This window comes from Aphelocoma coerulescens, chromosome 3, assembly GCF_041296385.1.
Source record: "Aphelocoma coerulescens isolate FSJ_1873_10779 chromosome 3, UR_Acoe_1.0, whole genome shotgun sequence".
Classification (NCBI taxonomy): Eukaryota; Metazoa; Chordata; class Aves; order Passeriformes; family Corvidae; genus Aphelocoma; species Aphelocoma coerulescens.
The window spans coordinates 54,390,969-54,460,111 of NC_091016.1; positions in this window are offsets into that span (position 1 = coordinate 54,390,969).

Consider the following 69,143-nt stretch of genomic DNA (forward strand, 5'->3'; position numbering starts at 1 on the left):
AAAGAAGAAGAGGGAGTAAGGTTTCAGCTGAGCCGTGTTCAACTTTGCCTGCCTTTTGCATGGTGAGTGTCCCTGGATCTCCTGGCTTTGTGGTTTACTCAACCCTAACCATAGGCGTGACCCTAACCCCGAACCTAGTTTGGGTCAGAAATCATGCATTGGGCTTGGGTGACTTCCATGGAGAAAGAAGAAGAGGGAGCGAGGTTTGAGGTGTGCCGTGCTCAACTTGGCCTGCCTTTCGCATGGTGAGTGTCCCTGGAGCTCCTGGCTTTGTGGTTTACTCAACCCTAACCCTCGGCGTAACCCTATACCCAGAACCTAGTTTGAGTCAGAAATCACGCAGAGGTTTGTGGCAACTTCCATGCAGAAAGAAGAAGAGGGAGCAAGGTTTTGGCTGTGATGCGCATACCTTGGCCTGCCTTTCGCATGGTGAGTGTCACTGGAGCTCCTGGCTTTGTGGTTTTCTCAACCCTAACCCTCGGCGTAACCCTAACCTTAACCCTAAACCTAGCTTGAGCCAGAAATTGGGCATTGGCCGCAGCGAGTTCCAAGCAGAAAGAAGAAGAGGGAGAATGGTTTCAGCTGAACCGTGCTCAACTTGGCCTGCCTTTCGCATGGTGAGTGTCCCTGGAGCTCCTGGCTTTGTGGTTTCCTCAATGCTCACCCTCGGCATAACCCTAACCTTAACCCTAACCCTAGTTTGAGCCCGAAATCACGCAGTGGGCTGTGGGGTGTTCGAAGCAGAAAGACAAAATTGAGCAAGGCTTTGGCTGAGCTGTGTTCAACTCTGCCTGCCTTTCGCATAGTGAGTGACTCTGGAGCTCCTGGCTTTGTGGTTTTCTCAACCCTAACCCTCGGCGTAACCCTATACCCAGAACCTCGTTTGAGTCAGAAATCACGCAGAGGTCTGTGGCAACTTCCATGCAGAAAGAAGAAGAGGGAGCAAGGTTTTGGCTGAGCTGTGCTCAACTTGGCTTGCCTTTCGCCTGCTGAGTGTCCCTGGAGCTCCTGGCTTTGTGGTTTTCTCAACCCTAACCCTCGGCGCAACCCTAACCCTAACCCTAGTTTGAGCCAGAAATTGGACATTGGCCCCAGCGAGTTCCAAGCAGAAAGAGGAAGAGGGAGTAAGGTTTTGGCTGAGCCGTGTTCAACTTGGCCTGCCTTTCGCATAGTGAGTGTCCCTGGATCTCCTGGCTTTGTGGTTTACTCAACCCTAACCATAGGCGTGACCCTAACCCCGAACCTAGTTTGGGTCAGAAATCATGCATTGGGCTTGGGCGACTTCCATGCAGAAAGAAGAGGGAGCATGGTTTGAGGTGTGCCGTGCTCAACTTGGCCTGCCTTTCGCATGGTGAGTGTCCCTGGAGCTCGTGGCTTTGTGGTTTTCTCAACCCTAACCCTCGGCGTAACCCTAACCTTAACCCTAACCCTAGCTTGAGCCAGAAATTGGGCATTGGCCGCAGCAGAGTTCCAAGCAGAAAGAAGAAGAGGGAGTAAGGTTTTGGCTGAGCCGTGTTCAACTTTGCCTGCCTTTTGCATGGTGAGTGTCCCTGGATGTCCTGGCTTTGTGGTTTACTCAACCCTAACCATTGGCGTGACCCTAACCATGAACCTAGTTTGGGTCAGAAATCATGCATTGGGCTTGGGTGACTTCCACGGAGAAAGAAGAAGAGGGAGCGAGGTTTGAGGTGTGCCGTGCTCAACTTTGCCTGCCCTTTGCATGGTGAGTGTCCCTGGAGCTCGTGGCTTTGTGGTTTTCTCAACCCTAACCCTCGGCGTAACCCTAGCCCCGAACCTAGTTTGAGTCAGAAATCAGGCAGTGGGCGGTTGGGAGTTCCAAGCAGAAAGAAGAAGAGGGAGCAAGGTTTTGGCGGTGATGCGCATACCTTGGCCTGCCTTTCGCATGGTGAATGTCCCTGGAGCTCCTGGTTTTGTGGTTTTCTCAACCCTAACCCTCGGCCTAACCCTAACCTTAACCCTAACCCTAGCTTGAGCCAGAAATTGGGCATTGGCCGCAGCGAGTTCCAAGCGGAAAGAAGAAGAGGGAGCAAGGTTTTGGCTGAGCTGTGCTCAACTTGGACTGCATTTCGCATGGTGAGTGTCCCTGGAGCTCCTGGTTTTGTGGTTTTCTCAACCCTAACCCTCGGCGTAACCCTAACCTTAACCCTAACCCTAGTTTGAGCCAGAAATCCCACATTGGGCTGTTGGGGTGTTCGAAGCAGAAAGAAGAAAGGGAGCAAAGCTTTGGCTGAGCTGTGCTCAACTCTGCCTGCCTTTCGCATAGTGAGTGACTCTGGAGCTCCTGGCTTTGTGGTTTTCTCAACCCTAACCCTCGGCGTAACCCTAACCCTAACCCTAACCCTAGTTTGAGCCAGAAATTGGACATTGGCCCCAGCGAGTTCCAAGCAGAAAGAAGAAGAGGGAGTAAGGTTTTGGCGGAGCCGTGTTCAACTTTGCCTGCCTTTTGCATGGTGAGTGTCCCTGGATCTCCTGGCTGTGTGGTTTTCTCAACCCTAACCATAGGCGTGACCCTAACCCCGAACCTAGTTTGGGTCAGAAATCATGCATTGGGCTTGGGTGACTTCCATGGAGAAAGAAGATGAGGGAGCAAGGTTTGAGGTGTGCCGTGCTCAACTTGGCCTGCCTTTCGCATGGTGAGTGTCCCTGGAGCTCGTGGCTTTGTGGTTTTCTCAACCCTAACCCTCGGCGTAACCCTAACCTTAACCCTAACCCTAGCTTGAGCCAGAAATTGGGCATTGGCCGCAGCAGAGTTCCAAGCAGAAAGAAGAAGAGGGAGCAAGGTTTTGGCTGAGCTGTGCTCAACTTGGACTGCATTTCGCATGGTGAGTGTCCCTGGAGCTCCTGGTTTTGTGGTTTTCTCAACCCTAACCCTCGGCGTAACCCTAACCTTAACCCTAACCCTAGTTTGAGCCAGAAATCCCACATTGGGCTGTTGGGGTGTTCGAAGCAGAAAGAAGAAAGGGAGCAAAGCTTTGGCTGAGCTGTGCTCAACTCTGCCTGCCTTTCGCATAGTGAGTGACTCTGGAGCTCCTGGCTTTGTGGTTTTCTCAACCCTAACCCTCGGCGTAACCCTAACCCTAACCCTAACCCTAGTTTGAGCCAGAAATTGGACATTGGCCCCAGCGAGTTCCAAGCAGAAAGAAGAAGAGGGAGTAAGGTTTCAGCTGAGCCGTGTTCAACTTTGCCTGCCTTTTGCATGGTGAGTGTCCCTGGATCTCCTGGCTTTGTGGTTTACTCAACCCTAACCATAGGCGTGACCCTAACCCCGAACCTAGTTTGGGTCAGAAATCATGCATTGGGCTTGGGTGACTTCCATGGAGAAAGAAGAAGAGGGAGCGAGGTTTGAGGTGTGCCGTGCTCAACTTGGCCTGCCTTTCGCATGGTGAGTGTCCCTGGAGCTCCTGGCTTTGTGGTTTACTCAACCCTAACCCTCGGCGTAACCCTATACCCAGAACCTAGTTTGAGTCAGAAATCACGCAGAGGTTTGTGGCAACTTCCATGCCGAAAGAAGAAGAGGGAGCAAGGTTTTGGCTGTGATGCGCATACCTTGGCCTGCCTTTCGCATGGTGAGTGTCACTGGAGCTCGTGGCTTTGTGGTTTTCTCAACCCTAACCCTCGGCGTAACCCTAACCTTAACCCTAACCCTAGCTTGAGCCAGAAATTGGGCATTGGCCGCAGCGAGTTCCAAGGAGAAAGAAGAAGAGGGAGCATGGTTTCAGCTGAACCGTGCTCAACTTGGCCTGCCTTTCGCATGGTGAGTGTCCCTGGAGCTCCTGGCTTTGTGGTTTCCTCAATGCTCACCCTCGGCATAACCCTAACCTTAACCCTAACCCTAGTTTGAGCCTGAAATCACGCAGTGGGCTGTGGGGTGTTCGAAGCAGAAAGACAAAATTGAGCAAGGCTTTGGCTGAGCTGTGTTCAACTCTGCCTGCCTTTCGCATAGTGAGTGACTCTGGAGCTCCTGGCTTTGTGGTTTTCTCAACCCTAACCCTCGGCGTAACCTTATACCCAGAACCTCGTTTGAGTCAGAAATCACGCAGAGGTCTGTGGCAACTTCCATGCAGAAAGAAGAAGAGTGAGCGAGGTTTTGGCTGAGCTGTGCTCAACTTGGCTTGCCTTTCGCCTGCTGAGTGTCCCTGGAGCTCCTGGCTTTGTGGTTTTCTCAACCCTAACCCTCGGCGCAACCCTAACCCTAACCCTAGCTTGAGCCAGAAATTGGACATTGGCCCCAGCGAGTTCCAAGCAGAAAGAGGAAGAGGGAGTAAGGTTTTGGCTGAGCCGTGTTGAACTTGGCCTGCCTTTCGCATAGTGAGTGTCCCTGGATCTCCTGGCTTTGTGGTTTACTCAACCCTAACCATAGGCGTGACCCTAACCCCGAACCTAGTTTGGGTCAGAAATCATGCATTGGGCTTGGGCGACTTCCATGCAGAAAGAAGAGGGAGCTAGGTTTGAGGTGTGCCGTGCTCAACTTGGCCTGCCTTTCGCATGGTGAGTGTCCCTGGAGCTCGTGGCTTTGTGGTTTTTCTCAACCCTAACCCTCGGCGTAACCCTAACCTTAACCCTAACCCTAGCTTGAGCCAGAAATTGGGCATTGGCCGCAGCAGAGTTCCAAGCAGAAAGAAGAAGAGGGAGCAAGGTTTTGGCTGAGCTGTGCTCAACTTGGACTGCATTTCGCATGGTGAGTGTCCCTGGAGCTCCTGGTTTTGTGGTTTTCTCAACCCTAACCCTCGGCGTAACCCTAACCTTAACCCTAACCCTAGTTTGAGCCAGAAATCCCACATTGGGCTGTTGGGGTGTTCGAAGCAGAAAGAAGAAAGGGAGCAAAGCTTTGGCTGAGCTGTGCTCAACTCTGCCTGCCTTTCGCATAGTGAGTGACTCTGGAGCTCCTGGCTTTGTGGTTTTCTCAACCCTAACCCTCGGCGTAACCCTAACCCTAACCCTAACCCTAGTTTGAGCCAGAAATTGGACATTGGCCCCAGCGAGTTCCAAGCAGAAAGAAGAAGAGGGAGTAAGGTTTTGGCGGAGCCGTGTTCAACTTTGCCTGCCTTTTGCATGGTGAGTGTCCCTGGATCTCCTGGCTGTGTGGTTTTCTCAACCCTAACCATAGGCGTGACCCTAACCCCAAACCTAGTTTGGGTCAGAAATCATGCATTGGGCTTGGGTGACTTCCATGGAGAAAGAAGATGAGGGAGCAAGGTTTGAGGTGTGCCGTGCTCAACTTGGCCTGCCTTTCGCATGGTGAGTGTCCCTGGAGCTCGTGGCTTTGTGGTTTTCTCAACCCTAACCCTCGGCGTAACCCTAACCTTAACCCTAACCCTAGCTTGAGCCAGAAATTGGGCATTGGCCGCAGCAGAGTTCCAAGCAGAAAGAAGAAGAGGGAGCAAGGTTTTGGCTGAGCTGTGCTCAACTTGGACTGCATTTCGCATGGTGAGTGTCCCTGGAGCTCCTGGTTTTGTGGTTTTCTCAACCCTAACCCTCGGCGTAACCCTAACCTTAACCCTAACCCTAGTGTGAGCCAGAAATCCCACATTGGGCTGTTGGGGTGTTCGAAGCAGAAAGAAGAAAGGGAGCAAAGCTTTGGCTGAGCTGTGCTCAACTCTGCCTGCCTTTCGCATAGTGAGTGACTCTGGAGCTCCTGGCTTTGTGGTTTTCTCAACCCTAACCCTCGGCGTAACCCTAACCCTAACCCTAACCCTAGTTTGAGCCAGAAATTGGACATTGGCCCCAGCGAGTTCCAAGCAGAAAGAAGAAGAGGGAGTAAGGTTTCAGCTGAGCCGTGTTCAACTTTGCCTGCCTTTTGCATGGTGAGTGTCCCTGGATCTCCTGGCTTTGTGGTTTACTCAACCCTAACCATAGGCGTGACCCTAACCCCGAACCTAGTTTGGGTCAGAAATCATGCATTGGGCTTGGGTGACTTCCATGGAGAAAGAAGAAGAGGGAGCGAGGTTTGAGGTGTGCCGTGCTCAACTTGGCCTGCCTTTCGCATGGTGAGTGTCCCTGGAGCTCCTGGCTTTGTGGTTTACTCAACCCTAACCCTCGGCGTAACCCTATACCCAGAACCTAGTTTGAGTCAGAAATCACGCAGAGGTTTGTGGCAACTTCCATGCCGAAAGAAGAAGAGGGAGCAAGGTTTTGGCTGTGATGCGCATACCTTGGCCTGCCTTTCGCATGGTGAGTGTCACTGGAGCTCGTGGCTTTGTGGTTTTCTCAACCCTAACCCTCGGCGTAACCCTAACCTTAACCCTAACCCTAGCTTGAGCCAGAAATTGGGCATTGGCCGCAGCGAGTTCCAAGGAGAAAGAAGAAGAGGGAGCATGGTTTCAGCTGAACCGTGCTCAACTTGGCCTGCCTTTCGCATGGTGAGTGTCCCTGGAGCTCCTGGCTTTGTGGTTTCCTCAATGCTCACCCTCGGCATAACCCTAACCTTAACCCTAACCCTAGTTTGAGCCTGAAATCACGCAGTGGGCTGTGGGGTGTTCGAAGCAGAAAGACAAAATTGAGCAAGGCTTTGGCTGAGCTGTGTTCAACTCTGCCTGCCTTTCGCATAGTGAGTGACTCTGGAGCTCCTGGCTTTGTGGTTTTCTCAACCCTAACCCTCGGCGTAACCCTAACCCTAACCCTAACCCTAGTTTGAGCCAGAAATTGGACATTGGCCCCAGCGAGTTCCAAGCAGAAAGAAGAAGAGGGAGTAAGGTTTTGGCGGAGCCGTGTTCAACTTTGCCTGCCTTTTGCATGGTGAGTGTCCCTGGATCTCCTGGCTTTGTGGTTTACTCAACCCTAACCATAGGCGTGACCCTAACCCCGAACCTAGTTTGGGTCAGAAATCATGCATTGGGCTTGGGTGACTTCCATGGAGAAAGAAGATGAGGGAGCAAGGTTTGAGGTGTGCCGTGCTCAACTTGGCCTGCCTTTCGCATGGTGAGTGTCCCTGGAGCTCGTGGCTTTGTGGTTTTCTCAACCCTAACCCTCGGCGTAACCCTAACCTTAACCCTAACCCTAGCTTGAGCCAGAAATTGGGCATTGGCCGCAGCAGAGTTCCAAGCAGAAGGAAGAAGAGGGAGCAAGGTTTTGGCTGAGCTGTGCTCAACTTGGACTGCATTTCGCATGGTGAGTGTCCCTGGAGCTCCTGGTTTTGTGGTTTTCTCAACCCTAACCCTCGGCGTAACCCTAACCTTAACCCTAACCCTAGTTTGAGCCAGAAATCCCACATTGGGCTGTTGGGGTGTTCGAAGCAGAAAGAAGAAAGGGAGCAAAGCTTTGGCTGAGCTGTGCTCAACTCTGCCTGCCTTTCGCATAGTGAGTGACTCTGGAGCTCGTGGCTTTGTGGTTTTCTCAACCCTAACCCTCGGCGTAACCCTAACCCTAACCCTAACCCTAGTTTGAGCCAGAAATTGGACATTGGCCCCAGCGAGTTCCAAGCAGAAAGAAGAAGAGGGAGTAAGGTTTTGGCGGAGCCGTGTTCAACTTTGCCTGCCTTTTGCATGGTGAGTGTCCCTGGAGCTCCTGGCTTTGTGGTTTTCTCAACCCTAACCCTCGGCGTAACCCTATACCCAGAACCTAGTTTGAGTCAGAAATCACGCAGAGGTTTGTGGCAACTTCCATGCCGAAAGAAGAAGAGGGAGCAAGGTTTTGGCTGTGATGCGCATACCTTGGCCTGCCTTTCGCATGGTGAGTGTCACTGGAGCTCGTGGCTTTGTGGTTTTCTCAACCCTAACCCTCGGCGTAACCCTAACCTTAACCCTAACCCTAGCTTGAGCCAGAAATTGGGCCTTGGCCCCAGCGAGTTCCAAGCAGAAAGAAGAAGAGGGAGAATGGTTTCAGCTGAACCGTGCTCAACTTGGCCTGCCTTTCGCATGGTGAGTGTCCCTGGAGCTCCTGGCTTTGTGGTTTCCTCAATGCTCACCCTCGGCATAACCCTAACCTTAACCCTAACCCTAGTTTGAGCCTGAAATCACGCAGTGGGCTGTGGGGTGTTCGAAGCAGAAAGACAAAATTGAGCAAGGCTTTGGCTGAGCTGTGTTCAACTCTGCCTGCCTTTCGCATAGTGAGTGACTCTGGAGCTCCTGGCTTTGTGGTTTTCTCAACCCTAACCCTCGGCGTAACCTTATACCCAGAACCTCGTTTGAGTCAGAAATCACGCAGAGGTCTGTGGCAACTTCCATGCAGAAAGAAGAAGAGGGAGCAAGGTTTTGGCTGAGCTGTGCTCAACTTGGCTTGCCTTTCGCCTGCTGAGTGTCCCTGGAGCTCCTGGCTTTGTGGTTTTCTCAACCCTAACCCTCGGCGCAACCCTAACCCTAACCCTAGCTTGAGCCAGAAATTGGACATTGGCCCCAGCGAGTTCCAAGCAGAAAGAGGAAGAGGGAGTAAGGTTTTGGCTGAGCCGTGTTGAACTTGGCCTGCCTTTCGCATAGTGAGTGTCCCTGGATCTCCTGGCTTTGTGGTTTACTCAACCCTAACCATAGGCGTGACCCTAACCCCGAACCTAGTTTGGGTCAGAAATCATGCATTGGGCTTGGGCGACTTCCATGCAGAAAGAAGAGGGAGCAAGGTTTGAGGTGTGCCGTGCTCAACTTGGCCTGCCTTTCGCATGGTGAGTGTCCCTGGAGCTCGTGGCTTTGTGGTTTTCTCAACCCTAACCCTCGGCGTAACCCTATACCCAGAACCTAGTTTGAGTCAGAAATCACGCAGAGGTTTGTGGCAACTTCCATGCAGAAAGAAGAAGAGGGAGCAAGGTTTTGGCTGTGATGCGCATACCTTGGCCTGCCTTTCGCATGGTGAGTGTCACTGGAGCTCGTGGCTTTGTGGTTTTCTCAACCCTAACCCTCGGCGTAACCCTAACCTTAACCCTAACCCTAGCTTGAGCCAGAAATTGGGCATTGGCCGCAGCGAGTTCCAAGGAGAAAGAAGAAGAGGGAGCATGGTTTCAGCTGAACCGTGCTCAACTTGGCCTGCCTTTCGCATGGTGTGTGTCCCTGAAGCTCCTGGCTTTGTGGTTTTCTCAATGCTCACCCTCGGCATAACCCTAACCTTAACCCTAACCCTAGTTTGAGCCCGAAATCACGCAGTGGGCTGTGGGGTGTTCGAAGCAGAAAGACAAAATTGAGCAAGGCTTTGGCTGAGCTGTGTTCAACTCTGCCTGCCTTTCGCATAGTGAGTGACTCTGGAGCTCCTGGCTTTGTGGTTTTCTCAACCCTAACCCTCGGCGTAACCTTATACCCAGAACCTCGTTTGAGTCAGAAATCACGCAGAGGTTTGTGGCAACTTCCATGCAGAAAGAAGAAGAGGGAGCGAGGTTTTGGCTGAGCTGTGCCCAACTTGGCTTGCCTTTCGCCTGCTGAGTGTCCCTGGAGCTCCTGGCTTTGTGGTTTTCTCAACCCTAACCCTCGGCGCAACCCTAACCCTAACCCTAGTTTGAGCCAGAAATTGGACATTGGCCCCAGCGAGTTCCAAGCAGAAAGAGGAAGAGGGAGTAAGGTTTTGGCTGAGCCGTGTTGAACTTGGCCTGCCTTTCGCATAGTGAGTGTCCCTGGATCTCCTGGCTTTGTGGTTTACTCAACCCTAACCATAGGCGTGACCCTAACCCCGAACCTAGTTTGGGTCAGAAATCATGCATTGGGCTTGGGCGACTTCCATGCAGAAAGAAGAGGGAGCATGGTTTGAGGTGTGCCGTGCTCAACTTGGCCTGCCTTTCGCATGGTGAGTGTCCCTGGAGCTCGTGGCTTTGTGGTTTTCTCAACCCTAACCCTCGGCGTAACCCTAACCTTAACCCTAACCCTAGCTTGAGCCAGAAATTGGGCATTGGCCGCAGCAGAGTTCCAAGCAGAAAGAAGAAGAGGGAGCAAGGTTTTGGCTGAGCTGTGCTCAACTTGGACTGCATTTCGCATGGTGAGTGTCCCTGGAGCTCCTGGTTTTGTGGTTTTCTCAACCCTAACCCTCGGCGTAACCCTAACCTTAACCCTAACCCTAGTTTGAGCCAGAAATCCCACATTGGGCTGTTGGGGTGTTCGAAGCAGAAAGAAGAAAGGGAGCAAAGCTTTGGCTGAGCTGTGCTCAACTCTGCCTGCCTTTCGCATAGTGAGTGACTCTGGAGCTCCTGGCTTTGTGGTTTTCTCAACCCTAACCCTCGGCGTAACCCTAACCCTAACCCTAACCCTAGTTTGAGCCAGAAATTGGACATTGGCCCCAGCGAGTTCCAAGCAGAAAGAAGAAGAGGGAGTAAGGTTTTGGCGGAGCCGTGTTCCACTTTGCCTGCCTTTTGCATGGTGAGTGTCCCTGGATCTCCTGGCTTTGTGGTTTACTCAACCCTAACCATAGGCGTGACCCTAACCCCGAACCTAGTTTGGGTCAGAAATCATGCATTGGGCTTGGGTGACTTCCATGGAGAAAGAAGATGAGGGAGCAAGGTTTGAGGTGTGCCGTGCTCAACTTGGCCTGCCTTTCGCATGGTGAGTGTCCCTGGAGCTCGTGGCTTTGTGGTTTTCTCAACCCTAACCCTCGGCGTAACCCTAACCTTAACCCTAACCCTAGCTTGAGCCAGAAATTGGGCATTGGCCGCAGCAGAGTTCCAAGCAGAAAGAAGAAGAGGGAGCAAGGTTTTGGCTGAGCTGTGCTCAACTTGGACTGCATTTCGCATGGTGAGTGTCCCTGGAGCTCCTGGTTTTGTGGTTTTCTCAACCCTAACCCTCGGCGTAACCCTAACCTTAACCCTAACCCTAGTTTGAGCCAGAAATCCCACATTGGGCTGTTGGGGTGTTCGAAGCAGAAAGAAGAAAGGGAGCAAAGCTTTGGCTGAGCTGTGCTCAACTCTGCCTGCCTTTCGCATAGTGAGTGACTCTGGAGCTCCTGGCTTTGTGGTTTTCTCAACCCTAACCCTCGGCGTAACCCTAACCCTAACCCTAACCCTAGTTTGAGCCAGAAATTGGACATTGGCCCCAGCGGGTTCCAAGCAGAAAGAAGAAGAGGGAGTAAGGTTTCAGCTGAGCCGTGTTCAACTTTGCCTGCCTTTTGCATGGTGAGTGTCCCTGGATCTCCTGGCTTTGTGGTTTACTCAACCCTAACCATAGGCGTGACCCTAACCCCGAACCTAGTTTGGGTCAGAAATCATGCATTGGGCTTGGGTGACTTCCATGGAGAAAGAAGAAGAGGGAGCGAGGTTTGAGGTGTGCCGTGCTCAACTTGGCCTGCCTTTCGCATGGTGAGTGTCCCTGGAGCTCCTGGCTTTGTGGTTTACTCAACCCTAACCCTCGGCGTAACCCTATACCCAGAACCTAGTTTGAGTCAGAAATCACGCAGAGGTTTGTGGCAACTTCCATGCAGAAAGAAGAAGAGGGAGCAAGGTTTTGGCTGTGATGCGCATACCTTGGCCTGCCTTTCGCATGGTGAGTGTCACTGGAGCTCCTGGCTTTGTGGTTTTCTCAACCCTAACCCTCGGCGTAACCCTAACCTTAACCCTAAACCTAGCTTGAGCCAGAAATTGGGCATTGGCCGCAGCGAGTTCCAAGCAGAAAGAAGAAGAGGGAGAATGGTTTCAGCTGAACCGTGCTCAACTTGGCCTGCCTTTCGCATGGTGAGTGTCCCTGGAGCTCCTGGCTTTGTGGTTTCCTCAATGCTCACCCTCGGCATAACCCTAACCTTAACCCTAACCCTAGTTTGAGCCCGAAATCACGCAGTGGGCTGTGGGGTGTTCGAAGCAGAAAGACAAAATTGAGCAAGGCTTTGGCTGAGCTGTGTTCAACTCTGCCTGCCTTTCGCATAGTGAGTGACTCTGGAGCTCCTGGCTTTGTGGTTTTCTCAACCCTAACCCTCGGCGTAACCCTATACCCAGAACCTCGTTTGAGTCAGAAATCACGCAGAGGTCTGTGGCAACTTCCATGCAGAAAGAAGAAGAGGGAGCAAGGTTTTGGCTGAGCTGTGCTCAACTTGGCTTGCCTTTCGCCTGCTGAGTGTCCCTGGAGCTCCTGGCTTTGTGGTTTTCTCAACCCTAACCCTCGGCGCAACCCTAACCCTAACCCTAGTTTGAGCCAGAAATTGGACATTGGCCCCAGCGAGTTCCAAGCAGAAAGAGGAAGAGGGAGTAAGGTTTTGGCTGAGCCGTGTTGAACTTGGCCTGCCTTTCGCATAGTGAGTGTCCCTGGATCTCCTGGCTTTGTGGTTTACTCAACCCTAACCATAGGCGTGACCCTAACCCCGAACCTAGTTTGGGTCAGAAATCATGCATTGGGCTTGGGCGACTTCCATGCAGAAAGAAGAGGGAGCATGGTTTGAGGTGTGCCGTGCTCAACTTGGCCTGCCTTTCGCATGGTGAGTGTCCCTGGAGCTCGTGGCTTTGTGGTTTTCTCAACCCTAACCCTCGGCGTAACCCTAACCTTAACCCTAACCCTAGCTTGAGCCAGAAATTGGGCATTGGCCGCAGCAGAGTTCCAAGCAGAAAGAAGAAGAGGGAGTAAGGTTTTGGCTGAGCCGTGTTCAACTTTGCCTGCCTTTTGCATGGTGAGTGTCCCTGGATGTCCTGGCTTTGTGGTTTACTCAACCCTAACCATTGGCGTGACCCTAACCATGAACCTAGTTTGGGTCAGAAATCATGCATTGGGCTTGGGTGACTTCCACGGAGAAAGAAGAAGAGGGAGCGAGGTTTGAGGTGTGCCGTGCTCAACTTTGCCTGCCCTTTGCATGGTGAGTGTCCCTGGAGCTCGTGGCTTTGTGGTTTTCTCAACCCTAACCCTCGGCGTAACCCTAGCCCCGAACCTAGTTTGAGTCAGAAATCAGGCAGTGGGCGGTTGGGAGTTCCAAGCAGAAAGAAGAAGAGGGAGCAAGGTTTTGGCGGTGATGCGCATACCTTGGCCTGCCTTTCGCATGGTGAATGTCCCTGGAGCTCCTGGTTTTGTGGTTTTCTCAACCCTAACCCTCGGCCTAACCCTAACCTTAACCCTAACCCTAGCTTGAGCCAGAAATTGGGCATTGGCCGCAGCGAGTTCCAAGCGGAAAGAAGAAGAGGGAGCAAGGTTTTGGCTGAGCTGTGCTCAACTTGGACTGCATTTCGCATGGTGAGTGTCCCTGGAGCTCCTGGTTTTGTGGTTTTCTCAACCCTAACCCTCGGCGTAACCCTAACCTTAACCCTAACCCTAGTTTGAGCCAGAAATCCCACATTGGGCTGTTGGGGTGTTCGAAGCAGAAAGAAGAAAGGGAGCAAAGCTTTGGCTGAGCTGTGCTCAACTCTGCCTGCCTTTCGCATAGTGAGTGACTCTGGAGCTCCTGGCTTTGTGGTTTTCTCAACCCTAACCCTCGGCGTAACCCTAACCCTAACCCTAACCCTAGTTTGAGCCAGAAATTGGACATTGGCCCCAGCGAGTTCCAAGCAGAAAGAAGAAGAGGGAGTAAGGTTTTGGCGGAGCCGTGTTCAACTTTGCCTGCCTTTTGCATGGTGAGTGTCCCTGGATCTCCTGGCTGTGTGGTTTTCTCAACCCTAACCATAGGCGTGACCCTAACCCCGAACCTAGTTTGGGTCAGAAATCATGCATTGGGCTTGGGTGACTTCCATGGAGAAAGAAGATGAGGGAGCAAGGTTTGAGGTGTGCCGTGCTCAACTTGGCCTGCCTTTCGCATGGTGAGTGTCCCTGGAGCTCGTGGCTTTGTGGTTTTCTCAACCCTAACCCTCGGCGTAACCCTAACCTTAACCCTAACCCTAGCTTGAGCCAGAAATTGGGCATTGGCCGCAGCAGAGTTCCAAGCAGAAAGAAGAAGAGGGAGCAAGGTTTTGGCTGAGCTGTGCTCAACTTGGACTGCATTTCGCATGGTGAGTGTCCCTGGAGCTCCTGGTTTTGTGGTTTTCTCAACCCTAACCCTCGGCGTAACCCTAACCTTAACCCTAACCCTAGTTTGAGCCAGAAATCCCACATTGGGCTGTTGGGGTGTTCGAAGCAGAAAGAAGAAAGGGAGCAAAGCTTTGGCTGAGCTGTGCTCAACTCTGCCTGCCTTTCGCATAGTGAGTGACTCTGGAGCTCCTGGCTTTGTGGTTTTCTCAACCCTAACCCTCGGCGTAACCCTAACCCTAACCCTAACCCTAGTTTGAGCCAGAAATTGGACATTGGCCCCAGCGAGTTCCAAGCAGAAAGAAGAAGAGGGAGTAAGGTTTCAGCTGAGCCGTGTTCAACTTTGCCTGCCTTTTGCATGGTGAGTGTCCCTGGATCTCCTGGCTTTGTGGTTTACTCAACCCTAACCATAGGCGTGACCCTAACCCCGAACCTAGTTTGGGTCAGAAATCATGCATTGGGCTTGGGTGACTTCCATGGAGAAAGAAGAAGAGGGAGCGAGGTTTGAGGTGTGCCGTGCTCAACTTGGCCTGCCTTTCGCATGGTGAGTGTCCCTGGAGCTCCTGGCTTTGTGGTTTACTCAACCCTAACCCTCGGCGTAACCCTATACCCAGAACCTAGTTTGAGTCAGAAATCACGCAGAGGTTTGTGGCAACTTCCATGCCGAAAGAAGAAGAGGGAGCAAGGTTTTGGCTGTGATGCGCATACCTTGGCCTGCCTTTCGCATGGTGAGTGTCACTGGAGCTCGTGGCTTTGTGGTTTTCTCAACCCTAACCCTCGGCGTAACCCTAACCTTAACCCTAACCCTAGCTTGAGCCAGAAATTGGGCATTGGCCGCAGCGAGTTCCAAGGAGAAAGAAGAAGAGGGAGCATGGTTTCAGCTGAACCGTGCTCAACTTGGCCTGCCTTTCGCATGGTGAGTGTCCCTGGAGCTCCTGGCTTTGTGGTTTCCTCAATGCTCACCCTCGGCATAACCCTAACCTTAACCCTAACCCTAGTTTGAGCCTGAAATCACGCAGTGGGCTGTGGGGTGTTCGAAGCAGAAAGACAAAATTGAGCAAGGCTTTGGCTGAGCTGTGTTCAACTCTGCCTGCCTTTCGCATAGTGAGTGACTCTGGAGCTCCTGGCTTTGTGGTTTTCTCAACCCTAACCCTCGGCGTAACCTTATACCCAGAACCTCGTTTGAGTCAGAAATCACGCAGAGGTCTGTGGCAACTTCCATGCAGAAAGAAGAAGAGTGAGCGAGGTTTTGGCTGAGCTGTGCTCAACTTGGCTTGCCTTTCGCCTGCTGAGTGTCCCTGGAGCTCCTGGCTTTGTGGTTTTCTCAACCCTAACCCTCGGCGCAACCCTAACCCTAACCCTAGCTTGAGCCAGAAATTGGACATTGGCCCCAGCGAGTTCCAAGCAGAAAGAGGAAGAGGGAGTAAGGTTTTGGCTGAGCCGTGTTGAACTTGGCCTGCCTTTCGCATAGTGAGTGTCCCTGGATCTCCTGGCTTTGTGGTTTACTCAACCCTAACCATAGGCGTGACCCTAACCCCGAACCTAGTTTGGGTCAGAAATCATGCATTGGGCTTGGGCGACTTCCATGCAGAAAGAAGAGGGAGCTAGGTTTGAGGTGTGCCGTGCTCAACTTGGCCTGCCTTTCGCATGGTGAGTGTCCCTGGAGCTCGTGGCTTTGTGGTTTTTCTCAACCCTAACCCTCGGCGTAACCCTAACCTTAACCCTAACCCTAGCTTGAGCCAGAAATTGGGCATTGGCCGCAGCAGAGTTCCAAGCAGAAAGAAGAAGAGGGAGCAAGGTTTTGGCTGAGCTGTGCTCAACTTGGACTGCATTTCGCATGGTGAGTGTCCCTGGAGCTCCTGGTTTTGTGGTTTTCTCAACCCTAACCCTCGGCGTAACCCTAACCTTAACCCTAACCCTAGTTTGAGCCAGAAATCCCACATTGGGCTGTTGGGGTGTTCGAAGCAGAAAGAAGAAAGGGAGCAAAGCTTTGGCTGAGCTGTGCTCAACTCTGCCTGCCTTTCGCATAGTGAGTGACTCTGGAGCTCCTGGCTTTGTGGTTTTCTCAACCCTAACCCTCGGCGTAACCCTAACCCTAACCCTAACCCTAGTTTGAGCCAGAAATTGGACATTGGCCCCAGCGAGTTCCAAGCAGAAAGAAGAAGAGGGAGTAAGGTTTTGGCGGAGCCGTGTTCAACTTTGCCTGCCTTTTGCATGGTGAGTGTCCCTGGATCTCCTGGCTGTGTGGTTTTCTCAACCCTAACCATAGGCGTGACCCTAACCCCAAACCTAGTTTGGGTCAGAAATCATGCATTGGGCTTGGGTGACTTCCATGGAGAAAGAAGATGAGGGAGCAAGGTTTGAGGTGTGCCGTGCTCAACTTGGCCTGCCTTTCGCATGGTGAGTGTCCCTGGAGCTCGTGGCTTTGTGGTTTTCTCAACCCTAACCCTCGGCGTAACCCTAACCTTAACCCTAACCCTAGCTTGAGCCAGAAATTGGGCATTGGCCGCAGCAGAGTTCCAAGCAGAAAGAAGAAGAGGGAGCAAGGTTTTGGCTGAGCTGTGCTCAACTTGGACTGCATTTCGCATGGTGAGTGTCCCTGGAGCTCCTGGTTTTGTGGTTTTCTCAACCCTAACCCTCGGCGTAACCCTAACCTTAACCCTAACCCTAGTTTGAGCCAGAAATCCCACATTGGGCTGTTGGGGTGTTCGAAGCAGAAAGAAGAAAGGGAGCAAAGCTTTGGCTGAGCTGTGCTCAACTCTGCCTGCCTTTCGCATAGTGAGTGACTCTGGAGCTCCTGGCTTTGTGGTTTTCTCAACCCTAACCCTCGGCGTAACCCTAACCCTAACCCTAACCCTAGTTTGAGCCAGAAATTGGACATTGGCCCCAGCGAGTTCCAAGCAGAAAGAAGAAGAGGGAGTAAGGTTTCAGCTGAGCCGTGTTCAACTTTGCCTGCCTTTTGCATGGTGAGTGTCCCTGGATCTCCTGGCTTTGTGGTTTACTCAACCCTAACCATAGGCGTGACCCTAACCCCGAACCTAGTTTGGGTCAGAAATCATGCATTGGGCTTGGGTGACTTCCATGGAGAAAGAAGAAGAGGGAGCGAGGTTTGAGGTGTGCCGTGCTCAACTTGGCCTGCCTTTCGCATGGTGAGTGTCCCTGGAGCTCCTGGCTTTGTGGTTTACTCAACCCTAACCCTCGGCGTAACCCTATACCCAGAACCTAGTTTGAGTCAGAAATCACGCAGAGGTTTGTGGCAACTTCCATGCCGAAAGAAGAAGAGGGAGCAAGGTTTTGGCTGTGATGCGCATACCTTGGCCTGCCTTTCGCATGGTGAGTGTCACTGGAGCTCGTGGCTTTGTGGTTTTCTCAACCCTAACCCTCGGCGTAACCCTAACCTTAACCCTAACCCTAGCTTGAGCCAGAAATTGGGCATTGGCCGCAGCGAGTTCCAAGGAGAAAGAAGAAGAGGGAGCATGGTTTCAGCTGAACCGTGCTCAACTTGGCCTGCCTTTCGCATGGTGAGTGTCCCTGGAGCTCCTGGCTTTGTGGTTTCCTCAATGCTCACCCTCGGCATAACCCTAACCTTAACCCTAACCCTAGTTTGAGCCTGAAATCACGCAGTGGGCTGTGGGGTGTTCGAAGCAGAAAGACAAAATTGAGCAAGGCTTTGGCTGAGCTGTGTTCAACTCTGCCTGCCTTTCGCATAGTGAGTGACTCTGGAGCTCCTGGCTTTGTGGTTTTCTCAACCCTAACCCTCGGCGTAACCCTAACCCTAACCCTAACCCTAGTTTGAGCCAGAAATTGGACATTGGCCCCAGCGAGTTCCAAGCAGAAAGAAGAAGAGGGAGTAAGGTTTTGGCGGAGCCGTGTTCAACTTTGCCTGCCTTTTGCATGGTGAGTGTCCCTGGATCTCCTGGCTTTGTGGTTTACTCAACCCTAACCATAGGCGTGACCCTAACCCCGAACCTAGTTTGGGTCAGAAATCATGCATTGGGCTTGGGTGACTTCCATGGAGAAAGAAGAAGAGGGAGTGAGGTTTGAGGTGTGCCGTGCTCAACTTGGCCTGCCTTTCGCATGGTGAGTGTCCCTGGAGCTCGTGGCTTTGTGGTTTTCTCAACCCTAACCCTCGGCGTAACCCTAACCTTAACCCTAACCCTAGCTTGAGCCAGAAATTGGGCATTGGCCGCAGCAGAGTTCCAAGCAGAAGGAAGAAGAGGGAGCAAGGTTTTGGCTGAGCTGTGCTCAACTTGGACTGCATTTCGCATGGTGAGTGTCCCTGGAGCTCCTGGTTTTGTGGTTTTCTCAACCCTAACCCTCGGCGTAACCCTAACCTTAACCCTAACCCTAGTTTGAGCCAGAAATCCCACATTGGGCTGTTGGGGTGTTCGAAGCAGAAAGAAGAAAGGGAGCAAAGCTTTGGCTGAGCTGTGCTCAACTCTGCCTGCCTTTCGCATAGTGAGTGACTCTGGAGCTCGTGGCTTTGTGGTTTTCTCAACCCTAACCCTCGGCGTAACCCTAACCCTAACCCTAACCCTAGTTTGAGCCAGAAATTGGACATTGGCCCCAGCGAGTTCCAAGCAGAAAGAAGAAGAGGGAGTAAGGTTTTGGCGGAGCCGTGTTCAACTTTGCCTGCCTTTTGCATGGTGAGTGTCCCTGGAGCTCCTGGCTTTGTGGTTTTCTCAACCCTAACCCTCGGCGTAACCCTATACCCAGAACCTAGTTTGAGTCAGAAATCACGCAGAGGTTTGTGGCAACTTCCATGCCGAAAGAAGAAGAGGGAGCAAGGTTTTGGCTGTGATGCGCATACCTTGGCCTGCCTTTCGCATGGTGAGTGTCACTGGAGCTCGTGGCTTTGTGGTTTTCTCAACCCTAACCCTCGGCGTAACCCTAACCTTAACCCTAACCCTAGCTTGAGCCAGAAATTGGGCCTTGGCCCCAGCGAGTTCCAAGCAGAAAGAAGAAGAGGGAGAATGGTTTCAGCTGAACCGTGCTCAACTTGGCCTGCCTTTCGCATGGTGAGTGTCCCTGGAGCTCCTGGCTTTGTGGTTTCCTCAATGCTCACCCTCGGCATAACCCTAACCTTAACCCTAACCCTAGTTTGAGCCTGAAATCACGCAGTGGGCTGTGGGGTGTTCGAAGCAGAAAGACAAAATTGAGCAAGGCTTTGGCTGAGCTGTGTTCAACTCTGCCTGCCTTTCGCATAGTGAGTGACTCTGGAGCTCCTGGCTTTGTGGTTTTCTCAACCCTAACCCTCGGCGTAACCTTATACCCAGAACCTCGTTTGAGTCAGAAATCACGCAGAGGTCTGTGGCAACTTCCATGCAGAAAGAAGAAGAGGGAGCAAGGTTTTGGCTGAGCTGTGCTCAACTTGGCTTGCCTTTCGCCTGCTGAGTGTCCCTGGAGCTCCTGGCTTTGTGGTTTTCTCAACCCTAACCCTCGGCGCAACCCTAACCCTAACCCTAGCTTGAGCCAGAAATTGGACATTGGCCCCAGCGAGTTCCAAGCAGAAAGAGGAAGAGGGAGTAAGGTTTTGGCTGAGCCGTGTTGAACTTGGCCTGCCTTTCGCATAGTGAGTGTCCCTGGATCTCCTGGCTTTGTGGTTTACTCAACCCTAACCATAGGCGTGACCCTAACCCCGAACCTAGTTTGGGTCAGAAATCATGCATTGGGCTTGGGCGACTTCCATGCAGAAAGAAGAGGGAGCAAGGTTTGAGGTGTGCCGTGCTCAACTTGGCCTGCCTTTCGCATGGTGAGTGTCCCTGGAGCTCGTGGCTTTGTGGTTTTCTCAACCCTAACCCTCGGCGTAACCCTAACCTTAACCCTAACCCTAGCTTGAGCCAGAAATTGGGCATTGGCCGCAGCAGAGTTCCAAGCAGAAAGAAGAAGAGGGAGCAAGGTTTTGGCTGAGCTGTGCTCAACTTGGACTGCATTTCGCATGGTGAGTGTCCCTGGAGCTCCTGGTTTTGTGGTTTTCTCAACCCTAACCCTCGGCGTAACCCTAACCTTAACCCTAACCCTAGTTTGAGCCAGAAATCCCACATTGGGCTGTTGGGGTGTTCGAAGCAGAAAGAAGAAAGGGAGCAAAGCTTTGGCTGAGCTGTGCTCAACTCTGCCTGCCTTTCGCATAGTGAGTGACTCTGGAGCTCCTGGCTTTGTGGTTTTCTCAACCCTAACCCTCGGCGTAACCCTAACCCTAACCCTAACCCTAGTTTGAGCCAGAAATTGGACATTGGCCCCAGCGAGTTCCAAGCAGAAAGAAGAAGAGGGAGTAAGGTTTTGGCGGAGCCGTGTTCAACTTTGCCTGCCTTTTGCATGGTGAGTGTCCCTGGATCTCCTGGCTGTGTGGTTTTCTCAACCCTAACCATAGGCGTGACCCTAACCCCGAACCTAGTTTGGGTCAGAAATCATGCATTGGGCTTGGGTGACTTCCATGGAGAAAGAAGATGAGGGAGCAAGGTTTGAGGTGTGCCGTGCTCAACTTGGCCTGCCTTTCGCATGGTGAGTGTCCCTGGAGCTCGTGGCTTTGTGGTTTTCTCAACCCTAACCCTCGGCGTAACCCTAACCTTAACCCTAACCCTAGCTTGAGCCAGAAATTGGGCATTGGCCGCAGCAGAGTTCCAAGCAGAAAGAAGAAGAGGGAGCAAGGTTTTGGCTGAGCTGTGCTCAACTTGGACTGCATTTCGCATGGTGAGTGTCCCTGGAGCTCCTGGTTTTGTGGTTTTCTCAACCCTAACCCTCGGCGTAACCCTAACCTTAACCCTAACCCTAGTTTGAGCCAGAAATCCCACATTGGGCTGTTGGGGTGTTCGAAGCAGAAAGAAGAAAGGGAGCAAAGCTTTGGCTGAGCTGTGCTCAACTCTGCCTGCCTTTCGCATAGTGAGTGACTCTGGAGCTCCTGGCTTTGTGGTTTTCTCAACCCTAACCCTCGGCGTAACCCTAACCCTAACCCTAACCCTAGTTTGAGCCAGAAATTGGACATTGGCCCCAGCGAGTTCCAAGCAGAAAGAAGAAGAGGGAGTAAGGTTTCAGCTGAGCCGTGTTCAACTTTGCCTGCCTTTTGCATGGTGAGTGTCCCTGGATCTCCTGGCTTTGTGGTTTACTCAACCCTAACCATAGGCGTGACCCTAACCCCGAACCTAGTTTGGGTCAGAAATCATGCATTGGGCTTGGGTGACTTCCATGGAGAAAGAAGAAGAGGGAGCGAGGTTTGAGGTGTGCCGTGCTCAACTTGGCCTGCCTTTCGCATGGTGAGTGTCCCTGGAGCTCCTGGCTTTGTGGTTTACTCAACCCTAACCCTCGGCGTAACCCTATACCCAGAACCTAGTTTGAGTCAGAAATCACGCAGAGGTTTGTGGCAACTTCCATGCCGAAAGAAGAAGAGGGAGCAAGGTTTTGGCTGTGATGCGCATACCTTGGCCTGCCTTTCGCATGGTGAGTGTCACTGGAGCTCGTGGCTTTGTGGTTTTCTCAACCCTAACCCTCGGCGTAACCCTAACCTTAACCCTAACCCTAGCTTGAGCCAGAAATTGGGCATTGGCCGCAGCGAGTTCCAAGGAGAAAGAAGAAGAGGGAGCATGGTTTCAGCTGAACCGTGCTCAACTTGGCCTGCCTTTCGCATGGTGAGTGTCCCTGGAGCTCCTGGCTTTGTGGTTTCCTCAATGCTCACCCTCGGCATAACCCTAACCTTAACCCTAACCCTAGTTTGAGCCTGAAATCACGCAGTGGGCTGTGGGGTGTTCGAAGCAGAAAGACAAAATTGAGCAAGGCTTTGGCTGAGCTGTGTTCAACTCTGCCTGCCTTTCGCATAGTGAGTGACTCTGGAGCTCCTGGCTTTGTGGTTTTCTCAACCCTAACCCTCGGCGTAACCTTATACCCAGAACCTCGTTTGAGTCAGAAATCACGCAGAGGTCTGTGGCAACTTCCATGCAGAAAGAAGAAGAGTGAGCGAGGTTTTGGCTGAGCTGTGCTCAACTTGGCTTGCCTTTCGCCTGCTGAGTGTCCCTGGAGCTCCTGGCTTTGTGGTTTTCTCAACCCTAACCCTCGGCGCAACCCTAACCCTAACCCTAGCTTGAGCCAGAAATTGGACATTGGCCCCAGCGAGTTCCAAGCAGAAAGAGGAAGAGGGAGTAAGGTTTTGGCTGAGCCGTTTTGAACTTGGCCTGCCTTTCGCATAGTGAGTGTCCCTGGATCTCCTGGCTTTGTGGTTTACTCAACCCTAACCATAGGCGTGACCCTAACCCCGAACCTAGTTTGGGTCAGAAATCATGCATTGGGCTTGGGCGACTTCCATGCAGAAAGAAGAGGGAGCTAGGTTTGAGGTGTGCCGTGCTCAACTTGGCCTGCCTTTCGCATGGTGAGTGTCCCTGGAGCTCGTGGCTTTGTGGTTTTTCTCAACCCTAACCCTCGGCGTAACCCTAACCTTAACCCTAACCCTAGCTTGAGCCAGAAATTGGGCATTGGCCGCAGCAGAGTTCCAAGCAGAAAGAAGAAGAGGGAGCAAGGTTTTGGCTGAGCTGTGCTCAACTTGGACTGCATTTCGCATGGTGAGTGTCCCTGGAGCTCCTGGTTTTGTGGTTTTCTCAACCCTAACCCTCGGCGTAACCCTAACCTTAACCCTAACCCTAGTTTGAGCCAGAAATCCCACATTGGGCTGTTGGGGTGTTCGAAGCAGAAAGAAGAAAGGGAGCAAAGCTTTGGCTGAGCTGTGCTCAACTCTGCCTGCCTTTCGCATAGTGAGTGACTCTGGAGCTCGTGGCTTTGTGGTTTTCTCAACCCTAACCCTCGGCGTAACCCTAACCCTAACCCTAACCCTAGTTTGAGCCAGAAATTGGACATTGGCCCCAGCGAGTTCCAAGCAGAAAGAAGAAGAGGGAGTAAGGTTTTGGCGGAGCCGTGTTCAACTTTGCCTGCCTTTTGCATGGTGAGTGTCCCTGGATCTCCTGGCTGTGTGGTTTTCTCAACCCTAACCATAGGCGTGACCCTAACCCCAAACCTAGTTTGGGTCAGAAATCATGCATTGGGCTTGGGTGACTTCCATGGAGAAAGAAGATGAGGGAGCAAGGTTTGAGGTGTGCCGTGCTCAACTTGGCCTGCCTTTCGCATGGTGAGTGTCCCTGGAGCTCGTGGCTTTGTGGTTTTCTCAACCCTAACCCTCGGCGTAACCCTAACCTTAACCCTAACCCTAGCTTGAGCCAGAAATTGGGCATTGGCCGCAGCAGAGTTCCAAGCAGAAAGAAGAAGAGGGAGCAAGGTTTTGGCTGAGCTGTGCTCAACTTGGACTGCATTTCGCATGGTGAGTGTCCCTGGAGCTCCTGGTTTTGTGGTTTTCTCAACCCTAACCCTCGGCGTAACCCTAACCTTAACCCTAACCCTAGTTTGAGCCAGAAATCCCACATTGGGCTGTTGGGGTGTTCGAAGCAGAAAGAAGAAAGGGAGCAAAGCTTTGGCTGAGCTGTGCTCAACTCTGCCTGCCTTTCGCATAGTGAGTGACTCTGGAGCTCCTGGCTTTGTGGTTTTCTCAACCCTAACCCTCGGCGTAACCCTAACCCTAACCCTAACCCTAGTTTGAGCCAGAAATTGGACATTGGCCCCAGCGAGTTCCAAGCAGAAAGAAGAAGAGGGAGTAAGGTTTCAGCTGAGCCGTGTTCAACTTTGCCTGCCTTTTGCATGGTGAGTGTCCCTGGATCTCCTGGCTTTGTGGTTTACTCAACCCTAACCATAGGCGTGACCCTAACCCCGAACCTAGTTTGGGTCAGAAATCATGCATTGGGCTTGGGTGACTTCCATGGAGAAAGAAGAAGAGGGAGCGAGGTTTGAGGTGTGCCGTGCTCAACTTGGCCTGCCTTTCGCATGGTGAGTGTCCCTGGAGCTCCTGGCTTTGTGGTTTACTCAACCCTAACCCTCGGCGTAACCCTAACCTTAACCCTAACCCTAGCTTGAGCCAGAAATTGGGCATTGGCCGCAGCGAGTTCCAAGGAGAAAGAAGAAGAGGGAGCATGGTTTCAGCTGAACCGTGCTCAACTTGGCCTGCCTTTCGCATGGTGAGTGTCCCTGGAGCTCCTGGCTTTGTGGTTTCCTCAATGCTCACCCTCGGCATAACCCTAACCTTAACCCTAACCCTAGTTTGAGCCTGAAATCACGCAGTGGGCTGTGGGGTGTTCGAAGCAGAAAGACAAAATTGAGCAAGGCTTTGGCTGAGCTGTGTTCAACTCTGCCTGCCTTTCGCATAGTGAGTGACTCTGGAGCTCCTGGCTTTGTGGTTTTCTCAACCCTAACCCTCGGCGTAACCCTAACCCTAACCCTAACCCTAGTTTGAGCCAGAAATTGGACATTGGCCCCAGCGAGTTCCAAGCAGAAAGAAGAAGAGGGAGTAAGGTTTTGGCGGAGCCGTGTTCAACTTTGCCTGCCTTTTGCATGGTGAGTGTCCCTGGATCTCCTGGCTTTGTGGTTTACTCAACCCTAACCATAGGCGTGACCCTAACCCCGAACCTAGTTTGGGTCAGAAATCATGCATTGGGCTTGGGTGACTTCCATGGAGAAAGAAGAAGAGGGAGTGAGGTTTGAGGTGTGCCGTGCTCAACTTGGCCTGCCTTTCGCATGGTGAGTGTCCCTGGAGCTCGTGGCTTTGTGGTTTTCTCAACCCTAACCCTCGGCGTAACCCTAACCTTAACCCTAACCCTAGCTTGAGCCAGAAATTGGGCATTGGCCGCAGCAGAGTTCCAAGCAGAAGGAAGAAGAGGGAGCAAGGTTTTGGCTGAGCTGTGCTCAACTTGGACTGCATTTCGCATGGTGAGTGTCCCTGGAGCTCCTGGTTTTGTGGTTTTCTCAACCCTAACCCTCGGCGTAACCCTAACCTTAACCCTAACCCTAGTTTGAGCCAGAAATCCCACATTGGGCTGTTGGGGTGTTCGAAGCAGAAAGAAGAAAGGGAGCAAAGCTTTGGCTGAGCTGTGCTCAACTCTGCCTGCCTTTCGCATAGTGAGTGACTCTGGAGCTCGTGGCTTTGTGGTTTTCTCAACCCTAACCCTCGGCGTAACCCTAACCCTAACCCTAACCCTAGTTTGAGCCAGAAATTGGACATTGGCCCCAGCGAGTTCCAAGCAGAAAGAAGAAGAGGGAGTAAGGTTTTGGCGGAGCCGTGTTCAACTTTGCCTGCCTTTTGCATGGTGAGTGTCCCTGGAGCTCCTGGCTTTGTGGTTTTCTCAACCCTAACCCTCGGCGTAACCCTATACCCAGAACCTAGTTTGAGTCAGAAATCACGCAGAGGTTTGTGGCAACTTCCATGCCGAAAGAAGAAGAGGGAGCAAGGTTTTGGCTGTGATGCGCATACCTTGGCCTGCCTTTCGCATGGTGAGTGTCACTGGAGCTCGTGGCTTTGTGGTTTTCTCAACCCTAACCCTCGGCGTAACCCTAACCTTAACCCTAACCCTAGCTTGAGCCAGAAATTGGGCCTTGGCCCCAGCGAGTTCCAAGCAGAAAGAAGAAGAGGGAGAATGGTTTCAGCTGAACCGTGCTCAACTTGGCCTGCCTTTCGCATGGTGAGTGTCCCTGGAGCTCCTGGCTTTGTGGTTTCCTCAATGCTCACCCTCGGCATAACCCTAACCTTAACCCTAACCCTAGTTTGAGCCTGAAATCACGCAGTGGGCTGTGGGGTGTTCGAAGCAGAAAGACAAAATTGAGCAAGGCTTTGGCTGAGCTGTGTTCAACTCTGCCTGCCTTTCGCATAGTGAGTGACTCTGGAGCTCCTGGCTTTGTGGTTTTCTCAACCCTAACCCTCGGCGTAACCTTATACCCAGAACCTCGTTTGAGTCAGAAATCACGCAGAGGTCTGTGGCAACTTCCATGCAGAAAGAAGAAGAGGGAGCAAGGTTTTGGCTGAGCTGTGCTCAACTTGGCTTGCCTTTCGCCTGCTGAGTGTCCCTGGAGCTCCTGGCTTTGTGGTTTTCTCAACCCTAACCCTCGGCGCAACCCTAACCCTAACCCTAGCTTGAGCCAGAAATTGGACATTGGCCCCAGCGAGTTCCAAGCAGAAAGAGGAAGAGGGAGTAAGGTTTTGGCTGAGCCGTGTTGAACTTGGCCTGCCTTTCGCATAGTGAGTGTCCCTGGATCTCCTGGCTTTGTGGTTTACTCAACCCTAACCATAGGCGTGACCCTAACCCCGAACCTAGTTTGGGTCAGAAATCATGCATTGGGCTTGGGCGACTTCCATGCAGAAAGAAGAGGGAGCAAGGTTTGAGGTGTGCCGTGCTCAACTTGGCCTGCCTTTCGCATGGTGAGTGTCCCTGGAGCTCGTGGCTTTGTGGTTTTCTCAACCCTAACCCTCGGCGTAACCCTAACCTTAACCCTAACCCTAGCTTGAGCCAGAAATTGGGCATTGGCCGCAGCAGAGTTCCAAGCAGAAAGAAGAAGAGGGAGCAAGGTTTTGGCTGAGCTGTGCTCAACTTGGACTGCATTTCGCATGGTGAGTGTCCCTGGAGCTCCTGGTTTTGTGGTTTTCTCAACCCTAACCCTCGGCGTAACCCTAACCTTAACCCTAACCCTAGTTTGAGCCAGAAATCCCACATTGGGCTGTTGGGGTGTTCGAAGCAGAAAGAAGAAAGGGAGCAAAGCTTTGGCTGAGCTGTGCTCAACTCTGCCTGCCTTTCGCATAGTGAGTGACTCTGGAGCTCCTGGCTTTGTGGTTTTCTCAACCCTAACCCTCGGCGTAACCCTAACCCTAACCCTAACCCTAGTTTGAGCCAGAAATTGGACATTGGCCCCAGCGAGTTCCAAGCAGAAAGAAGAAGAGGGAGTAAGGTTTTGGCGGAGCCGTGTTCAACTTTGCCTGCCTTTTGCATGGTGAGTGTCCCTGGATCTCCTGGCTGTGTGGTTTTCTCAACCCTAACCATAGGCGTGACCCTAACCCCGAACCTAGTTTGGGTCAGAAATCATGCATTGGGCTTGGGTGACTTCCATGGAGAAAGAAGATGAGGGAGCAAGGTTTGAGGTGTGCCGTGCTCAACTTGGCCTGCCTTTCGCATGGTGAGTGTCCCTGGAGCTCGTGGCTTTGTGGTTTTCTCAACCCTAACCCTCGGCGTAACCCTAACCTTAACCCTAACCCTAGCTTGAGCCAGAAATTGGGCATTGGCCGCAGCAGAGTTCCAAGCAGAAAGAAGAAGAGGGAGCAAGGTTTTGGCTGAGCTGTGCTCAACTTGGACTGCATTTCGCATGGTGAGTGTCCCTGGAGCTCCTGGTTTTGTGGTTTTCTCAACCCTAACCCTCGGCGTAACCCTAACCTTAACCCTAACCCTAGTTTGAGCCAGAAATCCCACATTGGGCTGTTGGGGTGTTCGAAGCAGAAAGAAGAAAGGGAGCAAAGCTTTGGCTGAGCTGTGCTCAACTCTGCCTGCCTTTCGCATAGTGAGTGACTCTGGAGCTCCTGGCTTTGTGGTTTTCTCAACCCTAACCCTCGGCGTAACCCTAACCCTAACCCTAACCCTAGTTTGAGCCAGAAATTGGACATTGGCCCCAGCGAGTTCCAAGCAGAAAGAAGAAGAGGGAGTAAGGTTTTGGCTGAGCCGTGTTCAACTTTGCCTGCCTTTTGCATGGTGAGTGTCCCTGGATCTCCTGGCTTTGTGGTTTACTCAACCCTAATCATAGGCGTGACCCTAACCCCGAACCTAGTTTGGGTCAGAAATCATGCATTGGGCTTGGGTGACTTCCATGGAGAAAGAAGAAGAGGGAGCGAGGTTTGAGGTGTGCCGTGCTCAACTTGGCCTGCCTTTCGCATGGTGAGTGTCCCTGGAGCTCCTGGCTTTGTGGTTTACTCAACCCTAACCCTCGGCGTAACCCTATACCCAGAACCTAGTTTGAGTCAGAAATCACGCAGAGGTTTGTGGCAACTTCCATGCAGAAAGAAGAAGAGGGAGCAAGGTTTTGGCTGTGATGCGCATACCTTGGCCTGCCTTTCGCATGGTGAGTGTCACTGGAGCTCGTGGCTTTGTGGTTTTCTCAACCCTAACCCTCGGCGTAACCCTAACCTTAACCCTAACCCTAGCTTGAGCCAGAAATTGGGCATTGGCCGCAGCGAGTTCCAAGGAGAAAGAAGAAGAGGGAGCATGGTTTCAGCTGAACCGTGCTCAACTTGGCCTGCCTTTCGCATGGTGTGTGTCCCTGAAGCTCCTGGCTTTGTGGTTTTCTCAATGCTCACCCTCGGCATAACCCTAACCTTAACCCTAACCCTAGTTTGAGCCCGAAATCACGCAGTGGGCTGTGGGGTGTTCGAAGCAGAAAGACAAAATTGAGCAAGGCTTTGGCTGAGCTGTGTTCAACTCTGCCTGCCTTTCGCATAGTGAGTGACTCTGGAGCTCCTGGCTTTGTGGTTTTCTCAACCCTAACCCTCGGCGTAACCTTATACCCAGAACCTCGTTTGAGTCAGAAATCACGCAGAGGTTTGTGGCAACTTCCATGCAGAAAGAAGAAGAGGGAGCGAGGTTTTGGCTGAGCTGTGCCCAACTTGGCTTGCCTTTCGCCTGCTGAGTGTCCCTGGAGCTCCTGGCTTTGTGGTTTTCTCAACCCTAACCCTCGGCGCAACCCTAACCCTAACCCTAGTTTGAGCCAGAAATTGGACATTGGCCCCAGCGAGTTCCAAGCAGAAAGAGGAAGAGGGAGTAAGGTTTTGGCTGAGCCGTGTTGAACTTGGCCTGCCTTTCGCATAGTGAGTGTCCCTGGATCTCCTGGCTTTGTGGTTTACTCAACCCTAACCATAGGCGTGACCCTAACCCCGAACCTAGTTTGGGTCAGAAATCATGCATTGGGCTTGGGCGACTTCCATGCAGAAAGAAGAGGGAGCATGGTTTGAGGTGTGCCGTGCTCAACTTGGCCTGCCTTTCGCATGGTGAGTGTCCCTGGAGCTCGTGGCTTTGTGGTTTTCTCAACCCTAACCCTCGGCGTAACCCTAACCTTAACCCTAACCCTAGCTTGAGCCAGAAATTGGGCATTGGCCGCAGCAGAGTTCCAAGCAGAAAGAAGAAGAGGGAGCAAGGTTTTGGCTGAGCTGTGCTCAACTTGGACTGCATTTCGCATGGTGAGTGTCCCTGGAGCTCCTGGTTTTGTGGTTTTCTCAACCCTAACCCTCGGCGTAACCCTAACCTTAACCCTAACCCTAGTTTGAGCCAGAAATCCCACATTGGGCTGTTGGGGTGTTCGAAGCAGAAAGAAGAAAGGGAGCAAAGCTTTGGCTGAGCTGTGCTCAACTCTGCCTGCCTTTCGCATAGTGAGTGACTCTGGAGCTCCTGGCTTTGTGGTTTTCTCAACCCTAACCCTCGGCGTAACCCTAACCCTAACCCTAACCCTAGTTTGAGCCAGAAATTGGACATTGGCCCCAGCGAGTTCCAAGCAGAAAGAAGAAGAGGGAGTAAGGTTTTGGCGGAGCCGTGTTCAACTTTGCCTGCCTTTTGCATGGTGAGTGTCCCTGGATCTCCTGGCTTTGTGGTTTACTCAACCCTAACCATAGGCGTGACCCTAACCCCGAACCTAGTTTGGGTCAGAAATCATGCATTGGGCTTGGGTGACTTCCATGGAGAAAGAAGATGAGGGAGCAAGGTTTGAGGTGTGCCGTGCTCAACTTGGCCTGCCTTTCGCATGGTGAGTGTCCCTGGAGCTCGTGGCTTTGTGGTTTTCTCAACCCTAACCCTCGGCGTAACCCTAACCTTAACCCTAACCCTAGCTTGAGCCAGAAATTGGGCATTGGCCGCAGCAGAGTTCCAAGCAGAAAGAAGAAGAGGGAGCAAGGTTTTGGCTGAGCTGTGCTCAACTTGGACTGCATTTCGCATGGTGAGTGTCCCTGGAGCTCCTGGTTTTGTGGTTTTCTCAACCCTAACCCTCGGCGTAACCCTAACCTTAACCCTAACCCTAGTTTGAGCCAGAAATCCCACATTGGGCTGTTGGGGTGTTCGAAGCAGAAAGAAGAAAGGGAGCAAAGCTTTGGCTGAGCTGTGCTCAACTCTGCCTGCCTTTCGCATAGTGAGTGACTCTGGAGCTCCTGGCTTTGTGGTTTTCTCAACCCTAACCCTCGGCGTAACCCTAACCCTAACCCTAACCCTAGTTTGAGCCAGAAATTGGACATTGGCCCCAGCGGGTTCCAAGCAGAAAGAAGAAGAGGGAGTAAGGTTTCAGCTGAGCCGTGTTCAACTTTGCCTGCCTTTTGCATGGTGAGTGTCCCTGGATCTCCTGGCTTTGTGGTTTACTCAACCCTAACCATAGGCGTGACCCTAACCCCGAACCTAGTTTGGGTCAGAAATCATGCATTGGGCTTGGGTGACTTCCATGGAGAAAGAAGAAGAGGGAGCGAGGTTTGAGGTGTGCCGTGCTCAACTTGGCCTGCCTTTCGCATGGTGAGTGTCCCTGGAGCTCCTGGCTTTGTGGTTTACTCAACCCTAACCCTCGGCGTAACCCTATACCCAGAACCTAGTTTGAGTCAGAAATCACGCAGAGGTTTGTGGCAACTTCCATGCAGAAAGAAGAAGAGGGAGCAAGGTTTTGGCTGTGATGCGCATACCTTGGCCTGCCTTTCGCATGGTGAGTGTCACTGGAGCTCCTGGCTTTGTGGTTTTCTCAACCCTAACCCTCGGCGTAACCCTAACCTTAACCCTAAACCTAGCTTGAGCCAGAAATTGGGCATTGGCCGCAGCGAGTTCCAAGCAGAAAGAAGAAGAGGGAGAATGGTTTCAGCTGAACCGTGCTCAACTTGGCCTGCCTTTCGCATGGTGAGTGTCCCTGGAGCTCCTGGCTTTGTGGTTTCCTCAATGCTCACCCTCGGCATAACCCTAACCTTAACCCTAACCCTAGTTTGAGCCCGAAATCACGCAGTGGGCTGTGGGGTGTTCGAAGCAGAAAGACAAAATTGAGCAAGGCTTTGGCTGAGCTGTGTTCAACTCTGCCTGCCTTTCGCATAGTGAGTGACTCTGGAGCTCCTGGCTTTGTGGTTTTCTCAACCCTAACCCTCGGCGTAACCCTATACCCAGAACCTCGTTTGAGTCAGAAATCACGCAGAGGTCTGTGGCAACTTCCATGCAGAAAGAAGAAGAGGGAGCAAGGTTTTGGCTGAGCTGTGCTCAACTTGGCTTGCCTTTCGCCTGCTGAGTGTCCCTGGAGCTCCTGGCTTTGTGGTTTTCTCAACCCTAACCCTCGGCGCAACCCTAACCCTAACCCTAGTTTGAGCCAGAAATTGGACATTGGCCCCAGCGAGTTCCAAGCAGAAAGAGGAAGAGGGAGTAAGGTTTTGGCTGAGCCGTGTTGAACTTGGCCTGCCTTTCGCATAGTGAGTGTCCCTGGATCTCCTGGCTTTGTGGTTTACTCAACCCTAACCATAGGCGTGACCCTAACCCCGAACCTAGTTTGGGTCAGAAATCATGCATTGGGCTTGGGCGACTTCCATGCAGAAAGAAGAGGGAGCATGGTTTGAGGTGTGCCGTGCTCAACTTGGCCTGCCTTTCGCATGGTGAGTGTCCCTGGAGCTCGTGGCTTTGTGGTTTTCTCAACCCTAACCCTCGGCGTAACCCTAACCTTAACCCTAACCCTAGCTTGAGCCAGAAATTGGGCATTGGCCGCAGCAGAGTTCCAAGCAGAAAGAAGAAGAGGGAGTAAGGTTTTGGCTGAGCCGTGTTCAACTTTGCCTGCCTTTTGCATGGTGAGTGTCCCTGGATGTCCTGGCTTTGTGGTTTACTCAACCCTAACCATTGGCGTGACCCTAACCATGAACCTAGTTTGGGTCAGAAATCATGCATTGGGCTTGGGTGACTTCCACGGAGAAAGAAGAAGAGGGAGCGAGGTTTGAGGTGTGCCGTGCTCAACTTTGCCTGCCCTTTGCATGGTGAGTGTCCCTGGAGCTCGTGGCTTTGTGGTTTTCTCAACCCTAACCCTCGGCGTAACCCTAGCCCCGAACCTAGTTTGAGTCAGAAATCAGGCAGTGGGCGGTTGGGAGTTCCAAGCAGAAAGAAGAAGAGGGAGCAAGGTTTTGGCGGTGATGCGCATACCTTGGCCTGCCTTTCGCATGGTGAATGTCCCTGGAGCTCCTGGTTTTGTGGTTTTCTCAACCCTAACCCTCGGCCTAACCCTAACCTTAACCCTAACCCTAGCTTGAGCCAGAAATTGGGCATTGGCCGCAGCGAGTTCCAAGCGGAAAGAAGAAGAGGGAGCAAGGTTTTGGCTGAGCTGTGCTCAACTTGGACTGCATTTCGCATGGTGAGTGTCCCTGGAGCTCCTGGTTTTGTGGTTTTCTCAACCCTAACCCTCGGCGTAACCCTAACCTTAACCCTAACCCTAGTTTGAGCCAGAAATCCCACATTGGGCTGTTGGGGTGTTCGAAGCAGAAAGAAGAAAGGGAGCAAAGCTTTGGCTGAGCTGTGCTCAACTCTGCCTGCCTTTCGCATAGTGAGTGACTCTGGAGCTCCTGGCTTTGTGGTTTTCTCAACCCTAACCCTCGGCGTAACCCTAACCCTAACCCTAACCCTAGTTTGAGCCAGAAATTGGACATTGGCCCCAGCGAGTTCCAAGCAGAAAGAAGAAGAGGGAGTAAGGTTTTGGCGGAGCCGTGTTCAACTTTGCCTGCCTTTTGCATGGTGAGTGTCCCTGGATCTCCTGGCTGTGTGGTTTTCTCAACCCTAACCATAGGCGTGACCCTAACCCCGAACCTAGTTTGGGTCAGAAATCATGCATTGGGCTTGGGTGACTTCCATGGAGAAAGAAGATGAGGGAGCAAGGTTTGAGGTGTGCCGTGCTCAACTTGGCCTGCCTTTCGCATGGTGAGTGTCCCTGGAGCTCGTGGCTTTGTGGTTTTCTCAACCCTAACCCTCGGCGTAACCCTAACCTTAACCCTAACCCTAGCTTGAGCCAGAAATTGGGCATTGGCCGCAGCAGAGTTCCAAGCAGAAAGAAGAAGAGGGAGCAAGGTTTTGGCTGAGCTGTGCTCAACTTGGACTGCATTTCGCATGGTGAGTGTCCCTGGAGCTCCTGGTTTTGTGGTTTTCTCAACCCTAACCCTCGGCGTAACCCTAACCTTAACCCTAACCCTAGTTTGAGCCAGAAATCCCACATTGGGCTGTTGGGGTGTTCGAAGCAGAAAGAAGAAAGGGAGCAAAGCTTTGGCTGAGCTGTGCTCAACTCTGCCTGCCTTTCGCATAGTGAGTGACTCTGGAGCTCCTGGCTTTGTGGTTTTCTCAACCCTAACCCTCGGCGTAACCCTAACCCTAACCCTAACCCTAGTTTGAGCCAGAAATTGGACATTGGCCCCAGCGAGTTCCAAGCAGAAAGAAGAAGAGGGAGTAAGGTTTCAGCTGAGCCGTGTTCAACTTTGCCTGCCTTTTGCATGGTGAGTGTCCCTGGATCTCCTGGCTTTGTGGTTTACTCAACCCTAACCATAGGCGTGACCCTAACCCCGAACCTAGTTTGGGTCAGAAATCATGCATTGGGCTTGGGTGACTTCCATGGAGAAAGAAGAAGAGGGAGCGAGGTTTGAGGTGTGCCGTGCTCAACTTGGCCTGCCTTTCGCATGGTGAGTGTCCCTGGAGCTCCTGGCTTTGTGGTTTACTCAACCCTAACCCTCGGCGTAACCCTATACCCAGAACCTAGTTTGAGTCAGAAATCACGCAGAGGTTTGTGGCAACTTCCATGCCGAAAGAAGAAGAGGGAGCAAGGTTTTGGCTGTGATGCGCATACCTTGGCCTGCCTTTCGCATGGTGAGTGTCACTGGAGCTCGTGGCTTTGTGGTTTTCTCAACCCTAACCCTCGGCGTAACCCTAACCTTAACCCTAACCCTAGCTTGAGCCAGAAATTGGGCATTGGCCGCAGCGAGTTCCAAGGAGAAAGAAGAAGAGGGAGCATGGTTTCAGCTGAACCGTGCTCAACTTGGCCTGCCTTTCGCATGGTGAGTGTCCCTGGAGCTCCTGGCTTTGTGGTTTCCTCAATGCTCACCCTCGGCATAACCCTAACCTTAACCCTAACCCTAGTTTGAGCCTGAAATCACGCAGTGGGCTGTGGGGTGTTCGAAGCAGAAAGACAAAATTGAGCAAGGCTTTGGCTGAGCTGTGTTCAACTCTGCCTGCCTTTCGCATAGTGAGTGACTCTGGAGCTCCTGGCTTTGTGGTTTTCTCAACCCTAACCCTCGGCGTAACCTTATACCCAGAACCTCGTTTGAGTCAGAAATCACGCAGAGGTCTGTGGCAACTTCCATGCAGAAAGAAGAAGAGTGAGCGAGGTTTTGGCTGAGCTGTGCTCAACTTGGCTTGCCTTTCGCCTGCTGAGTGTCCCTGGAGCTCCTGGCTTTGTGGTTTTCTCAACCCTAACCCTCGGCGCAACCCTAACCCTAACCCTAGCTTGAGCCAGAAATTGGACATTGGCCCCAGCGAGTTCCAAGCAGAAAGAGGAAGAGGGAGTAAGGTTTTGGCTGAGCCGTGTTCAACTTTGCCTGCCTTTCGCATAGTGAGTGTCCCTGGATCTCCTGGCTTTGTGGTTTACTCAACCCTAACCATAGGCGTGACCCTAACCCCGAACCTAGTTTGGGTCAGAAATCATGCATTGGGCTTGGGCGACTTCCATGCAGAAAGAAGAGGGAGCTAGGTTTGAGGTGTGCCGTGCTCAACTTGGCCTGCCTTTCGCATGGTGAGTGTCCCTGGAGCTCGTGGCTTTGTGGTTTTTCTCAACCCTAACCCTCGGCGTAACCCTAACCTTAACCCTAACCCTAGCTTGAGCCAGAAATTGGGCATTGGCCGCAGCAGAGTTCCAAGCAGAAAGAAGAAGAGGGAGCAAGGTTTTGGCTGAGCTGTGCTCAACTTGGACTGCATTTCGCATGGTGAGTGTCCCTGGAGCTCCTGGTTTTGTGGTTTTCTCAACCCTAACCCTCGGCGTAACCCTAACCTTAACCCTAACCCTAGTTTGAGCCAGAAATCCCACATTGGGCTGTTGGGGTGTTCGAAGCAGAAAGAAGAAAGGGAGCAAAGCTTTGGCTGAGCTGTGCTCAACTCTGCCTGCCTTTCGCATAGTGAGTGACTCTGGAGCTCCTGGCTTTGTGGTTTTCTCAACCCTAACCCTCGGCGTAACCCTAACCCTAACCCTAACCCTAGTTTGAGCCAGAAATTGGACATTGGCCCCAGCGAGTTCCAAGCAGAAAGAAGAAGAGGGAGTAAGGTTTTGGCGGAGCCGTGTTCAACTTTGCCTGCCTTTTGCATGGTGAGTGTCCCTGGATCTCCTGGCTGTGTGGTTTTCTCAACCCTAACCATAGGCGTGACCCTAACCCCAAACCTAGTTTGGGTCAGAAATCATGCATTGGGCTTGGGTGACTTCCATGGAGAAAGAAGATGAGGGAGCAAGGTTTGAGGTGTGCCGTGCTCAACTTGGCCTGCCTTTCGCATGGTGAGTGTCCCTGGAGCTCGTGGCTTTGTGGTTTTCTCAACCCTAACCCTCGGCGTAACCCTAACCTTAACCCTAACCCTAGCTTGAGCCAGAAATTGGGCATTGGCCGCAGCAGAGTTCCAAGCAGAAAGAAGAAGAGGGAGCAAGGTTTTGGCTGAGCTGTGCTCAACTTGGACTGCATTTCGCATGGTGAGTGTCCCTGGAGCTCCTGGTTTTGTGGTTTTCTCAACCCTAACCCTCGGCGTAACCCTAACCTTAACCCTAACCCTAGTTTGAGCCAGAAATCCCACATTGGGCTGTTGGGGTGTTCGAAGCAGAAAGAAGAAAGGGAGCAAAGCTTTGGCTGAGCTGTGCTCAACTCTGCCTGCCTTTCGCATAGTGAGTGACTCTGGAGCTCCTGGCTTTGTGGTTTTCTCAACCCTAACCCTCGGCGTAACCCTAACCCTAACCCTAACCCTAGTTTGAGCCAGAAATTGGACATTGGCCCCAGCGAGTTCCAAGCAGAAAGAAGAAGAGGGAGTAAGGTTTCAGCTGAGCCGTGTTCAACTTTGCCTGCCTTTTGCATGGTGAGTGTCCCTGGATCTCCTGGCTTTGTGGTTTACTCAACCCTAACCATAGGCGTGACCCTAACCCCGAACCTAGTTTGGGTCAGAAATCATGCATTGGGCTTGGGTGACTTCCATGGAGAAAGAAGAAGAGGGAGCGAGGTTTGAGGTGTGCCGTGCTCAACTTGGCCTGCCTTTCGCATGGTGAGTGTCCCTGGAGCTCCTGGCTTTGTGGTTTACTCAACCCTAACCCTCGGCGTAACCCTATACCCAGAACCTAGTTTGAGTCAGAAATCACGCAGAGGTTTGTGGCAACTTCCATGCCGAAAGAAGAAGAGGGAGCAAGGTTTTGGCTGTGATGCGCATACCTTGGCCTGCCTTTCGCATGGTGAGTGTCACTGGAGCTCGTGGCTTTGTGGTTTTCTCAACCCTAACCCTCGGCGTAACCCTAACCTTAACCCTAACCCTAGCTTGAGCCAGAAATTGGGCATTGGCCGCAGCGAGTTCCAAGGAGAAAGAAGAAGAGGGAGCATGGTTTCAGCTGAACCGTGCTCAACTTGGCCTGCCTTTCGCATGGTGAGTGTCCCTGGAGCTCCTGGCTTTGTGGTTTCCTCAATGCTCACCCTCGGCATAACCCTAACCTTAACCCTAACCCTAGTTTGAGCCTGAAATCACGCAGTGGGCTGTGGGGTGTTCGAAGCAGAAAGACAAAATTGAGCAAGGCTTTGGCTGAGCTGTGTTCAACTCTGCCTGCCTTTCGCATAGTGAGTGACTCTGGAGCTCCTGGCTTTGTGGTTTTCTCAACCCTAACCCTCGGCGTAACCCTAACCCTAACCCTAACCCTAGTTTGAGCCAGAAATTGGACATTGGCCCCAGCGAGTTCCAAGCAGAAAGAAGAAGAGGGAGTAAGGTTTTGGCGGAGCCGTGTTCAACTTTGCCTGCCTTTTGCATGGTGAGTGTCCCTGGATCTCCTGGCTTTGTGGTTTACTCAACCCTAACCATAGGCGTGACCCTAACCCCGAACCTAGTTTGGGTCAGAAATCATGCATTGGGCTTGGGTGACTTCCATGGAGAAAGAAGAAGAGGGAGTGAGGTTTGAGGTGTGCCGTGCTCAACTTGGCCTGCCTTTCGCATGGTGAGTGTCCCTGGAGCTCGTGGCTTTGTGGTTTTCTCAACCCTAACCCTCGGCGTAACCCTAACCTTAACCCTAACCCTAGCTTGAGCCAGAAATTGGGCATTGGCCGCAGCAGAGTTCCAAGCAGAAGGAAGAAGAGGGAGCAAGGTTTTGGCTGAGCTGTGCTCAACTTGGACTGCATTTCGCATGGTGAGTGTCCCTGGAGCTCCTGGTTTTGTGGTTTTCTCAACCCTAACCCTCGGCGTAACCCTAACCTTAACCCTAACCCTAGTTTGAGCCAGAAATCCCACATTGGGCTGTTGGGGTGTTCGAAGCAGAAAGAAGAAAGGGAGCAAAGCTTTGGCTGAGCTGTGCTCAACTCTGCCTGCCTTTCGCATAGTGAGTGACTCTGGAGCTCGTGGCTTTGTGGTTTTCTCAACCCTAACCCTCGGCGTAACCCTAACCCTAACCCTAACCCTAGTTTGAGCCAGAAATTGGACATTGGCCCCAGCGAGTTCCAAGCAGAAAGAAGAAGAGGGAGTAAGGTTTTGGCGGAGCCGTGTTCAACTTTGCCTGCCTTTTGCATGGTGAGTGTCCCTGGAGCTCCTGGCTTTGTGGTTTTCTCAACCCTAACCCTCGGCGTAACCCTATACCCAGAACCTAGTTTGAGTCAGAAATCACGCAGAGGTTTGTGGCAACTTCCATGCCGAAAGAAGAAGAGGGAGCAAGGTTTTGGCTGTGATGCGCATACCTTGGCCTGCCTTTCGCATGGTGAGTGTCACTGGAGCTCGTGGCTTTGTGGTTTTCTCAACCCTAACCCTCGGCGTAACCCTAACCTTAACCCTAACCCTAGCTTGAGCCAGAAATTGGGCCTTGGCCCCAGCGAGTTCCAAGCAGAAAGAAGAAGAGGGAGAATGGTTTCAGCTGAACCGTGCTCAACTTGGCCTGCCTTTCGCATGGTGAGTGTCCCTGGAGCTCCTGGCTTTGTGGTTTCCTCAATGCTCACCCTCGGCATAACCCTAACCTTAACCCTAACCCTAGTTTGAGCCTGAAATCACGCAGTGGGCTGTGGGGTGTTCGAAGCAGAAAGACAAAATTGAGCAAGGCTTTGGCTGAGCTGTGTTCAACTCTGCCTGCCTTTCGCATAGTGAGTGACTCTGGAGCTCCTGGCTTTGTGGTTTTCTCAACCCTAACCCTCGGCGTAACCTTATACCCAGAACCTCGTTTGAGTCAGAAATCACGCAGAGGTCTGTGGCAACTTCCATGCAGAAAGAAGAAGAGGGAGCAAGGTTTTGGCTGAGCTGTGCTCAACTTGGCTTGCCTTTCGCCTGCTGAGTGTCCCTGGAGCTCCTGGCTTTGTGGTTTTCTCAACCCTAACCCTCGGCGCAACCCTAACCCTAACCCTAGCTTGAGCCAGAAATTGGACATTGGCCCCAGCGAGTTCCAAGCAGAAAGAGGAAGAGGGAGTAAGGTTTTGGCTGAGCCGTGTTGAACTTGGCCTGCCTTTCGCATAGTGAGTGTCCCTGGATCTCCTGGCTTTGTGGTTTACTCAACCCTAACCATAGGCGTGACCCTAACCCCGAACCTAGTTTGGGTCAGAAATCATGCATTGGGCTTGGGCGACTTCCATGCAGAAAGAAGAGGGAGCAAGGTTTGAGGTGTGCCGTGCTCAACTTGGCCTGCCTTTCGCATGGTGAGTGTCCCTGGAGCTCGTGGCTTTGTGGTTTTCTCAACCCTAACCCTCGGCGTAACCCTAACCTTAACCCTAACCCTAGCTTGAGCCAGAAATTGGGCATTGGCCGCAGCAGAGTTCCAAGCAGAAAGAAGAAGAGGGAGCAAGGTTTTGGCTGAGCTGTGCTCAACTTGGACTGCATTTCGCATGGTGAGTGTCCCTGGAGCTCCTGGTTTTGTGGTTTTCTCAACCCTAACCCTCGGCGTAACCCTAACCTTAACCCTAACCCTAGTTTGAGCCAGAAATCCCACATTGGGCTGTTGGGGTGTTCGAAGCAGAAAGAAGAAAGGGAGCAAAGCTTTGGCTGAGCTGTGCTCAACTCTGCCTGCCTTTCGCATAGTGAGTGACTCTGGAGCTCCTGGCTTTGTGGTTTTCTCAACCCTAACCCTCGGCGTAACCCTAACCCTAACCCTAACCCTAGTTTGAGCCAGAAATTGGACATTGGCCCCAGCGAGTTCCAAGCAGAAAGAAGAAGAGGGAGTAAGGTTTTGGCGGAGCCGTGTTCAACTTTGCCTGCCTTTTGCATGGTGAGTGTCCCTGGATCTCCTGGCTGTGTGGTTTTCTCAACCCTAACCATAGGCGTGACCCTAACCCCGAACCTAGTTTGGGTCAGAAATCATGCATTGGGCTTGGGTGACTTCCATGGAGAAAGAAGATGAGGGAGCAAGGTTTGAGGTGTGCCGTGCTCAACTTGGCCTGCCTTTCGCATGGTGAGTGTCCCTGGAGCTCGTGGCTTTGTGGTTTTCTCAACCCTAACCCTCGGCGTAACCCTAACCTTAACCCTAACCCTAGCTTGAGCCAGAAATTGGGCATTGGCCGCAGCAGAGTTCCAAGCAGAAAGAAGAAGAGGGAGCAAGGTTTTGGCTGAGCTGTGCTCAACTTGGACTGCATTTCGCATGGTGAGTGTCCCTGGATCTCCTGGCTGTGTGGTTTTCTCAACCCTAACCCTCGGCGTAACCCTAACCTTAACCCTAACCCTAGTTTGAGCCAGAAATCCCACATTGGGCTGTTGGGGTGTTCGAAGCAGAAAGAAGAAAGGGAGCAAAGCTTTGGCTGAGCTGTGCTCAACTCTGCCTGCCTTTCGCATAGTGAGTGACTCTGGAGCTCCTGGCTTTGTGGTTTTCTCAACCCTAACCCTCGGCGTAACCCTAACCCTAACCCTAACCCTAGTTTGAGCCAGAAATTGGACATTGGCCCCAGCGAGTTCCAAGCAGAAAGAAGAAGAGGGAGTAAGGTTTTGGCTGAGCCGTGTTCAACTTTGCCTGCCTTTTGCATGGTGAGTGTCCCTGGATCTCCTGGCTTTGTGGTTTACTCAACCCTAATCATAGGCGTGACCCTAACCCCGAACCTAGTTTGGGTCAGAAATCATGCATTGGGCTTGGGTGACTTCCATGGAGAAAGAAGAAGAGGGAGCGAGGTTTGAGGTGTGCCGTGCTCAACTTGGCCTGCCTTTCGCATGGTGAGTGTCCCTGGAGCTCCTGGCTTTGTGGTTTACTCAACCCTAACCCTCGGCGTAACCCTATACCCAGAACCTAGTTTGAGTCAGAAATCACGCAGAGGTTTGTGGCAACTTCCATGCAGAAAGAAGAGGGAGCAAGGTTTTGGCTGTGATGCGCATACCTTGGCCTGCCTTTCGCATGGTGAGTGTCACTGGAGCTCGTGGCTTTCTGGTTTTCTCAACCCTAACCCTCGGCGTAACCCTAACCTTAACCCTAACCCTAGCTTGAGCCAGAAATTGGGCATTGGCCGCAGCGAGTTCCAAGGAGAAAGAAGAAGAGGGAGCATGGTTTCAGCTGAACCGTGCTCAACTTGGCCTGCCTTTCGCATGGTGTGTGTCCCTGAAGCTCCTGGCTTTGTGGTTTTCTCAATGCTCACCCTCGGCATAACCCTAACCTTAACCCTAACCCTAGTTTGAGCCCGAAATCACGCAGTGGGCTGTGGGGTGTTCGAAGCAGAAAGACAAAATTGAGCAAGGCTTTGGCTGAGCTGTGTTCAACTCTGCCTGCCTTTCGCATAGTGAGTGACTCTGGAGCTCCTGGCTTTGTGGTTTTCTCAACCCTAACCCTCGGCGTAACCTTATACCCAGAACCTCGTTTGAGTCAGAAATCACGCAGAGGTTTGTGGCAACTTCCATGCAGAAAGAAGAAGAGGGAGCGAGGTTTTGGCTGAGCTGTGCCCAACTTGGCTTGCCTTTCGCCTGCTGAGTGTCCCTGGAGCTCCTGGCTTTGTGGTTTTCTCAACCCTAACCCTCGGCGCAACCCTAACCCTAACCCTAGTTTGAGCCAGAAATTGGACATTGGCCCCAGCGAGTTCCAAGCAGAAAGAGGAAGAGGGAGTAAGGTTTTGGCTGAGCCGTGTTGAACTTGGCCTGCCTTTCGCATAGTGAGTGTCCCTGGATCTCCTGGCTTTGTGGTTTACTCAACCCTAACCATAGGCGTGACCCTAACCCCGAACCTAGTTTGGGTCAGAAATCATGCATTGGGCTTGGGCGACTTCCATGCAGAAAGAAGAGGGAGCATGGTTTGAGGTGTGCCGTGCTCAACTTGGCCTGCCTTTCGCATGGTGAGTGTCCCTGGAGCTCGTGGCTTTGTGGTTTTCTCAACCCTAACCCTCGGCGTAACCCTAACCTTAACCCTAACCCTAGCTTGAGCCAGAAATTGGGCATTGGCCGCAGCAGAGTTCCAAGCAGAAAGAAGAAGAGGGAGCAAGGTTTTGGCTGAGCTGTGCTCAACTTGGACTGCATTTCGCATGGTGAGTGTCCCTGGAGCTCCTGGTTTTGTGGTTTTCTCAACCCTAACCCTCGGCGTAACCCTAACCTTAACCCTAACCCTAGTTTGAGCCAGAAATCCCACATTGGGCTGTTGGGGTGTTCGAAGCAGAAAGAAGAAAGGGAGCAAAGCTTTGGCTGAGCTGTGCTCAACTCTGCCTGCCTTTCGCATAGTGAGTGACTCTGGAGCTCCTGGCTTTGTGGTTTTCTCAACCCTAACCCTCGGCGTAACCCTAACCCTAACCCTAACCCTAGTTTGAGCCAGAAATTGGACATTGGCCCCAGCGAGTTCCAAGCAGAAAGAAGAAGAGGGAGTAAGGTTTTGGCGGAGCCGTGTTCAACTTTGCCTGCCTTTTGCATGGTGAGTGTCCCTGGATCTCCTGGCTTTGTGGTTTACTCAACCCTAACCATAGGCGTGACCCTAACCCCGAACCTAGTTTGGGTCAGAAATCATGCATTGGGCTTGGGTGACTTCCATGGAGAAAGAAGATGAGGGAGCAAGGTTTGAGGTGTGCCGTGCTCAACTTGGCCTGCCTTTCGCATGGTGAGTGTCCCTGGACCTCGTGGCTTTGTGGTTTTCTCAACCCTAACCCTCGGCGTAACCCTAACCTTAACCCTAACCCTAGCTTGAGCCAGAAATTGGGCATTGGCCGCAGCAGAGTTCCAAGCAGAAAGAAGAAGAGGGAGCAAGGTTTTGGCTGAGCTGTGCTCAACTTGGACTGCATTTCGCATGGTGAGTGTCCCTGGAGCTCCTGGTTTTGTGGTTTTCTCAACCCTAACCCTCGGCGTAACCCTAACCTTAACCCTAACCCTAGTTTGAGCCAGAAATCCCACATTGGGCTGTTGGGGTGTTCGAAGCAGAAAGAAGAAAGGGAGCAAAGCTTTGGCTGAGCTGTGCTCAACTCTGCCTGCCTTTCGCATAGTGAGTGACTCTGGAGCTCCTGGCTTTGTGGTTTTCTCAACCCTAACCCTCGGCGTAACCCTAACCCTAACCCTAACCCTAGTTTGAGCCAGAAATTGGACATTGGCCCCAGCGAGTTCCAAGCAGAAAGAAGAAGAGGGAGTAAGGTTTCAGCTGAGCCGTGTTCAACTTTGCCTGCCTTTTGCATGGTGAGTGTCCCTGGATCTCCTGGCTTTGTGGTTTACTCAACCCTAACCATAGGCGTGACCCTAACCCCGAACCTAGTTTGGGTCAGAAATCATGCATTGGGCTTGGGTGACTTCCATGGAGAAAGAAGAAGAGGGAGCGAGGTTTGAGGTGTGCCGTGCTCAACTTGGCCTGCCTTTCGCATGGTGAGTGTCCCTGGAGCTCCTGGCTTTGTGGTTTACTCAACCCTAACCCTCGGCGTAACCCTATACCCAGAACCTAGTTTGAGTCAGAAATCACGCAGAGGTTTGTGGCAACTTCCATGCAGAAAGAAGAAGAGGGAGCAAGGTTTTGGCTGTGATGCGCATACCTTGGCCTGCCTTTCGCATGGTGAGTGTCACTGGAGCTCGTGGCTTTGTGGTTTTCTCAACCCTAACCCTCGGCGTAACCCTAACCTTAACCCTAAACCTAGCTTGAGCCAGAAATTGGGCATTGGCCGCAGCGAGTTCCAAGCAGAAAGAAGAAGAGGGAGAATGGTTTCAGCTGAACCGTGCTCAACTTGGCCTGCCTTTCGCATGGTGAGTGTCCCTGGAGCTCCTGGCTTTGTGGTTTCCTCAATGCTCACCCTCGGCATAACCCTAACCTTAACCCTAACCCTAGTTTGAGCCCGAAATCACGCAGTGGGCTGTGGGGTGTTCGAAGCAGAAAGACAAAATTGAGCAAGGCTTTGGCTGAGCTGTGTTCAACTCTGCCTGCCTTTCGCATAGTGAGTGACTCTGGAGCTCCTGGCTTTGTGGTTTTCTCAACCCTAACCCTCGGCGTAACCCTATACCCAGAACCTCGTTTGAGTCAGAAATCACGCAGAGGTCTGTGGCAACTTCCATGCAGAAAGAAGAAGAGGGAGCAAGGTTTTGGCTGAGCTGTGCTCAACTTGGCTTGCCTTTCGCCTGCTGAGTGTCCCTGGAGCTCCTGGCTTTGTGGTTTTCTCAACCCTAACCCTCGGCGCAACCCTAACCCTAACCCTAGTTTGAGCCAGAAATTGGACATTGGCCCCAGCGAGTTCCAAGCAGAAAGAGGAAGAGGGAGTAAGGTTTTGGCTGAGCCGTGTTGAACTTGGCCTGCCTTTCGCATAGTGAGTGTCCCTGGATCTCCTGGCTTTGTGGTTTACTCAACCCTAACCATAGGCGTGACCCTAACCCCGAACCTAGTTTGGGTCAGAAATCATGCATTGGGCTTGGGCGACTTCCATGCAGAAAGAAGAGGGAGCATGGTTTGAGGTGTGCCGTGCTCAACTTGGCCTGCCTTTCGCATGGTGAGTGTCCCTGGAGCTCGTGGCTTTGTGGTTTTCTCAACCCTAACCCTCGGCGTAACCCTAACCTTAACCCTAACCCTAGCTTGAGCCAGAAATTGGGCATTGGCCGCAGCAGAGTTCCAAGCAGAAAGAAGAAGAGGGAGCAAGGTTTTGGCTGAGCTGTGCTCAACTTGGACTGCATTTCGCATGGTGAGTGTCCCTGGAGCTCCTGGTTTTGTGGTTTTCTCAACCCTAACCCTCGGTGTAACCCTAACCTTAACCCTAACCCTAGTTTGAGCCAGAAATCCCACATTGGGCTGTTGGGGTGTTCGAAGCAGAAAGAAGAAAGGGAGCAAAGCTTTGGCTGAGCTGTGCTCAACTTGGACTGCCTTTCGCATAGTGAGTGACTCTGGAGCTCCTGGCTTTGTGGTTTTCTCAACCCTAACCCTCGGCGTAACCCTAACCCTAACCCTAACCCTAGTTTGAGCCAGAAATTGGACATTGGCCCCAGCGAGTTCCAAGCAGAAAGAAGAAGAGGGAGTAAGGTTTTGGCTGAGCCGTGTTCAACTTTGCCTGCCTTTTGCATGGTGAGTGTCCCTGGATCTCCTGGCTTTGTGGTTTACTCAACCCTAACCATAGGCGTGACCCTAACCCCGAACCTAGTTTGGGTCAGAAATCATGCATTGGGCTTGGGTGACTTCCATGGAGAAAGAAGATGAGGGAGCAAGGTTTGAGGTGTGCCGTGCTCAACTTGGCCTGCCTTTCGCATGGTGAGTGTCCCTGGAGCTCCTGGCTTTGTGGATTTCTCAACCCTAACCCTCGGCGTAACCCTAACCTTAACCCTAACCCTAGCTTGAGCCAGAAATTGGGCATTGGCCGCAGCAGAGTTCCAAGCAGAAAGAAGAAGAGGGAGCAAGGTTTTGGCTGAGCTGTGCTCAACTTGGACTGCATTTCGCATGGTGAGTGTCCCTGGAGCTCCTGGTTTTGTGGTTTTCTCAACCCTAACCCTCGGCGTAACCCTAACCTTAACCCTAACCCTAGTTTGAGCCAGAAATCCCACATTGGGCTGTTGGGGTGTTCGAAGCAGAAAGAAGAAAGGGAGCAAAGCTTTGGCTGAGCTGTGCTCAACTCTGCCTGCCTTTCGCATAGTGAGTGACTCTGGAGCTCCTGGCTTTGTGGTTTTCTCAACCCTAACCCTCGGCGTAACCCTAACCCTAACCCTAACCCTAGTTTGAGCCAGAAATTGGACATTGGCCCCAGCGAGTTCCAAGCAGAAAGAAGAAGAGGGAGTAAGGTTTTGGCGGAGCCGTGTTCAACTTTGCCTGCCTTTTGCATGGTGAGTGTCCCTGGATCTCCTGGCTTTGTGGTTTTCTCAACCCTAACCATAGGCGTGACCCTAACCCCGAACCTAGTTTGGGTCAGAAATCATGCATTGGGCTTGGGTGACTTCCATGGAGAAAGAAGATGAGGGAGCATGGTTTGAGGTGTGCCGTGCTCAACTTGGCCTGCCTTTCGCATGGTGAGTGTCCCTGGAGCTCGTGGCTTTGTGGTTTTCTCAACCCTAACCCTCGGCGTAACCCTAACCTTAACCCTAAACCTAGCTTGAGCCAGAAATTGGGCATTGGCCGCAGCGAGTTCCAAGCAGAAAGAAGAAGAGGGAGAATGGTTTCAGCTGAACCGTGCTCAACTTGGCCTGCCTTTCGCATGGTGAGTGTCCCTGGAGCTCCTGGCTTTGTGGTTTCCTCAATGCTCACCCTCGGCATAACCCTAACCTTAACCCTAACCCTAGTTTGAGCCCGAAATCACGCAGTGGGCTGTGGGGTGTTCGAAGCAGAAAGACAAAATTGAGCAAGGCTTTGGCTGAGCTGTGTTCAACTCTGCCTGCCTTTCGCATAGTGAGTGACTCTGGAGCTCCTGGCTTTGTGGTTTTCTCAACCCTAACCCTCGGCGTAACCCTATACCCAGAACCTCGTTTGAGTCAGAAATCACGCAGAGGTCTGTGGCAACTTCCATGCAGAAAGAAGAAGAGGGAGCAAGGTTTTGGCTGAGCTGTGCTCAACTTGGCTTGCCTTTCGCCTGCTGAGTGTCCCTGGAGCTCCTGGCTTTGTGGTTTTCTCAACCCTAACCCTCGGCGCAACCCTAACCCTAACCCTAGTTTGAGCCAGAAATTGGACATTGGCCCCAGCGAGTTCCAAGCAGAAAGAGGAAGAGGGAGTAAGGTTTTGGCTGAGCCGTGTTGAACTTGGCCTGCCTTTCGCATAGTGAGTGTCCCTGGATCTCCTGGCTTTGTGGTTTACTCAACCCTAACCATAGGCGTGACCCTAACCCCGAACCTAGTTTGGGTCAGAAATCATGCATTGGGCTTGGGCGACTTCCATGCAGAAAGAAGAGGGAGCATGGTTTGAGGTGTGCCGTGCTCAACTTGGCCTGCCTTTCGCATGGTGAGTGTCCCTGGACCTCGTGGCTTTGTGGTTTTCTCAACCCTAACCCTCGGCGTAACCCTAACCTTAACCCTAACCCTAGCTTGAGCCAGAAATTGGGCATTGGCCGCAGCAGAGTTCCAAGCAGAAAGAAGAAGAGGGAGCAAGGTTTTGGCTGAGCTGTGCTCAACTTGGACTGCATTTCGCATGGTGAGTGTCCCTGGAGCTCCTGGTTTTGTGGTTTTCTCAACCCTAACCCTCGGTGTAACCCTAACCTTAACCCTAACCCTAGTTTGAGCCAGAAATCCCACATTGGGCTGTTGGGGTGTTCGAAGCAGAAAGAAGAAAGGGAGCAAAGCTTTGGCTGAGCTGTGCTCAACTTGGACTGCCTTTCGCATAGTGAGTGACTCTGGAGCTCCTGGCTTTGTGGTTTTCTCAACCCTAACCCTCGGCGTAACCCTAACCCTAACCCTAACCCTAGTTTGAGCCAGAAATTGGACATTGGCCCCAGCGAGTTCCAAGCAGAAAGAAGAAGAGGGAGTAAGGTTTTGGCTGAGCCGTGTTCAACTTTGCCTGCCTTTTGCATGGTGAGTGTCCCTGGATCTCCTGGCTTTGTGGTTTACTCAACCCTAACCATAGGCGTGACCCTAACCCCGAACCTAGTTTGGGTCAGAAATCATGCATTGGGCTTGGGTGACTTCCATGGAGAAAGAAGATGAGGGAGCAAGGTTTGAGGTGTGCCGGGCTCAACTTGGCCTGCCTTTCGCATGGTGAGTGTCCCTGGAGCTCGTGGCTTTGTGGTTTTCTCAACCCTAACCCTCGGCGTAACCCTAACCTTAACCCTAACCCTAGCTTGAGCCAGAAATTGGGCATTGGCCGCAGCAGAGTTCCAAGCAGAAAGAAGAAGAGGGAGCAAGGTTTTGGCTGAGCTGTGCTCAACTTGGACTGCATTTCGCATGGTGAGTGTCCCTGGAGCTCCTGGTTTTGTGGTTTTCTCAACCCTAACCCTCGGCGTAACCCTAACCTTAACCCTAACCCTAGTTTGAGCCAGAAATCCCACATTGGGCTGTTGGGGTGTTCGAAGCAGAAAGAAGAAAGGGAGCAAAGCTTTGGCTGAGCTGTGCTCAACTCTGCCTGCCTTTCGCATAGTGAGTGACTCTGGAGCTCCTGGCTTTGTGGTTTTCTCAACCCTAACCCTCGGCGTAACCCTAACCCTAACCCTAACCCTAGTTTGAGCCAGAAATTGGACATTGGCCCCAGCGAGTTCCAAGCAGAAAGAAGAAGAGGGAGTAAGGTTTTGGCGGAGCCGTGTTCAACTTTGCCTGCCTTTTGCATGGTGAGTGTCCCTGGATCTCCTGGCTTTGTGGTTTTCTCAACCCTAACCATAGGCGTGACCCTAACCCCAAACCTAGTTTGGGTCAGAAATCATGCATTGGGCTTGGGTGACTTCCATGGAGAAAGAAGATGAGGGAGCAAGGTTTGAGGTGTGCCGTGCTCAACTTGGCCTGCCTTTCGCATGGTGAGTGTCCCTGGAGCTCGTGGCTTTGTGGTTTTCTCAACCCTAACCCTCGGCGTAACCCTAACCTTAACCCTAACCCTAGCTTGAGCCAGAAATCACGCAGTGGGCTGTGGGGTGTTCGAAGCAGAAAGACAAAATTGCGCAAGGCTTTGGCTGAGCTGTGTTCAACTCTGCCTGCCTTTCGCATAGTGAGTGACTCTGGAGCTCCTGGCTTTGTGGTTTTCTCAACCCTAACCCTCGGCGTAACCTTATACCCAGAACCTCGTTTGAGTCAGAAATCACGCAGAGGTTTGTGGCAACTTCCATGCAGAAAGAAGAAGAGCGAGCAAGGTTTTGGCTGAGCTGTGCTCAACTTGGCTTGCCTTTCGCCTGCTGAGTGTCCCTGGAGCTCCTGGCTTTGTGGTTTTCTCAACCCTAACCCTCGGCGCAACCCTAACCCTAACCCTAGTTTGAGCCAGAAATTGGACATTGGCCCCAGCGAGTTCCAAGCAGAAAGAGGAAGAGGGAGTAAGGTTTTGGCTGAGCCGTGTTGAACTTGGCCTGCCTTTCGAATAGTGAGCGTCCCTGGATCTCCTGGCTGTGTGGTTTTCTCAACCCTAACCATAGGCGTGACCCTAACCCCGAACCTAGTTTGGGTCAGAAATCATGCATTGGGCTTGGGTGACTTCCATGGAGAAAGAAGATGAGGGAGCATGGTTTGAGGTGTGCCGTGCTCATCTTGGCCTGCCTTTCGCATGGTGAGTGTCCCTGGAGCTCGTGGCTTTGTGGTTTTCTCAACCCTAACCCTCGGCGTAACCCTAACCTTAACCCTAACCCTAGCTTGAGCCAGAAATTGGGCATTGGCCGCAGCAGAGTTCCAAGCAGAAAGAAGAAGAGGGAGCAAGGTTTTGGCTGAGCTGTGCTCAACTTGGACTGCATTTCGCATGGTGAGTGTCCCTGGAGCTCCTGGTTTTGTGGTTTTCTCAACCCTAACCCTCGGCGTAACCCTAACCTTAACCCTAACCCTAGTTTGAGCCAGAAATCCCACATTGGGCTGTTGGGGTGTTCGAAGCAGAAAGAAGAAAGGGAGCAAAGCTTTGGCTGAGCTGTGCTCAACTCTGCCTGCCTTTCGCATAGTGAGTGACTCTGGAGCTCCTGGCTTTGTGGTTTTCTCAACCCTAACCCTCGGCGTAACCCTAACCCTAACCCTAACCCTAGTTTGAGCCAGAAATTGGACATTGGCCCCAGCGAGTTCCAAGCAGAAAGAAGAAGAGGGAGTAAGGTTTTGGCGGAGCCGTGTTCAACTTTGCCTGCCTTTTGCATGGTGAGTGTCCCTGGATCTCCTGGCTTTGTGGTTTACTCAACCCTAACCATAGGCGTGACCCTAACCCCGAACCTAGTTTGGGTCAGAAATCATGCATTGGGCTTGGGTGACTTCCATGGAGAAAGAAGAAGAGGGAGTGAGGTTTGAGGTGTGCCGTGCTCAACTTGGCCTGCCTTTCGCATGGTGAGTGTCCCTGGAGCTCGTGGCTTTGTGGTTTTCTCAACCCTAACCCTCGGCGTAACCCTAACCTTAACCCTAACCCTAGCTTGAGCCAGAAATCACGCAGTGGGCTGTGGGGTGTTCGAAGCAGAAAGACAAAATTGCGCAAGGCTTTGGCTGAGCTGTGTTCAACTCTGCCTGCCTTTCGCATAGTGAGTGACTCTGGAGCTCCTGGCTTTGTGGTTTTCTCAACCCTAACCCTCGGCGTAACCTTATACCCAGAACCTCGTTTGAGTCAGAAATCACGCAGAGGTTTGTGGCAACTTCCATGCAGAAAGAAGAAGAGCGAGCAAGGTTTTGGCTGAGCTGTGCTCAACTTGGCTTGCCTTTCGCCTGCTGAGTGTCCCTGGAGCTCCTGGCTTTGTGGTTTTCTCAACCCTAACCCTCGGCGCAACCCTAACCCTAACCCTAGTTTGAGCCAGAAATTGGACATTGGCCCCAGCGAGTTCCAAGCAGAAAGAGGAAGAGGGAGTAAGGTTTTGGCTGAGCCGTGTTGAACTTGGCCTGCCTTTCGAATAGTGAGCGTCCCTGGATCTCCTGGCTGTGTGGTTTTCTCAACCCTAACCATAGGCGTGACCCTAACCCCGAACCTAGTTTGGGTCAGAAATCATGCATTGGGCTTGGGTGACTTCCATGGAGAAAGAAGATGAGGGAGCATGGTTTGAGGTGTGCCGTGCTCAACTTGGCCTGCCTTTCGCATGGTGAGTGTCCCTGGAGCTCGTGGCTTTGTGGTTTTCTCAACCCTAACCCTCGGCGTAACCCTAACCTTAACCCTAACCCTAGCTTGAGCCAGAAATTGGGCATTGGCCGCAGCAGAGTTCCAAGCAGAAAGAAGAAGAGGGAGCAAGGTTTTGGCTGAGCTGTGCTCAACTTGGACTGCATTTCGCATGGTGAGTGTCCCTGGAGCTCCTGGTTTTGTGGTTTTCTCAACCCTAACCCTCGGCGTAACCCTAACCTTAACCCTAACCCTAGTTTGAGCCAGAAATCCCACATTGGGCTGTTGGGGTGTTCGAAGCAGAAAGAAGAAAGGGAGCAAAGCTTTGGCTGAGCTGTGCTCAACTCTGCCTGCCTTTCGCATAGTGAGTGACTCTGGAGCTCCTGGCTTTGTGGTTTTCTCAACCCTAACCCTCGGCGTAACCCTAACCCTAACCCTAACCCTAGTTTGAGCCAGAAATTGGACATTGGCCCCAGCGAGTTCCAAGCAGAAAGAAGAAGAGGGAGTAAGGTTTTGGCGGAGCCGTGTTCAACTTTGCCTGCCTTTTGCATGGTGAGTGTCCCTGGATCTCCTGGCTTTGTGGTTTACTCAACCCTAACCATAGGCGTGACCCTAACCCCGAACCTAGTTTGGGTCAGAAATCATGCATTGGGCTTGGGTGACTTCCATGGAGAAAGAAGAAGAGGGAGCGAGGTTTGAGGTGTGCCGTGCTCAACTTGGCCTGCCTTTCGCATGGTGAGTGTCCCTGGAGCTCGTGGCTTTGTGGTTTTCTCAACCCTAACCCTCGGCGTAACCCTAACCTTAACCCTAACCCTAGCTTGAGCCAGAAATTGGGCATTGGCCGCAGCAGAGTTCCAAGCAGAAAGAAGAAGAGGGAGCAAGGTTTTGGCTGAGCTGTGCTCAACTTGGACTGCATTTCGCATGGTGAGTGTCCCTGGAGCTCCTGGTTTTGTGGTTTTCTCAACCCTAACCCTCGGCGTAACCCTAACCTTAACCCTAACCCTAGTTTGAGCCAGAAATCCCACATTGGGCTGTTGGGGTGTTCGAAGCAGAAAGAAGAAAGGGAGCAAAGCTTTGGCTGAGCTGTGCTCAACTCTGCCTGCCTTTCGCATAGTGAGTGACTCTGGAGCTCCTGGCTTTGTGGTTTTCTCAACCCTAACCCTCGGCGTAACCCTAACCCTAACCCTAACCCTAGTTTGAGCCAGAAATTGGACATTGGCCCCAGCGAGTTCCAAGCAGAAAGAAGAAGAGGGAGTAAGGTTTTGGCTGAGCCGTGTTCAACTTTGCCTGCCTTTTGCATGGTGAGTGTCCCTGGATCTCCTGGCTTTGTGGTTTACTCAACCCTAATCATAGGCGTGACCCTAACCCCGAACCTAGTTTGGGTCAGAAATCATGCATTGGGCTTGGGTGACTTCCATGGAGAAAGAAGAAGAGGGAGCGAGGTTTGAGGTGTGCCGTGCTCAACTTGGCCTGCCTTTCGCATGGTGAGTGTCCCTGGAGCTCCTGGCTTTGTGGTTTACTCAACCCTAACCCTCGGCGTAACCCTATACCCAGAACCTAGTTTGAGTCAGAAATCACGCAGAGGTTTGTGGCAACTTCCATGCTGAAAGAAGAAGAGGGAGCAAGGTTTTGGCTGTGATGCGCATACCTTGGCCTGCCTTTCGCATGGTGAGTGTCACTGGAGCTCGTGGCTTTCTGGTTTTCTCAACCCTAACCCTCGGCGTAACCCTAACCTTAACCCTAACCCTAGCTTGAGCCAGAAATTGGGCATTGGCCGCAGCGAGTTCCAAGCAGAAAGAAGAAGAGGGAGCATGGTTTCAGCTGAACCGTGCTCAACTTGGCCTGCCTTTCGCATGGTGTGTGTCCCTGAAGCTCCTGGCTTTGTGGTTTTCTCAATGCTCACCCTCGGCATAACCCTAACCTTAACCCTAACCCTAGTTTGAGCCCGAAATCACGCAGTGGGCTGTGGGGTGTTCGAAGCAGAAAGACAAAATTGAGCAAGGCTTTGGCTGAGCTGTGTTCAACTCTGCCTGCCTTTCGCATAGTGAGTGACTCTGGAGCTCCTGGCTTTGTGGTTTTCTCAACCCTAACCCTCGGCGTAACCTTATACCCAGAACCTCGTTTGAGTCAGAAATCACGCAGAGGTTTGTGGCAACTTCCATGCAGAAAGAAGAAGAGGGAGCGAGGTTTTGGCTGAGCTGTGCCCAACTTGGCTTGCCTTTCGCCTGCTGAGTGTCCCTGGAGCTCCTGGCTTTGTGGTTTTCTCAACCCTAACCCTCGGCGCAACCCTAACCCTAACCCTAGTTTGAGCCAGAAATTGGACATTGGCCCCAGCGAGTTCCAAGCAGAAAGAGGAAGAGGGAGTAAGGTTTTGGCTGAGCCGTGTTGAACTTGGCCTGCCTTTCGCATAGTGAGTGTCCCTGGATCTCCTGGCTTTGTGGTTTACTCAACCCTAACCATAGGCGTGACCCTAACCCCGAACCTAGTTTGGGTCAGAAATCATGCATTGGGCTTGGGCGACTTCCATGCAGAAAGAAGAGGGAGCATGGTTTGAGGTGTGCCGTGCTCAACTTGGCCTGCCTTTCGCATGGTGAGTGTCCCTGGAGCTCGTGGCTTTGTGGTTTTCTCAACCCTAACCCTCGGCGTAACCCTAACCTTAACCCTAACCCTAGCTTGAGCCAGAAATTGGGCATTGGCCGCAGCAGAGTTCCAAGCAGAAAGAAGAAGAGGGAGCAAGGTTTTGGCTGAGCTGTGCTCAACTTGGACTGCATTTCGCATGGTGAGTGTCCCTGGAGCTCCTGGTTTTGTGGTTTTCTCAACCCTAACCCTCGGCGTAACCCTAACCTTAACCCTAACCCTAGTTTGAGCCAGAAATCCCACATTGGGCTGTTGGGGTGTTCGAAGCAGAAAGAAGAAAGGGAGCAAAGCTTTGGCTGAGCTGTGCTCAACTCTGCCTGCCTTTCGCATAGTGAGTGACTCTGGAGCTCCTGGCTTTGTGGTTTTCTCAACCCTAACCCTCGGCGTAACCCTAACCCTAACCCTAACCCTAGTTTGAGCCAGAAATTGGACATTGGCCCCAGCGAGTTCCAAGCAGAAAGAAGAAGAGGGAGTAAGGTTTTGGCGGAGCCGTGTTCAACTTTGCCTGCCTTTTGCATGGTGAGTGTCCCTGGATCTCCTGGCTTTGTGGTTTACTCAACCCTAACCATAGGCGTGACCCTAACCCCGAACCTAGTTTGGGTCAGAAATCATGCATTGGGCTTGGGTGACTTCCATGGAGAAAGAAGATGAGGGAGCAAGGTTTGAGGTGTGCCGTGCTCAACTTGGCCTGCCTTTCGCATGGTGAGTGTCCCTGGAGCTCGTGGCTTTGTGGTTTTCTCAACCCTAACCCTCGGCGTAACCCTAACCTTAACCCTAACCCTAGCTTGAGCCAGAAATTGGGCATTGGCCGCAGCAGAGTTCCAAGCAGAAAGAAGAAGAGGGAGCAAGGTTTTGGCTGAGCTGTGCTCAACTTGGACTGCATTTCGCATGGTGAGTGTCCCTGGAGCTCCTGGTTTTGTGGTTTTCTCAACCCTAACCCTCGGCGTAACCCTAACCTTAACCCTAACCCTAGTTTGAGCCAGAAATCCCACATTGGGCTGTTGGGGTGTTCGAAGCAGAAAGAAGAAAGGGAGCAAAGCTTTGGCTGAGCTGTGCTCAACTCTGCCTGCCTTTCGCATAGTGAGTGACTCTGGAGCTCCTGGCTTTGTGGTTTTCTCAACCCTAACCCTCGGCGTAACCCTAACCCTAACCCTAACCCTAGTTTGAGCCAGAAATTGGACATTGGCCCCAGCGAGTTCCAAGCAGAAAGAAGAAGAGGGAGTAAGGTTTCAGCTGAGCCGTGTTCAACTTTGCCTGCCTTTTGCATGGTGAGTGTCCCTGGATCTCCTGGCTTTGTGGTTTACTCAACCCTAACCATAGGCGTGACCCTAACCCCGAACCTAGTTTGGGTCAGAAATCATGCATTGGGCTTGGGTGACTTCCATGGAGAAAGAAGAAGAGGGAGCGAGGTTTGAGGTGTGCCGTGCTCAACTTGGCCTGCCTTTCGCATGGTGAGTGTCCCTGGAGCTCCTGGCTTTGTGGTTTACTCAACCCTAACCCTCGGCGTAACCCTATACCCAGAACCTAGTTTGAGTCAGAAATCACGCAGAGGTTTGTGGCAACTTCCATGCAGAAAGAAGAAGAGGGAGCAAGGTTTTGGCTGTGATGCGCATACCTTGGCCTGCCTTTCGCATGGTGAGTGTCACTGGAGCTCGTGGCTTTGTGGTTTTCTCAACCCTAACCCTCGGCGTAACCCTAACCTTAACCCTAAACCTAGCTTGAGCCAGAAATTGGGCATTGGCCGCAGCGAGTTCCAAGCAGAAAGAAGAAGAGGGAGAATGGTTTCAGCTGAACCGTGCTCAACTTGGCCTGCCTTTCGCATGGTGAGTGTCCCTGGAGCTCCTGGCTTTGTGGTTTCCTCAATGCTCACCCTCGGCATAACCCTAACCTTAACCCTAACCCTAGTTTGAGCCCGAAATCACGCAGTGGGCTGTGGGGTGTTCGAAGCAGAAAGACAAAATTGAGCAAGGCTTTGGCTGAGCTGTGTTCAACTCTGCCTGCCTTTCGCATAGTGAGTGACTCTGGAGCTCCTGGCTTTGTGGTTTTCTCAACCCTAACCCTCGGCGTAACCCTATACCCAGAACCTCGTTTGAGTCAGAAATCACGCAGAGGTCTGTGGCAACTTCCATGCAGAAAGAAGAAGAGGGAGCAAGGTTTTGGCTGAGCTGTGCTCAACTTGGCTTGCCTTTCGCCTGCTGAGTGTCCCTGGAGCTCCTGGCTTTGTGGTTTTCTCAACCCTAACCCTCGGCGCAACCCTAACCCTAACCCTAGTTTGAGCCAGAAATTGGACATTGGCCCCAGCGAGTTCCAAGCAGAAAGAGGAAGAGGGAGTAAGGTTTTGGCTGAGCCGTGTTGAACTTGGCCTGCCTTTCGCATAGTGAGTGTCCCTGGATCTCCTGGCTTTGTGGTTTACTCAACCCTAACCATAGGCGTGACCCTAACCCCGAACCTAGTTTGGGTCAGAAATCATGCATTGGGCTTGGGCGACTTCCATGCAGAAAGAAGAGGGAGCATGGTTTGAGGTGTGCCGTGCTCAACTTGGCCTGCCTTTCGCATGGTGAGTGTCCCTGGAGCTCGTGGCTTTGTGGTTTTCTCAACCCTAACCCTCGGCGTAACCCTAACCTTAACCCTAACCCTAGCTTGAGCCAGAAATTGGGCATTGGCCGCAGCAGAGTTCCAAGCAGAAAGAAGAAGAGGGAGCAAGGTTTTGGCTGAGCTGTGCTCAACTTGGACTGCATTTCGCATGGTGAGTGTCCCTGGAGCTCCTGGTTTTGTGGTTTTCTCAACCCTAACCCTCGGTGTAACCCTAACCTTAACCCTAACCCTAGTTTGAGCCAGAAATCCCACATTGGGCTGTTGGGGTGTTCGAAGCAGAAAGAAGAAAGGGAGCAAAGCTTTGGCTGAGCTGTGCTCAACTTGGACTGCCTTTCGCATAGTGAGTGACTCTGGAGCTCCTGGCTTTGTGGTTTTCTCAACCCTAACCCTCGGCGTAACCCTAACCCTAACCCTAACCCTAGTTTGAGCCAGAAATTGGACATTGGCCCCAGCGAGTTCCAAGCAGAAAGAAGAAGAGGGAGTAAGGTTTTGGCTGAGCCGTGTTCAACTTTGCCTGCCTTTTGCATGGTGAGTGTCACTGGATCTCCTGGCTTTGTGGTTTACTCAACCCTAACCATAGGCGTGACCCTAACCCCGAACCTAGTTTGGGTCAGAAATCATGCATTGGGCTTGGGTGACTTCCATGGAGAAAGAAGATGAGGGAGCAAGGTTTGAGGTGTGCCGTGCTCAACTTGGCCTGCCTTTCGCATGGTGAGTGTCCCTGGAGCTCCTGGCTTTGTGGATTTCTCAACCCTAACCCTCGGCGTAACCCTAACCTTAACCCTAACCCTAGCTTGAGCCAGAAATTGGGCATTGGCCGCAGCAGAGTTCCAAGCAGAAAGAAGAAGAGGGAGCAAGGTTTTGGCTGAGCTGTGCTCAACTTGGACTGCATTTCGCATGGTGAGTGTCCCTGGAGCTCCTGGTTTTGTGGTTTTCTCAACCCTAACCCTCGGCGTAACCCTAACCTTAACCCTAACCCTAGTTTGAGCCAGAAATCCCACATTGGGCTGTTGGGGTGTTCGAAGCAGAAAGAAGAAAGGGAGCAAAGCTTTGGCTGAGCTGTGCTCAACTCTGCCTGCCTTTCGCATAGTGAGTGACTCTGGAGCTCCTGGCTTTGTGGTTTTCTCAACCCTAACCCTCGGCGTAACCCTAACCCTAACCCTAACCCTAGTTTGAGCCAGAAATTGGACATTGGCCCCAGCGAGTTCCAAGCAGAAAGAAGAAGAGGGAGTAAGGTTTTGGCGGAGCCGTGTTCAACTTTGCCTGCCTTTTGCATGGTGAGTGTCCCTGGATCTCCTGGCTTTGTGGTTTTCTCAACCCTAACCATAGGCGTGACCCTAACCCCGAACCTAGTTTGGGTCAGAAATCATGCATTGGGCTTGGGTGACTTCCATGGAGAAAGAAGATGAGGGAGCATGGTTTGAGGTGTGCCGTGCTCAACTTGGCCTGCCTTTCGCATGGTGAGTGTCCCTGGAGCTCGTGGCTTTGTGGTTTTCTCAACCCTAACCCTCGGCGTAACCCTAACCTTAACCCTAAACCTAGCTTGAGCCAGAAATTGGGCATTGGCCGCAGCGAGTTCCAAGCAGAAAGAAGAAGAGGGAGAATGGTTTCAGCTGAACCGTGCTCAACTTGGCCTGCCTTTCGCATGGTGAGTGTCCCTGGAGCTCCTGGCTTTGTGGTTTCCTCAATGCTCACCCTCGGCATAACCCTAACCTTAACCCTAACCCTAGTTTGAGCCCGAAATCACGCAGTGGGCTGTGGGGTGTTCGAAGCAGAAAGACAAAATTGAGCAAGGCTTTGGCTGAGCTGTGTTCAACTCTGCCTGCCTTTCGCATAGTGAGTGACTCTGGAGCTCCTGGCTTTGTGGTTTTCTCAACCCTAACCCTCGGCGTAACCCTATACCCAGAACCTCGTTTGAGTCAGAAATCACGCAGAGGTCTGTGGCAACTTCCATGCAGAAAGAAGAAGAGGGAGCAAGGTTTTGGCTGAGCTGTGCTCAACTTGGCTTGCCTTTCGCCTGCTGAGTGTCCCTGGAGCTCCTGGCTTTGTGGTTTTCTCAACCCTAACCCTCGGCGCAACCCTAACCCTAACCCTAGTTTGAGCCAGAAATTGGACATTGGCCCCAGCGAGTTCCAAGCAGAAAGAGGAAGAGGGAGTAAGGTTTTGGCTGAGCCGTGTTGAACTTGGCCTGCCTTTCGCATAGTGAGTGTCCCTGGATCTCCTGGCTTTGTGGTTTACTCAACCCTAACCATAGGCGTGACCCTAACCCCGAACCTAGTTTGGGTCAGAAATCATGCATTGGGCTTGGGCGACTTCCATGCAGAAAGAAGAGGGAGCAAGGTTTGAGGTGTGCCGTGCTCAACTTGGCCTGCCTTTCGCATGGTGAGTGTCCCTGGACCTCGTGGCTTTGTGGTTTTCTCAACCCTAACCCTCGGCGTAACCCTAACCTTAACCCTAACCCTAGCTTGAGCCAGAAATTGGGCATTGGCCGCAGCAGAGTTCCAAGCAGAAAGAAGAAGAGGGAGCAAGGTTTTGGCTGAGCTGTGCTCAACTTGGACTGCATTTCGCATGGTGAGTGTCCCTGGAGCTCCTGGTTTTGTGGTTTTCTCAACCCTAACCCTCGGTGTAACCCTAACCTTAACCCTAACCCTAGTTTGAGCCAGAAATCCCACATTGGGCTGTTGGGGTGTTCGAAGCAGAAAGAAGAAAGGGAGCAAAGCTTTGGCTGAGCTGTGCTCAACTTGGACTGCCTTTCGCATAGTGAGTGACTCTGGAGCTCCTGGCTTTGTGGTTTTCTCAACCCTAACCCTCGGCGTAACCCTAACCCTAACCCTAACCCTAGTTTGAGCCAGAAATTGGACATTGGCCCCAGCGAGTTCCAAGCAGAAAGAAGAAGAGGGAGTAAGGTTTTGGCTGAGCCGTGTTCAACTTTGCCTGCCTTTTGCATGGTGAGTGTCCCTGGATCTCCTGGCTTTGTGGTTTACTCAACCCTAACCATAGGCGTGACCCTAACCCCGAACCTAGTTTGGGTCAGAAATCATGCATTGGGCTTGGGTGACTTCCATGGAGAAAGAAGATGAGGGAGCAAGGTTTGAGGTGTGCCGTGCTCAACTTGGCCTGCCTTTCGCATGGTGAGTGTCCCTGGAGCTCCTGGCTTTGTGGATTTCTCAACCCTAACCCTCGGCGTAACCCTAACCTTAACCCTAACCCTAGCTTGAGCCAGAAATTGGGCATTGGCCGCAGCAGAGTTCCAAGCAGAAAGAAGAAGAGGGAGCAAGGTTTTGGCTGAGCTGTGCTCAACTTGGACTGCATTTCGCATGGTGAGTGTCCCTGGAGCTCCTGGTTTTGTGGTTTTCTCAACCCTAACCCTCGGCGTAACCCTAACCTTAACCCTAACCCTAGTTTGAGCCAGAAATCCCACATTGGGCTGTTGGGGTGTTCGAAGCAGAAAGAAGAAAGGGAGCAAAGCTTTGGCTGAGCTGTGCTCAACTCTGCCTGCCTTTCGCATAGTGAGTGACTCTGGAGCTCCTGGCTTTGTGGTTTTCTCAACCCTAACCCTCGGCGTAACCCTAACCCTAACCCTAACCCTAGTTTGAGCCAGAAATTGGACATTGGCCCCAGCGAGTTCCAAGCAGAAAGAAGAAGAGGGAGTAAGGTTTTGGCGGAGCCGTGTTCAACTTTGCCTGCCTTTTGCATGGTGAGTGTCCCTGGATCTCCTGGCTTTGTGGTTTTCTCAACCCTAACCATAGGCGTGACCCTAACCCCAAACCTAGTTTGGGTCAGAAATCATGCATTGGGCTTGGGTGACTTCCATGGAGAAAGAAGATGAGGGAGCAAGGTTTGAGGTGTGCCGTGCTCAACTTGGCCTGCCTTTCGCATGGTGAGTGTCCCTGGAGCTCGTGGCTTTGTGGTTTTCTCAACCCTAACCCTCGGCGTAACCCTAACCTTAACCCTAACCCTAGCTTGAGCCAGAAATCACGCAGTGGGCTGTGGGGTGTTCGAAGCAGAAAGACAAAATTGCGCAAGGCTTTGGCTGAGCTGTGTTCAACTCTGCCTGCCTTTCGCATAGTGAGTGACTCTGGAGCTCCTGGCTTTGTGGTTTTCTCAACCCTAACCCTCGGCGTAACCTTATACCCAGAACCTCGTTTGAGTCAGAAATCACGCAGAGGTTTGTGGCAACTTCCATGCAGAAAGAAGAAGAGCGAGCAAGGTTTTGGCTGAGCTGTGCTCAACTTGGCTTGCCTTTCGCCTGCTGAGTGTCCCTGGAGCTCCTGGCTTTGTGGTTTTCTCAACCCTAACCCTCGGCGCAACCCTAACCCTAACCCTAGTTTGAGCCAGAAATTGGACATTGGCCCCAGCGAGTTCCAAGCAGAAAGAGGAAGAGGGAGTAAGGTTTTGGCTGAGCCGTGTTGAACTTGGCCTGCCTTTCGAATAGTGAGCGTCCCTGGATCTCCTGGCTGTGTGGTTTTCTCAACCCTAACCATAGGCGTGACCCTAACCCCGAACCTAGTTTGGGTCAGAAATCATGCATTGGGCTTGGGTGACTTCCATGGAGAAAGAAGATGAGGGAGCATGGTTTGAGGTGTGCCGTGCTCATCTTGGCCTGCCTTTCGCATGGTGAGTGTCCCTGGAGCTCGTGGCTTTGTGGTTTTCTCAACCCTAACCCTCGGCGTAACCCTAACCTTAACCCTAACCCTAGCTTGAGCCAGAAATTGGGCATTGGCCGCAGCAGAGTTCCAAGCAGAAAGAAGAAGAGGGAGCAAGGTTTTGGCTGAGCTGTGCTCAACTTGGACTGCATTTCGCATGGTGAGTGTCCCTGGAGCTCCTGGTTTTGTGGTTTTCTCAACCCTAACCCTCGGCGTAACCCTAACCTTAACCCTAACCCTAGTTTGAGCCAGAAATCCCACATTGGGCTGTTGGGGTGTTCGAAGCAGAAAGAAGAAAGGGAGCAAAGCTTTGGCTGAGCTGTGCTCAACTCTGCCTGCCTTTCGCATAGTGAGTGACTCTGGAGCTCCTGGCTTTGTGGTTTTCTCAACCCTAACCCTCGGCGTAACCCTAACCCTAACCCTAACCCTAGTTTGAGCCAGAAATTGGACATTGGCCCCAGCGAGTTCCAAGCAGAAAGAAGAAGAGGGAGTAAGGTTTTGGCGGAGCCGTGTTCAACTTTGCCTGCCTTTTGCATGGTGAGTGTCCCTGGATCTCCTGGCTTTGTGGTTTACTCAACCCTAACCATAGGCGTGACCCTAACCCCGAACCTAGTTTGGGTCAGAAATCATGCATTGGGCTTGGGTGACTTCCATGGAGAAAGAAGAAGAGGGAGTGAGGTTTGAGGTGTGCCGTGCTCAACTTGGCCTGCCTTTCGCATGGTGAGTGTCCCTGGACCTCGTGGCTTTGTGGTTTTCTCAACCCTAACCCTCGGCGTAACCCTAACCTTAACCCTAACCCTAGCTTGAGCCAGAAATCACGCAGTGGGCTGTGGGGTGTTCGAAGCAGAAAGACAAAATTGCGCAAGGCTTTGGCTGAGCTGTGTTCAACTCTGCCTGCCTTTCGCATAGTGAGTGACTCTGGAGCTCCTGGCTTTGTGGTTTTCTCAACCCTAACCCTCGGCGTAACCTTATACCCAGAACCTCGTTTGAGTCAGAAATCACGCAGAGGTTTGTGGCAACTTCCATGCAGAAAGAAGAAGAGCGAGCAAGGTTTTGGCTGAGCTGTGCTCAACTTGGCTTGCCTTTCGCCTGCTGAGTGTCCCTGGAGCTCCTGGCTTTGTGGTTTTCTCAACCCTAACCCTCGGCGCAACCCTAACCCTAACCCTAGTTTGAGCCAGAAATTGGACATTGGCCCCAGCGAGTTCCAAGCAGAAAGAGGAAGAGGGAGTAAGGTTTTGGCTGAGCCGTGTTGAACTTGGCCTGCCTTTCGAATAGTGAGCGTCCCTGGATCTCCTGGCTGTGTGGTTTTCTCAACCCTAACCATAGGCGTGACCCTAACCCCGAACCTAGTTTGGGTCAGAAATCATGCATTGGGCTTGGGTGACTTCCATGGAGAAAGAAGATGAGGGAGCATGGTTTGAGGTGTGCCGTGCTCAACTTGGCCTGCCTTTCGCATGGTGAGTGTCCCTGGAGCTCGTGGCTTTGTGGTTTTCTCAACCCTAACCCTCGGCGTAACCCTAACCTTAACCCTAACCCTAGCTTGAGCCAGAAATTGGGCATTGGCCGCAGCAGAGTTCCAAGCAGAAAGAAGAAGAGGGAGCAAGGTTTTGGCTGAGCTGTGCTCAACTTGGACTGCATTTCGCATGGTGAGTGTCCCTGGAGCTCCTGGTTTTGTGGTTTTCTCAACCCTAACCCTCGGCGTAACCCTAACCTTAACCCTAACCCTAGTTTGAGCCAGAAATCCCACATTGGGCTGTTGGGGTGTTCGAAGCAGAAAGAAGAAAGGGAGCAAAGCTTTGGCTGAGCTGTGCTCAACTCTGCCTGCCTTTCGCATAGTGAGTGACTCTGGAGCTCCTGGCTTTGTGGTTTTCTCAACCCTAACCCTCGGCGTAACCCTAACCCTAACCCTAACCCTAGTTTGAGCCAGAAATTGGACATTGGCCCCAGCGAGTTCCAAGCAGAAAGAAGAAGAGGGAGTAAGGTTTTGGCGGAGCCGTGTTCAACTTTGCCTGCCTTTTGCATGGTGAGTGTCCCTGGATCTCCTGGCTTTGTGGTTTACTCAACCCTAACCATAGGCGTGACCCTAACCCCGAACCTAGTTTGGGTCAGAAATCATGCATTGGGCTTGGGTGACTTCCATGGAGAAAGAAGAAGAGGGAGTGAGGTTTGAGGTGTGCCGTGCTCAACTTGGCCTGCCTTTCGCATGGTGAGTGTCCCTGGAGCTCGTGGCTTTGTGGTTTTCTCAACCCTAACCCTCGGCGTAACCCTAACCTTAACCCTAACCCTAGCTTGAGCCAGAAATTGGGCATTGGCCGCAGCAGAGTTCCAAGCAGAAAGAAGAAGAGGGAGCAAGGTTTTGGCTGAGCTGTGCTCAACTTGGACTGCATTTCGCATGGTGAGTGTCCCTGGAGCTCCTGGTTTTGTGGTTTTCTCAACCCTAACCCTCGGCGTAACCCTAACCTTAACCCTAACCCTAGTTTGAGCCAGAAATCCCACATTGGGCTGTTGGGGTGTTCGAAGCAGAAAGAAGAAAGGGAGCAAAGCTTTGGCTGAGCTGTGCTCAACTCTGCCTGCCTTTCGCATAGTGAGTGACTCTGGAGCTCCTGGCTTTGTGGTTTTCTCAACCCTAACCCTCGGCGTAACCCTAACCCTAACCCTAACCCTAGTTTGAGCCAGAAATTGGACATTGGCCCCAGCGAGTTCCAAGCAGAAAGAAGAAGAGGGAGAATGGTTTCAGCTGAACCGTGCTCAACTTGGCCTGCCTTTCGCATGGTGAGTGTCCCTGGAGCTCCTGGCTTTGTGGTTTCCTCAATGCTCACCCTCGGCATAACCCTAACCTTAACCCTAACCCTAGTTTGAGCCTGAAATCACGCAGTGGGCTGTGGGGTGTTCGAAGCAGAAAGACAAAATTGAGCAAGGCTTTGGCTGAGCTGTGTTCAACTCTGCCTGCCTTTCGCATAGTGAGTGACTCTGGAGCTCCTGGCTTTGTGGTTTTCTCAACCCTAACCCTCGGCGTAACCTTATACCCAGAACCTCGTTTGAGTCAGAAATCACGCAGAGGTCTGTGGCAACTTCCATGCAGAAAGAAGAAGAGTGAGCAAGGTTTTGGCTGAGCTGTGCTCAACTTGGCTTGCCTTTCGCCTGCTGAGTGTCCCTGGAGCTCCTGGCTTTGTGGTTTTCTCAACCCTAACCCTCGGCGCAACCCTAACCCTAACCCTAGCTTGAGCCAGAAATTGGACATTGGCCCCAGCGAGTTCCAAGCAGAAAGAGGAAGAGGGAGTAAGGTTTTGGCTGAGCCGTGTTGAACTTGGCCTGCCTTTCGCATAGTGAGTGTCCCTGGATCTCCTGGCTTTGTGGTTTACTCAACCCTAACCATAGGCGTGACCCTAACCCCGAACCTAGTTTGGGTCAGAAATCATGCATTGGGCTTGGGCGACTTCCATGCAGAAAGAAGAGGGAGCATGGTTTGAGGTGTGCCGTGCTCAACTTGGCCTGCCTTTCGCATGGTGAGTGTCCCTGGAGCTCGTGGCTTTGTGGTTTTCTCAACCCTAACCCTCGGCGTAACCCTAACCTTAACCCTAACCCTAGCTTGAGCCAGAAATTGGGCATTGGCCGCAGCAGAGTTCCAAGCAGAAAGAAGAAGAGGGAGCAAGGTTTTGGCTGAGCTGTGCTCAACTTGGACTGCATTTCGCATGGTGAGTGTCCCTGGAGCTCCTGGTTTTGTGGTTTTCTCAACCCTAACCCTCGGCGTAACCCTAACCTTAACCCTAACCCTAGTTTGAGCCAGAAATCCCACATTGGGCTGTTGGGGTGTTCGAAGCAGAAAGAAGAAAGGGAGCAAAGCTTTGGCTGAGCTGTGCTCAACTCTGCCTGCCTTTCGCATAGTGAGTGACTCTGGAGCTCCTGGCTTTGTGGTTTTCTCAACCCTAACCCTCGGCGTAACCCTAACCCTAACCCTAACCCTAGTTTGAGCCAGAAATTGGACATTGGCCCCAGCGAGTTCCAAGCAGAAAGAAGAAGAGGGAGTAAGGTTTTGGCGGAGCCGTGTTCAACTTTGCCTGCCTTTTGCATGGTGAGTGTCCCTGGATCTCCTGGCTGTGTGGTTTTCTCAACCCTAACCATAGGCGTGACCCTAACCCCGAACCTAGTTTGGGTCAGAAATCATGCATTGGGCTTGGGTGACTTCCATGGAGAAAGAAGATGAGGGAGCAAGGTTTGAGGTGTGCCGTGCTCAACTTGGCCTGCCTTTCGCATGGTGAGTGTCCCTGGAGCTCGTGGCTTTGTGGTTTTCTCAACCCTAACCCTCGGCGTAACCCTAACCTTAACCCTAACCCTAGCTTGAGCCAGAAATTGGGCATTGGCCGCAGCAGAGTTCCAAGCAGAAAGAAGAAGAGGGAGCAAGGTTTTGGCTGAGCTGTGCTCAACTTGGACTGCATTTCGCATGGTGAGTGTCCCTGGAGCTCCTGGTTTTGTGGTTTTCTCAACCCTAACCCTCGGCGTAACCCTAACCTTAACCCTAACCCTAGTTTGAGCCAGAAATCCCACATTGGGCTGTTGGGGTGTTCGAAGCAGAAAGAAGAAAGGGAGCAAAGCTTTGGCTGAGCTGTGCTCAACTCTGCCTGCCTTTCGCATAGTGAGTGACTCTGGAGCTCCTGGCTTTGTGGTTTTCTCAACCCTAACCCTCGGCGTAACCCTAACCCTAACCCTAACCCTAGTTTGAGCCAGAAATTGGACATTGGCCCCAGCGAGTTCCAAGCAGAAAGAAGAAGAGGGAGTAAGGTTTTGGCTGAGCCGTGTTCAACTTTGCCTGCCTTTTGCATGGTGAGTGTCCCTGGATCTCCTGGCTTTGTGGTTTACTCAACCCTAACCATAGGCGTGACCCTAACCCCGAACCTAGTTTGGGTCAGAAATCATGCATTGGGCTTGGGTGACTTCCATGGAGAAAGAAGAAGAGGGAGCGAGGTTTGAGGTGTGCCGTGCTCAACTTGGCCTGCCTTTCGCATGGTGAGTGTCCCTGGAGCTCCTGGCTTTGTGGTTTACTCAACCCTAACCCTCGGCGTAACCCTATACCCAGAACCTAGTTTGAGTCAGAAATCACGCAGAGGTTTGTGGCAACTTCCATGCTGAAAGAAGAAGAGGGAGCAAGGTTTTGGCTGTGATGCGCATACCTTGGCCTGCCTTTCGCATGGTGAGTGTCACTGGAGCTCGTGGCTTTGTGGTTTTCTCAACCCTAACCCTCGGCGTAACCCTAACCTTAACCCTAACCCTAGCTTGAGCCAGAAATTGGGCATTGGCCGCAGCGAGTTCCAAGCAGAAAGAAGAAGAGGGAGCATGGTTTCAGCTGAACCGTGCTCAACTTGGCCTGCCTTTCGCATGGTGAGTGTCCCTGGAGCTCCTGGCTTTGTGGTTTCCTCAATGCTCACCCTCGGCATAACCCTAACCTTAACCCTAACCCTAGTTTGAGCCTGAATTCACGCAGTGGGCTGTGGGGTGTTCGAAGCAGAAAGACAAAATTGAGCAAGGCTTTGGCTGAGCTGTGTTCAACTCTGCCTGCCTTTCGCATAGTGAGTGACTCTGGAGCTCCTGGCTTTGTGGTTTTCTCAACCCTAACCCTCGGCGTAACCCTAACCTTAACCCTAAACCTAGCTTGAGCCAGAAATTGGGCATTGGCCGCAGCGAGTTCCAAGCAGAAAGAAGAAGAGGGAGAATGGTTTCAGCTGAACCGTGCTCAACTTGGCCTGCCTTTCGCATGGTGAGTGTCCCTGGAGCTCCTGGCTTTGTGGTTTCCTCAATGCTCACCCTCGGCATAACCCTAACCTTAACCCTAACCCTAGTTTGAGCCCGAAATCACGCAGTGGGCTGTGGGGTGTTCGAAGCAGAAAGACAAAATTGAGCAAGGCTTTGGCTGAGCTGTGTTCAACTCTGCCTGCCTTTCGCATAGTGAGTGACTCTGGAGCTCCTGGCTTTGTGGTTTTCTCAACCCTAACCCTCGGCGTAACCCTATACCCAGAACCTCGTTTGAGTCAGAAATCACGCAGAGGTCTGTGGCAACTTCCATGCAGAAAGAAGAAGAGGGAGCAAGGTTTTGGCTGAGCTGTGCTCAACTTGGCTTGCCTTTCGCCTGCTGAGTGTCCCTGGATCTCCTGGCTTTGTGGTTTTCTCAACCCTAACCCTCGGCGCAACCCTAACCCTAACCCTAGTTTGAGCCAGAAATTGGACATTGGCCCCAGCGAGTTCCAAGCAGAAAGAGGAAGAGGGAGTAAGGTTTTGGCTGAGCCGTGTTGAACTTGGCCTGCCTTTCGCATAGTGAGTGTCCCTGGATCTCCTGGCTTTGTGGTTTACTCAACCCTAACCATAGGCGTGACCCTAACCCCGAACCTAGTTTGGGTCAGAAATCATGCATTGGGCTTGGGCGACTTCCATGCAGAAAGAAGAGGGAGCATGGTTTGAGGTGTGCCGTGCTCAACTTGGCCTGCCTTTCGCATGGTGAGTGTCCCTGGAGCTCGTGGCTTTGTGGTTTTCTCAACCCTAACCCTCGGCGTAACCCTAACCTTAACCCTAACCCTAGCTTGAGCCAGAAATTGGGCATTGGCCGCAGCAGAGTTCCAAGCAGAAAGAAGAAGAGGGAGCAAGGTTTTGGCTGAGCTGTGCTCAACTTGGACTGCATTTCGCATGGTGAGTGTCCCTGGAGCTCCTGGTTTTGTGGTTTTCTCAACCCTAACCCTCGGCGTAACCCTAACCTTAACCCTAACCCTAGTTTGAGCCAGAAATCCCACATTGGGCTGTTGGGGTGTTCGAAGCAGAAAGAAGAAAGGGAGCAAAGCTTTGGCTGAGCTGTGCTCAACTCTGCCTGCCTTTCGCATAGTGAGTGACTCTGGAGCTCCTGGCTTTGTGGTTTTCTCAACCCTAACCCTCGGCGTAACCCTAACCCTAACCCTAACCCTAACCCTAGTTTGAGCCAGAAATTGGACATTGGCCCCAGCGAGTTCCAAGCAGAAAGAAGAAGAGGGAGTAAGGTTTTGGCGGAGCCGTGTTCAACTTTGCCTGCCTTTTGCATGGTGAGTGTCCCTGGATCTCCTGGCTTTGTGGTTTACTCAACCCTAACCATAGGCGTGACCCTAACCCCGAACCTAGTTTGGGTCAGAAATCATGCATTGGGCTTGGGTGACTTCCATGGAGAAAGAAGATGAGGGAGCAAGGTTTGAGGTGTGCCGTGCTCAACTTGGCCTGCCTTTCGCATGGTGAGTGTCCCTGGAGCTCGTGGCTTTGTGGTTTTCTCAACCCTAACCCTCGGCGTAACCCTAACCTTAACCCTAACCCTAGCTTGAGCCAGAAATTGGGCATTGGCCGCAGCAGAGTTCCAAGCAGAAAGAAGAAGAGGGAGCAAGGTTTTGGCTGAGCTGTGCTCAACTTGGACTGCATTTCGCATGGTGAGTGTCCCTGGAGCTCCTGGTTTTGTGGTTTTCTCAACCCTAACCCTCGGCGTAACCCTAACCTTAACCCTAACCCTAGTTTGAGCCAGAAATCCCACATTGGGCTGTTGGGGTGTTCGAAGCAGAAAGAAGAAAGGGAGCAAAGCTTTGGCTGAGCTGTGCTCAACTCTGCCTGCCTTTCGCATAGTGAGTGACTCTGGAGCTCCTGGCTTTGTGGTTTTCTCAACCCTAACCCTCGGCGTAACCCTAACCCTAACCCTAACCCTAGTTTGAGCCAGAAATTGGACATTGGCCCCAGCGAGTTCCAAGCAGAAAGAAGAAGAGGGAGTAAGGTTTTGGCGGAGCCGTGTTCAACTTTGCCTGCCTTTTGCATGGTGAGTGTCCCTGGATCTCCTGGCTTTGTGGTTTACTCAACCCTAACCATAGGCGTGACCCTAACCCCGAACCTAGTTTGGGTCAGAAATCATGCATTGGGCTTGGGTGACTTCCATGGAGAAAGAAGAAGAGGGAGCGAGGTTTGAGGTGTGCCGTGCTCAACTTGGCCTGCCTTTCGCATGGTGAGTGTCCCTGGAGCTCCTGGCTTTGTGGTTTACTCAACCCTAACCCTCGGCGTAACCCTATACCCAGAACCTAGTTTGAGTCAGAAATCACGCAGAGGTTTGTGGCAACTTCCATGCAGAAAGAAGAAGAGGGAGCAAGGTTTTGGCTGTGATGCGCATACCTTGGCCTGCCTTTCGCATGGTGAGTGTCACTGGAGCTCGTGGCTTTGTGGTTTTCTCAACCCTAACCCTCGGCGTAACCCTAACCTTAACCCTAAACCTAGCTTGAGCCAGAAATTGGGCATTGGCCGCAGCGAGTTCCAAGCAGAAAGAAGAAGAGGGAGAATGGTTTCAGCTGAACCGTGCTCAACTTGGCCTGCCTTTCGCATGGTGAGTGTCCCTGGAGCTCCTGGCTTTGTGGTTTCCTCAATGCTCACCCTCGGCATAACCCTAACCTTAACCCTAACCCTAGTTTGAGCCCGAAATCACGCAGTGGGCTGTGGGGTGTTCGAAGCAGAAAGACAAAATTGAGCAAGGCTTTGGCTGAGCTGTGTTCAACTCTGCCTGCCTTTCGCATAGTGAGTGACTCTGGAGCTCCTGGCTTTGTGGTTTTCTCAACCCTAACCCTCGGCGTAACCCTATACCCAGAACCTCGTTTGAGTCAGAAATCACGCAGAGGTCTGTGGCAACTTCCATGCAGAAAGAAGAAGAGGGAGCAAGGTTTTGGCTGAGCTGTGCTCAACTTGGCTTGCCTTTCGCCTGCTGAGTGTCCCTGGAGCTCCTGGCTTTGTGGTTTTCTCAACCCTAACCCTCGGTGCAACCCTAACCCTAACCCTAGTTTGAGCCAGAAATTGGACATTGGCCCCAGCGAGTTCCAAGCAGAAAGAGGAAGAGGGAGTAAGGTTTTGGCTGAGCCGTGTTGAACTTGGCCTGCCTTTCGCATAGTGAGTGTCCCTGGATCTCCTGGCTTTGTGGTTTACTCAACCCTAACCATAGGCGTGACCCTAACCCCGAACCTAGTTTGGGTCAGAAATCATGCATTGGGCTTGGGCGACTTCCATGCAGAAAGAAGAGGGAGCATGGTTTGAGGTGTGCCGTGCTCAACTTGGCCTGCCTTTCGCATGGTGAGTGTCCCTGGAGCTCGTGGCTTTGTGGTTTTCTCAACCCTAACCCTCGGCGTAACCCTAACCTTAACCCTAACCCTAGCTTGAGCCAGAAATTGGGCATTGGCCGCAGCAGAGTTCCAAGCAGAAAGAAGAAGAGGGAGCAAGGTTTTGGCTGAGCTGTGCTCAACTTGGACTGCATTTCGCATGGTGAGTGTCCCTGGAGCTCCTGGTTTTGTGGTTTTCTCAACCCTAACCC